At 43.5% G+C, this 72,089-nt stretch overlaps 4 protein-coding genes across 5 annotated transcripts in view; all 4 read left to right on the top strand.

Annotated features, from left to right (window-relative positions):
- tcf3a (transcription factor 3a) overlaps window positions 1-7,951 on the top strand; it is a gene marked incomplete at its 5' end in the record, with an annotated part of 84,571 nt that extends 76,620 nt beyond the window's left edge. The window contains 3 exons of the mRNA XM_080725511.1: window positions 2,793-3,043; window positions 4,018-4,158; window positions 5,293-7,951. Coding sequence (XP_080581637.1) covers window positions 2,793-3,043; window positions 4,018-4,151 — 385 coding nt within the window. The 3' untranslated portion in view covers window positions 4,152-4,158; window positions 5,293-7,951. The remainder of the gene's footprint in view (window positions 1-2,792; window positions 3,044-4,017; window positions 4,159-5,292) is intronic.
- An 11,357-nt stretch (window positions 7,952-19,308) lies between these two features.
- mbd3a (methyl-CpG binding domain protein 3a) lies at window positions 19,309-37,673 on the top strand. 2 transcript variants are annotated; one of them, XM_080726192.1, is made up of 7 exons: window positions 19,309-19,420; window positions 21,660-21,828; window positions 25,717-25,854; window positions 28,906-28,996; window positions 30,430-30,607; window positions 35,677-35,835; window positions 37,007-37,673. In XM_080726192.1, the coding sequence occupies exons 1-6, from the start codon at window positions 19,407-19,409 to the stop codon at window positions 35,828-35,830; spliced, it is 744 nt and encodes a 247-aa protein (XP_080582318.1). In that variant the 5' UTR covers window positions 19,309-19,406; the 3' UTR covers window positions 35,831-35,835; window positions 37,007-37,673. The 2 variants fall into 2 exon arrangements, with proteins under 2 accessions (XP_080582318.1, XP_080582317.1); XM_080726191.1 differs by having other exon boundaries at window positions 28,906-29,002.
- A 7,574-nt stretch (window positions 37,674-45,247) lies between these two features.
- On the top strand, window positions 45,248-63,242 carry LOC308286128 (RNA-binding protein MEX3B). The gene is made up of 7 exons (XM_080727084.1): window positions 45,248-45,360; window positions 46,281-46,596; window positions 46,809-47,223; window positions 52,858-53,135; window positions 58,519-58,734; window positions 60,168-60,469; window positions 61,119-63,242. The coding sequence occupies exons 2-7, from the start codon at window positions 46,396-46,398 to the stop codon at window positions 61,942-61,944; spliced, it is 2,238 nt and encodes a 745-aa protein (XP_080583210.1). The 5' UTR covers window positions 45,248-45,360; window positions 46,281-46,395; the 3' UTR covers window positions 61,945-63,242.
- A 6,207-nt stretch (window positions 63,243-69,449) lies between these two features.
- The window catches only part of LOC308284784 (single-strand DNA endonuclease ASTE1-like), a gene marked incomplete at both ends in the record, with an annotated part of 4,050 nt that continues 1,410 nt past the window's right edge, over window positions 69,450-72,089 (top strand). The window contains 2 exons of the mRNA XM_080725510.1: window positions 69,450-70,685; window positions 71,346-71,546. Coding sequence (XP_080581636.1) covers window positions 69,450-70,685; window positions 71,346-71,546 — 1,437 coding nt within the window. The remainder of the gene's footprint in view (window positions 70,686-71,345; window positions 71,547-72,089) is intronic.

The following is a 72,089-nucleotide window of genomic DNA, read 5'->3' as shown; positions in this document are numbered from 1 at the left end:
ACTTGTATGCATGAAATCAACATCATTAAAAGGGCTAAAACAATAGAAAACAGTACATGAAAACATTTTAACACTCATCTTTTCTCTAATTACAATCTAAAATATGAACTCTTGTTGTAAAAAAGCAAAGTTGTCCTTTAAGCCTGAAGTTGTTGTTATTATTATTTTTAGATACTAATGCAGTATCCTCTAATTTGTTTAAGAGGAGACTGCATTTTAGCCTCTTCATCCCTAGCCCTATTCAAGACCCGCCCACTCAGCTGATTTCTCAGCAACTTCCTGGTACTGACGTCAGTTTAGAAGGGGAAATTAATACAGAAATAGCTGGACTTGCTGGCCAACAAATCATTTTTTCAAACGGTAAAGTAAATTATAATGCTTTTTTGCCTTTTACTGTCTTGTGTTCTTGATCATGCTAGCCGTATTTTATACTTTACTATTCGGAAATTGCATTAAATTTGCGATTTCTGTGTTAACTCCATAGGATTTTAGTAGGGTTTCCCCTTCAAAACGTGACTTCAGCACCAAGGGGATGCTGAGTGGGTGGGCCGTGGATAGGGCTAATTGTCTTCACTTCTGATATGGTACAGCTTAAAGTCTACCTGTCTCTATGTTAAATAAAACATAAAATACACAGGCTGTTTCTGTGGCCACGTTTATCATTAAACCTTCTCCTCATGGCAGTGTCTCTGCTGCATGTCCTCCTGGCCTCTCAGATGTCAACCTTTTTATTATTATCATCATTATTTTAGCTGCCTCTCCTTTTTCTGTACACACTTTCCATCTCTTCGTTGCTCCTCCCTCCATCCCCCCATCTTCCCGGTTTTCCTTTTTTCAGATGGCAGCAGTGACCTGCGTTCTTCCTCCTCACATTATTCAGATAAATACATCCTCCTGTGTGTGTGATGTATTTAACATGACGCCACCTTCCTTCCTTCCTCTCTGGCTTCTTTTCCTTTGTTCTGGTGTGTGTGTTGCTCTGTACCTGGCAGAGGGTGTCTGCTTCCTCTCTCCTCTCTCCTCTCCCTTCTCCACCTCCTCATCCTTCCTCTCTGACAGTCCTCGCACCCCCTCCCCCCGACCTCAACTCCTGGACCTCAATGACCCGAAAAAGTTTAGTTTAGGTCGGCCTCGAGTACATTATTCAAACATCTGATCAGACGTTGTGATTTGAGGAGTCTAAAAATGCAGACCCACTCGTTTGATCATGGTGGGTCTGCCAAACACACACAAAAACCAAGGATGTTACGGAGGTGCTGTGAAAAGCTGACAATGTTCGTTTCGTGTTCAAACGATCCAACCAGTGCAAGAGAAACAACTTCGTGAGTTCCCACCCCAACGCTCTCTCTCTCTCTCCTGCGACGCTGCAACGCCGCACCACGGGAATCCTCCTTCAAGCAAGCAGGAAAGAAAAAATGAACTGTTTCTCATGTTTGGACACATTGTTGGTCAAAGGATTCATCCTCTAAACCCTGACGTCCAAGTTTGGGGTATTCATTCATTATAGGCGGGACATTGTTTTGAAAATAGCCGATCTACAAGCATCAGAATGCGTTGCAAGCTTGTAGCTCGGCTATTTTTTTAAACCGTTTAGTGAGTGTCCAGAACCAGATAGAAGGCTCTGGCTGTAGTGGAAGCAGCTCCAGAGTTCCATATGAGGCAGAGCGGTGTAGAGCTGGGGTCGTGTTAACCATCCTGAACCTTACACTGCAGCTCAGAGCAGAGTGGTGTAGAGCTGGGGTGGTGTTAACCATCCTGAACCTTATACTGCAGCTCAGAGCAGAGCGGTGTAGAGCTGGGGTCGTGTTAACCATCCTGAACCTTATACTGCAGCTCAGAGCAGAGCGGTGTAGAGCTGGGGTCGTGTTAACCATCCTGAACCTTATACTGCAGCTCAGAGCAGAGTGGTGTAGAGCTGGGGTCGTGGTAACCATCCTGAACCTTATACTGCAGCTCAGAGCAGAGCGGTGTAGAGCTGGGGTGGTGTTAACCATCCTGAACCTTATACTGCAGCTCAGAGCAGAGCGGTGTAGAGCTGGGGTCGTGTTAACCATCCTGAACCTTATACTGCAGCTCAGAGCAGAGCGGTGTAGAGCTGGGGTCGTGTTAACCATCCTGAACCTTACACTGCAGCTCAGAGCAGAGCAGTGTAGAGCTGGGGTCGTGTTAACCATCCTGAACCTTATACTGCAGCTCAGAGCAGAGCGGTGTAGAGCTGGGGTTGTGTTGACCATCCTGAACCTTATACTGCAGCTCAGAGCAGAGCGGTGTAGAGCTGGGGTCGTGTTAACCATCCTGAACCTTATACTGCAGCTCAGAGCAGAGCGGTGTAGAGCTGGGGTGGTGTTAACCATCCTGAACCTTATACTGCAGCAGAGCAGAGCGGTGTAGAGCTGGGGTCGTGTTAACCATCCTGAACCTTATACTGCAGCTCAGAGCAGAGCGGTGTAGAGCTGGGGTGGTGTTAACCATCCTGAACCTTATACTGCAGCAGAGCAGAGCGGTGTAGAGCTGGGGTCGTGTTAACCATCCTGAACCTTATACTGCAGCTCAGAGCAGAGCGGTGTAGAGCTGGGGTCGTGTTAACCATCCTGAACCTTATACTGCAGCAGAGCAGAGCGGTGTAGAGCTGGGGTCGTGTTAACCATCCTGAACCTTATACTGCAGCAGAGCAGAGCGGTGTAGAGCTGGGGTCGTGTTAACCATCCTGAACCTTATACTGCAGCAGAGCAGAGCGGTGTAGAGCTGGGGTCGTGTTAACCCCACCTTCCTCCCGACCTCTCACACTGCAGCAGCTGCAGCATGAGCGTGACCTCAGCGGCCGACGAGAACCTGACCGTGGAGGAGAAGGAGGAGCGGGAGCGCGGCCGCCGCCACGCCAACAACACTCGGGAGCGGGTGCGCGTGCGCGACATTAACGAGGCCTTCCGGGAGCTGGGCCGGATGGTCCAGGCCCACATGCAGAGCGACAAGGCCCAGACCAAGCTCATCATCCTGCAGCAGGCCGTGCAGGTCATCCTGGGCCTGGAGCAGCAGGTGCGAGGTAGGTCGGCCCACCGTCCGCCCCGTCCCGCCCCGCGCCCTGATCCATGGAGGAGAAGGGAGGTCCCGTAGCTCCCAGTAGAAACGTTCGATTAAGAGCGATCAACGTCTCGACCTGTTCTTCTCACCTTGCACAAAAGCAGGCGTGTTAAATACAAAAGGCAGGGACGAGTCACAAGGAGAAGAAGGGAAATCCGCACACTGTCCAGTAGCTCCCAGTAGAACATCTTTTATTAAGAGCGATCAACGCTTCGACCCGTTGTGGGTCTTCGTCAGGTCTGATCACAAAGATCAAGAGCAGGCGTGTTAAAAACAAAAAGTCAGGGACGAGTCACAATCAACAACGGCTGATTTGCAAAAGCAGACATTTGACACCACCCCCCACCCTATTTTACAAGGCTCAGGCTGCATTGGCCTGTGTCAAGGCGAGGACTTGTAGATTTGGGGGAAAATTCTTAGCGGCAGTAAAGCCAACTGTCATCAAGAGGAGAACACTGATCCAGAGGCAGCCTGGTCCAGAGAGACCGCAGAGTCCCCGAAAGAAAAGCCACCCACCGCCCGGTCATGTCTGTCATCGCCTCTACTTCCGCTGTAGCCACTTCACAACAGCTAATAGTGAGACAGAGAGAAGGAATGAGGATGAGAGGGAAGGAACGGGGGAGGAAGTATATTCCTGCTTTTCTGCCAAACTTTGTGCAGTTTTTCCATCTTTCTACCCACTTTCCTGTCCTGTTTGTTTTCACCTTCCCGTGTTGTTTTCACTTTCCCGTCTTGTTTTCTCTCCCGTCTGTTTTTCCATTTCCTTTCCTTATTTATTATTTTCTTCCAGAACTGCCACATGTTTATTTTTAATTTAATGTAATTTAATTTCCAAATCACAGAAAGCAGATGAAATTATTATGACGTTTTCTTTTTGATTCTCATTCCCATTATCATCTATTAAACATTATGTCCTGTTTTCCCCTCCTATCAAAGAGCGTAATTTGAACCCCAAGGCTGCCTGTCTAAAGAGACGGGAGGAGGAGAAAGCGTCTGGCGTGGACCCCCAGATGCTGGGAGGGGGTCACCCTGGTCTGGGAGGAGACGGACACAATGTCAGCCATATGTAACACCCAGGTCAGTCAAACACCTACCTGTCACTCACATGTAACTAGGGATGGGACCATATGAAGATTTCATGTCATGATTATTGTGACCAAAAATGATTTACGATATTATCGCGATAATCAAAATATACCCAATTATCCTGGAGCAGAACATTTGCCAAAAAATAGCCGATCTACCAAGTTCACAATGTGTGAGCTTGTAGATCAGATATTTTTTGGCAAAGAGATTTGGTAGAGAGTGAAAAAAAAGACTATCAACTAAGTTATTTCCAGTCTGTTTTGGTACCAGATGTGCAGCTCGACAAATAAAAGGTGAATTGATCCCAGTGCATGACAGAGGACGATATCACGATGAATTTAAATCTCCACGATACGATTATTGGTCCCAATGACCGCACGCTACTGTTATTTAATATACCAGGGGTCTTCAACGTTTTCAGGCCAAGGACCCCTTAGTTGAGAGAGAGATGAAGCAGGGACCCCCACAACCATTTCATAGGTTCCATAATAGTTTCATCGTTTGACAGCACGATCATCAGCGTATTTTGGATTCATCTCAATTTGTGTTTTCAGATATTGAATTAACCGTCAACACTTAATAATCTTGACCTTTCACTCTGTACTTAGTCTGCTCTTTTCCCCCTCTACACAAAACCTCTCTGCCGGAAATAGCCGATCTAGATCGTAGATCGGCTATTTTTGTCTAAAGTTCTCAGAATATGGAACGCTAGGTGGTTAATATAAAAAAGACGAAAAAAAAGTTCCTATCACACAAAGATTTGGAGGACCCCCTGCAATAACTCTGTGAGGACCCCCTAGGGGTCCCGGACCCCCTGTTGAAGACCCCTGTTACTATACTGTAAAAGCGATATCTCGACTTTAATCTGGGAAAAGCACACCACGGCTAGGTTTGAAATCCCGCTTTAGTGGGTAAAAGCACTCAACGTGTTAACTACTACTTTCTTTAGTGGGTAAAAGCACTCAACGTGTTAACTACTACTTTCTTTAGTGGGTAAAAGCACTCAACGTGTTAACTACTACTTTCTTTAGTGGGTAAAAGCAGTCAACGTGTTAACTACTACTTTCTTTGAAGAGGTTCCAATAGACATGTAATGTTTTCTCTCTCTCTCTCTTTCTCTTGCAGTTCCTGTTGATTGTACAGCCCTTAGAAGACGTGGCCTTATTCTCTTATCATGCATCTCAGCGTGTTTGTTCACGCGTGGAAACGCACACGCACGCACGCGCGCGCGCGCGCACACACACACACACACACACACACACACACACACACACCACACACACACACACACACAGCCAATGGCCACATTCCTGACCATGATGAATACAACAGTAAAACACACAACATTGACAACAGATGACAATTGTTTGAGGACCTTTCCCCCCTAGCAACAACTCCTTGGACTCTGTTTTGAGGACCTTTCCCCCCTAGCAACAACTCCTTGGACTCTTGAAGAGACACTGGTTTGGCCAAGTGGGAAAAACTGGAGATTTGACGACTTTTAGTCATGTTTTTGTAAGACGTTTAAAAAGAGAGAGAGAAAAAAAAGTTGCTTTACAATGTTGGGAGCAAAATTTGTTTGGATCAAATAGTATTTTTGGAACAATTGCTCATATGAGCAAAAAAAAAAAAAAAGAATTGCATTGCATTGGTGTCCTTGGATTGTTATTTGGCATTCCCATCTGAAAAAGGAGGTCTTACTTTCATTATAACAAAGAGGACACCAGATTAATCTTATGTTTGAATGATACCTATGTTTGAGTACGTGTCTGATTTATAAGCTTACTGTATAGCACTAAACGCTTGGGTAAGATACAAGTGGCCATGATTTAAATCCATTTTCCTTTCGTGAGGATGATGACTTAAATAAGGAGGTGGGAGACGGGCCAATTCTAGAGCAGCATTAAAAAAAAAAGCACTTGAACCCTTGCAGTGCCCCCTATTCTTGGGGGTGCGTACGTTTGGTGAAGATAGCAGATCTACACGCTTGTAGATCTGCTATCTTCAGTGAGGAAATTTGTAGTAGAGCGAAATACTAGAGGACCTAGTAACAGAGACAGAGGGGACTCAACTAAACTATAATAGGGTTTAAGTTGGCTTAATAGGGTTTAAGTTGGCTAAAGAAACTGGACAGCTTAGAAGATTGATTCCTCTATCTGGAATGCTGTTCATTGTTGGCTTAAACAGATACAAAGGATCATTTATTTAGGTGTGTGGTGGATCAATCTGCTTTGTTGGGCGGTTTTACTTGTTTTAATCTGTGGAGCCCTCGGACATATTTTTCATGTCACTGCCAAGGCTATGGAAAAACGTAAAGACTGCCAGAATGGGATATATATACAGTATATATACATTACACCACCTCTCACACACACACACACACACACACACACACACACACGTGAGTGAGCACAGACAGACGGACTCGTGACCACTGGCAATCCGCCACGACATCGAATCAACACGGTCGATGTCATGGTCATCTCAAGCTTCCTTTTCGGACACCGCTTCGCTTGTTGTTGGACCGGTGCGTAAAAAAAAAAGAAAAAAGGATTTGACTCACTGCCCCGTCGAACCAGTCTTTTGTTTGTTCTTGTTTGTTTGTTCTTTTGAGTCAGATCGCACTCTGCCTCATCTCCCTAAGCCAGGACGTATGGACATGGGCATCGTTTTAACCCCCACACATAAATCAACACAGCCGGCGTCACCGCGCCAGCATGCCACCATTCTGTCCTGTCCCGGCCCGGCCCGGCCCAGCCCAGCCCAGGACATTTTTAACCTTAACAGTGCAGTGACCAGACACATCTCCAGGTCGCACACACTCACAAGGTGGAGACTTATTGAAAGGACAGTCTGGTATGTTCAGTTAAAAACTGCGTTTTAGCTGAAAGCGTGAGGTGAAAATGGTAGTTTGAAAGATTTCAAAGGGATCATCATTCAGCGTTATCGTTGCTACCTTTTGGTGAATTCACCCGATTGCCAATCGAGTGACTTTTGTTTTACGTTTGTCGCTCCGCGTTGGAGAAGCATTTGGTTTGTTTTCCTTTTTGAACAATTTGCAAAAAAACTTTGTTTTGTGTAAGGATCCTTTCTTTTTGTAGAATTGATTCATTTATCATTGTTACTTTTTTATTTTTTATTTTTTACTTTGTGTAAGATAGATGTATGAGTTTTTACTTTTTGGAATGCTTTTTACTTTTCCTTCTTTTGTTTACATTGTTGAAATGTAACACCTGACGTGTACTTGATGTTGCACGCTCTGTCTGGCACACCGAACCGAACGGGGCAGATATTTTGGTTGTGCGACAGCGGCGTATCACCTGGTATAAGTCAGGCTGTAACCCATTAGAACGAGTACACATTATTGTGTGTCATTATTTTATGCTTTAACTATTGAAAAATAGCAGATATACAAACTCACAGCGCGCGCTGCGAGCTTGTAGATCTGCTATTTTTGAAAAAATCGTGAAAATTAGAATTTTGACCCGATTCTATAAGTTTCTTTTGAATCCTTCTAAGGTTTTTTTGAAAGACCCATGTTTCTATGTCAGCAATCTGGCCGGCCATTGTCAAAGAAAAGGTCCTTTTCACTTAACTGGAGCTCAGTTGGTCTGTTCTTGAGAGACTACTATGTCAGTGGTTCTCAAACCTTTTCATGTGAAGGACCCCCAAACTGATATGTATTTGGCGACGGACCCCGATCTCAAAATATCTAGTTCCAGGGACCACCCAGAAGCAAAATTTGAGTTACAAACGTTCGCTTTGAAAATACATATATTCAAAGATGTGCACACATTTTCACGACTTTTTCAAAAAATAGCAGATCTACAAGCTCGCAGCGCGGCACTCGGTGCCGCGCTGTGAGCTTGTATATCTGCTATTTTTCAATAGTTAAAGCATAAAATAATGATACACAATAATGTGTACCCGTTCTAAAGGGGTTAAAACGCTCAGTTAAGATGCCAGGAACAAAGTGAGGTGTGTCTCATGTTGTGCCAGGTGCTCCGATATTATTACAAAATGCCAACATTATCTGGCTGACATCGCACCATTGTTTGTTTATGTATTGGCCATTTTTGAATAACGTGCTTTCACGAAACACAGAAAGAAAGAAAGAGAGAGAGAGAGAAAAAGAAAGAAAAGCGGGCCAAACCACATACAGTACCATCAGAACAATCTGCTCTTTGCAAGACTTAATATCCTGATATGACTTAATATCCCCTCCCACCCCATATCGCAAATGTCTAGTCCCTCAATGAAGTTATTGTGAATACCTTCTGCACAATCTGACAACATTACATTACAACAAAAAAAAGAAGAAATGTTTCATTAGGACAGAAATATGAATCATGAAAAATGACTAAAAAAAAGAAAAAAGGGTGGCCTTAGTCATTTTCCTGACTTTGGGAGTTTTGATAAATGGTTACTCACCAGTGCCTGAATAACCTCTCCTCTGCTACATGGTGGATGTTATGTTACCGCATTTTGAGGAATTTATAAATAGGTTGAACCTTTTTTTTATATATAATAATACAGATGTATAAAAACAAAAGCAAAAAAAAAAAGAGAGAAAAAAATAAGATTTACATGGGAAACGTTTATTTTGACAATGTCTCCTCCGCACGTCTCTGAAACAATTAACACTTCACTGACCAGTTGGATTCGGAAACCTAGCGTCCGTATTCTAGCTGAGGGTGGGGGGTGGGGGGCAGACCCAGTATAGAGACCCCTGGGGGACCCCCCTGGTCAACCTAAGTATACATAGGTTTTTAAGTGGTCAAGACGATCCATTCATAAAGGATCCTGACGCAATGTTTTCGACCATAAATGTGACGCTGAAACTCCACTTAAAAAGCCTCTCCTCTGTCGTGTATACCGGATCTGTTGTTTGGAACATAATTTCATCCTTTTGATTGGCATGTTCATTTATTATACATGTACAGCAGTGTGATATGGCCTCATCAGTATTATTATTATTATTATTCATATTATTATTGTAAGCGGATGCTGATATATAACAGTACATTAGTTTACCAACCATTTTATCAATGTAAACTGAAGCTAATATGTAACAGTATCTGCTTTACCTTCCATTTTGTCCATTCGTGTCAGTTCATGGTCACTAATTTCCCCCGTTCGATTTAAACCCCAAATGTTATTTTCCTCTGGCTGTTTTTGTTTCAATGTTCTTCTCTTCCCCCTGCCTCCCCTCCAGAGATTGTGCTCTTGAAAATGAGACGGTGATCACCAACGCAAAAGAAACATTGTATATCCATTGAATTTATTTGACAAAACTGGCGTTTTATTTTTGCGAAGGGGGTTGTTGACAAAACCTAGCCCTGTTCTTTTCCCCTTGACAACAGATACAGCGTAAAACTCACTGTCTCACACTTATATTTGGGGACAGCATCTACATGTAGGATATTGTCCTCAAAGTGCCTCCAGTTTCCTATTTTTTATATATAAAGTAGATATTGAGAACTGTCGTGTATATAACAGTAATGTAGCAATAAATGTGCCATTTTTAATAACAAAATGTGTCCCTTTCTCCTGTCTTTTTGAAGCTGGCTAACTTGACGGGGAAAGAATGGTGGTAGGATAGAGGAGAGAAGATATGGTAGGATAGATAGGATGGTAGGACTGTACATACATAGCATAAGACATGGGTTCCCCAATAGGCGGCCCACGGGCCATTTGCGGCCCACGGGGGGCTACTGTCTGGCCCCCACCAACCCCAGTAATAATGGTGGTATAAGAGCAGCAACAACAGCAACAACACTAGTATATCGTCGTTTTCGGGTGGAAATCTCGTATCTCCAAATGTGTACGTTCTTTCGCAAATCATACAAGGCCGTCGCACAAAAGTAGTGAAAACAGCAGATCTACAAGCACACAACGCCTCGCACCGTGAGGCGTTGTGTGCTTGTAGATCGGCTGTTTTCACTAGTTTAAATAATGTTTTAAACGAACGGTTTTGGACATACAAGATTTTCACCCGACAACGACGGAAACTGTCGCTGGAGTAGTGGGAACGCCGCCGTCGCCCCCTGCAATGTTGTGGCCCTCGGCTTGGTACCCTAGACATGATTCGGCTCTTGGGGAAAACTAATTGGGGAACCCTGGCATAAGATATGGTAGGATAGATGGGATAAGATATGGTAGTGATACTGTACACAGATAGGATAAGATAGGCTTTATTGTCCTGATGGTAAATATGTCATGGACACATGCGGTAACTGCTGTTAAACATACAAAGACAACATAATGTCTTCACGAGTATCAACAAAATCATATATCAACATAATCAAACTGTTACATAGTTAAAGGTGATCAAAAGAATAGGCTGAAGTGAAAAGCTTAGGCCTATAAGTGCCTGTCCTACTTACAAAACCATAGTTTAAGTTACTAAAAATAGTTAGAATAATCGAGAATTCTGCAGTAACCAAGCCAAAGAAACTGGTTTGTTGGATTAACTCCATACCTGCCCATTTTGCAGGAGAGTCCTCTTATTATTTGACCAGATCTCCTGCACAATTCCTGCGCCTCCATTTATCCTGCGTTGGGGGATATTGTACTTACAGTGAGTGAAAGTATTAATACTGCAACATATCTGTTTAGGCCTACAAGTAAAAGTCTGGTAATCAAAATGTACTTGAGTAAGAGTACACAAATATTGACATCAAAATAAGTAAACTCATTATGCAGAATGTCCTGTTTCACAACGTATTGTCTATACAATGTATTAAAATTGTGAGCTTGTAGTTTGGCTATTTTCAAATTGCCAAAATGTATAAAGGGCTGAAGTGGTTACCATATGTTTTGCAATAATATTCAAAATCTAGTAAGTAAGTAACTATAGGCCTAACTAAAGTTTTCAAATAATTGTAGTTTAAAGTAATTAATTGGAGTAAAGTACAATATTTGTCGCTGATGGGTCGTGGAGTAGAAGTAAACATAGAATATTTAAAAAGGAGAAGAATCCAGTAAGGTAAAAAAGAGAAGATAAAAATACTTGTCAGTGCCAGAAAATTTACTTGGTAGTTACTTTCCACCAATGGTCTTAATTTGTGGTGGGATGTTGTAATTCACATTTATACATGTATTTGCAGTGATGGAGACAAACCATACAGACAACTGCAGCAATCAAGTGAGTGCTGTACTTTAGTAAATCTTTTGAGCATCTGTACTTTACTTGAGTTACATTTTTGTGTGTGGAAATGTATTACTTTCACTCCACTACAAAACAAAGAATATTATTTTGACTTCATTCACTGCAATAACTTGACCACTAATTATTAACTGATTTTCAGGCCTAAATTAATTTTACAAATCTAATTAAATATAGCCTATATATCACCTATGCATCATTTCAATGTGTGGAGTGGAGCTAGTGTGTCTCGGCGGTTGTAATAACTAATTATAATAATTTATAATACTATAATAATAATGTTACCAAATTATAATAATGATTCTTTCTTTCTTTCTTTCTTTCTTTCTTTCTTTCTTCTTTTTTTACCATATTTTAATCTGATATTCAGTTTAAGAGTTTGTCTTTCCAAGGGTGGTAATTATTATTAGTATTGTTATTATCATTATGTTTAATAATAACATTATTCGAAATAAACATGAACCATTAGAGACAGCGCATTCCGGTACGCTAGGGGGCGGTGTTTGAACCCGCCAACAGTCAGCTGGTGTGTTCTCTTCTAAAGGAGTGGGCTAGCAGGTGACATCTGAGAAAGCTCAGAAGATCACATTATTTATCTCAACAAAATGATCGGCAATTTCGGCAAACTGATCGGACAGAAGTATGTGTCCATCGCCAAGTCCTGGTAAGATATGAACATGTTCTCTGTTGCGGGGAGATCAAAGCAGAGTGTTTTTGACTTGTAAACGTTCAGCTAGCTTGCTGGTTAGCTAGCTAGCTGTGTGGAGGTCATACTAGATGTCAACAAATACAACATTAACCTTTACACTGATATACAAGAGGTCTGACAAACATACATTATCTAATATTATTATTCTACAGATGCCAGTTTAATCCAGTCAACAGAATAGCAATGAATATACTGTAAACGAATACTTAACTCCTGTTTACTGTATGGATCAAGACTTTGATAGATCTTATCATTAGCCATAAATTATAACACTTGTAGAGTGCTTTTATTTTTGGGACGTTTCTCTCTAAAGTCCCCCTAAAAAAGCACTCTACAAGAGATATGATTTATGGCTATCTTATCATAACATATATCTATGGTAGTCTTGATCCAAGGCTAGTGTTGTGTGGGTGTGTGTGTGTGTGTGTGTGTGTATGTATATATATATATATATATATATAAATATATATATATATATATATATATATATATATATATATATATACACACACACACATATATATACACACATATATATATATACATACACACACACACACACACACACACACACACACACACACACACACACACAATCACATTAGTTTCAGCACACACACACACACACACACACACACACACACACACACACACACACACACACACACACACACACACAATCACATTAGTTTCAGCAACACCATTAGCCCCAGAATAACTGATGTTCCATACTGTAGTGTACATTGTACTGTATGTATTGTGCAATAGCAGCCATTGTGGGGCTTAGGCCAATGTTTTTGCTGAAACATACATTATATTCAGAACAAGCTATCTGTGTGCAACACTGTACACAATATTTCCAACACAGGCTCACAGTTTGAGGAGGGCTTATAAACAAATGTGAAACACTGAGAACAAAATAAAACTTTTATTTTTATTTTTTAGAATAGACGACTTTCTATTTTTTTTACAGATCATATCCACATCTGTAAATATTGGTAATTATCGCTCATATCAACAACAATAAGTATATCGGATTTCGATATCGGCCATACATTTCTCATCTGAGCATCCCTATTATGATGTCAAACTCGCTAAAGTACAACTATTGATGGTCTGGTCGTTTTGCAGCTTACAGCTGCAATCCAGAACTTTTTTGTGGAACCCGAGATTCTAACCCTCTAGTACAAGACGCTACATTGTTTTACTGCTCATGCAAGAAGAACTCCCGCTTGGCCAAGGGAGATGCGGCCTGTCATACAGAGCCTGCTGTAGTCGGATCCTAGCACCTTAAATCAGTGTTTCTCAACCACTGTGCCTGGGGACCTTTGGTGTGCCCCTGAGAAGGGTCAAGTGTGCCCCTTGAAACTGCCTGAAAGTCAGTATTGTATTTATAATTTAAAAAATGATCTAAACAGCCGATCTACAAGCACACAACGCCTCGCGGTGCGAAGAAACATACACATTTGAAACTTGGAGATACAAGGTTTCTTCCCGACAGTGACGATATTTACGCCACCGTATTATGTTGGTGTGCCCATGGATTCTTGGGACATGAAAAGTGTGCCCATGCAGAAAAAAGGTTGAGAAACACAACACACTTGCATATCTCCTTGTATGGGCCGTTAGTTATCTCCATAGATGGTTCATGGAGATCCGTGCTCATACGAGTTACGGACATGCGGACCTACACACAATTGTCTTGTGGAACTGGGAAGTTGTTAGAAAGAAGAAGAAATGTATGTGGAATTAATGTTTGATGTGTGTCCATTCAGGGTCCCCACCCTGGCAGTGTGGGGGACGGTGGGAGGAGTAGCTCTGGTGCACTTCACAGACTGGAGGCTGTTCCTGGACTACGTGCCCTACATCAGCGGCAAGTTCGAGAGCAGTGATGATGAATAGAGCTCCTTCCATTAATCTGAGGTATGGCTCCTGATATTTACGTGGTGTGTCTTCTGATGCATGCACCCCCCGAGCAACTTCCTCCACCCCCTCAGGGTGTATACCTAGGCGTTCCCAAGCCAGTTTGGAGATATAATCCTTCCATCTGGTCTTTGGTCTGCCACGGGGTCTCCTCCCAGTGGGACTTGCATCGAGGACCTTCCTAGGAAGGCGCTCGGGGGGCATCCATACTAAATGCCCGAACCACCTAAGCTGACTACTTTCCAAGTGTAGGAGCAGCGGTTCTACTCCAAGTCTCTCTCGGGTGACTGAACTTCTCACCCTATCTCTAAGTGAGATACCAGCCACCCGTCTGAGGAAACCCATTTCGGCCGCTTGCACCCGCTGTAGTAGAAATATTTATGGAGTAACAAATGTGTGTATTATACTTGTTTTCCTTCCATTCAATGTCATTGAATGGATGGTCAACCAGCTACAGCTGTCAATCTTAACAGCTGAGTTCTCCCCCACGCTTGCTCTCTCACTCTGTCAGCAAATCTGTATTCCTGTAATAGTTTCTATGTTGCTTTATCTTTAGTACACATCCTTATAAGACCATGTTTAGAATAGCATCTCTGTCAGAATGGACTATAAGAGCTGTATGATAATGATGCAGGGAGGGGTGTGTCCTATAAGAGCTGTATGATAATGATGCAGGGAGGGGTGTGCCCAGAGGGGCTGACAGGACAGGCCAGGAGGCCTGCTCCTCTGATGCTGCGAATGCTGTTACTCTGTTCAACTTTTTGCCTCTTTGAATAAATCTTTGTCAATTCTTCAAATCCTTCATCCTTGTGGAACATTAATATTTTTCTATCATACCGCGACCTTATACTTTCGGTCATGACCCACACTTCATGACCATAGGTGAGAGTAGGAACTGCTCGGTAGACAGAGAGCTTTGCCTTCCGGCTCAGCTCTTTGATGTCTTCACTTATTATTCATTAACCACTTTAGTTTAAACCCCTTTGTACTTCGTGGACTGGGTTCACCCAGTCTGTACTTCTTGCCCCCCCCTTTTCCCCCCCTCTACACCAAATCTCTTTGCAGAAAACAGTTTTTTCAATGTTCAATGTTCTTTTTTAAGTCTAGAGTTGTCAAATATGTCAGTCATTTCTTTGTATATTTAGGTTATGTGTCATATCTGCCATGTGCAACTTCAAAGCCTGAAAGCCAAACAGAAATGTTTGGACAAAAACACAATTGAATCGTTAATCGCAATTATTTTGAGTAATCATCATGTAAAATGTCATGATCGTGACTGCAGCCCTAACCATTGGTGCACATGTCTGCATATTACACACTTATCATTGTGTGTAGTTTTCTTTTTCTGTTCTGTTACTTTGTTTTCATCGTGATACGGATCTCCCCTGGGGAATTGAATTGTGCATTATTTACAAAGGCGACTAAAAGATGTTGTTTTGTGTTCCCGGTGGCAGTGTGGGTTGTTGGTCACGGCGGGGATGAAACGGAGGGAAGGCGATGACCCCGACGCGGCTGCAGACAGAGACATAACACACACCTGGCTAACAGAGGCACACGCCGCATCGTGATGCAGCCTTTGTACAAACAAATCAACATCAAAAGGACCTGACCTCAGCCCCACACGGACCGCAACCCTGAGACGTGTTGTGCTTCCGTCAGTCACAGCATGTAGGATTCTGAAAAACAGATGCATTTCTTGGAAACAGCCGTTTTCGCTCATGCATCATTTATCATTCCTACTCGGTTTAAGAAATGTTTTTATTTCTTCTTCTCGTTTGACCATCCCCATGTCATTATTTAAAAGTCTTTGTTGTACAGAAATGTATTTTACGGTTTTATCAAATCGGGTACTATGGGATAACAGAGAACAAAAGTTTGAAAGGAATTTAGCCCACACTTGGACATAAGCAACTTGGATGCATATAGCATTATCATGTCTAAGTTGCTTGCGGCTGCCCCATACAATGGCTTTGCTTGGTTTGACTGGTCTGTCATAATGGCAGTTTAAGGTGTATTACATTTAAATGATGCTGAAGTGCAAAAACATGGCTCCTTAAACTCCAGTGGCCAAACTTACGTGACTGTGAACGTCATTGTAATAAAAAAGATTACATTCTATAGATGTATCGTTCTGCTGTCCACTTTTTTGTGTGCGATCTGGACAACGGTTCAGATATCGGTTTGCAGCTAAAGGAATAGAATAACGTGTGTATAATAAGGCTGGGCGATATTAGGAAAACCTTCGATATTCGATAACGTTGAATACCTCGTTATTACTCACGATATTAGTAAAGAACTACTGCATTATATTGTTTTTAATGTTTTTCTGCTTTAGGTCTACTGCCTGCCAAACCCAGATAATGAATAGCATATCCATGCATGCACACTGCACAGTACACATAGAAGGGTTAGGTAGGTTTTATTGAAATAACCACACCTGGTTACAGATGGACTGCTTTTTTGCGTGTGCTTTTTTTCAAAAACGGGAAATTCTCGGGTTCCTCGGGCATGGCAGGGCCGTACATCGGGATATTTTCGGGTTCCTCGGCCATAGCAGCAAATGAGTTAATTAATTTGACACATACACCAATACCTCATTTCAAGCCATCTTCGTCGATATGTAAACCTTGCTTGTTGATACCTTGATATCGATACATTTTCGATACATTGCCCAGCCTTAAAAGTCATGCATAAAGTTGATAACCAGCTACAGTGACTGGATGAGAGGTTATTGTAAGTGTGCATACACTATGTGATGTGTTTGTAGATAATTTCCCTTTGGATGCATTAACCTCACTGTTTATAATAGATTATTATGTTTTTAATCTTAAAAATAAGGTTCACCCCCTAAAATTCCTTATTTTCTATCAATTATACCAGTGTTTCTCAACCACTGTGCCTGGGGACCTTTGGTGTGCCCCTGAGAAGGGTCAAGTGTGCCCCTTGAAACCTTTTTGAAAGCCAGTATTGTATTTATCATTTTAAAAATGATTTAAACTAGTGAAAACAGCCGATCTACAAGCACACTGCTTCGCAGTGCGAGGCGTTGTGTGCTTGTAGATCTGCTGTTTTCACTACTGTTGTGGGACAGCCTTGTATGATGAAGCAGGGCTTTACTTTTTGAAGAAACTTACAAATTTGAAACTTGGAGATACGAGGTTTCTTTCCGACAGTGACGATATTTACACCCCCGTATTATGTTGGTGTGTCCATGGATTCTTGGGACATGAAAAGTGTGCCCATGCAGAAAAAAGGTTGAGAAACACTGAATTTAAGGTGCCGGCTACATGAAGCTGGATATTTCTGAATCTAGACATTTTTGGTGCTGTTGGGGCTTGCAGCCACACAAAGCTGGATATTTCGGCCGTGAAACTGGATATTTTTGAATCCGGATAAATAAGTGGAGAGATTGAAAAATATCCAATTCACTGGATCCGTGTAGACAGGGAACCCGGATATCTCTGAAGACTTTACTGTGTGTGTGCTTGTTAGACCTAGATATCTTTGTCGTGTGGACCTAGATATTTTTTCTATGTGGATATCTGAAAAACCGGGATAATATGAAATATCCAGCTCCGAGTCCGTGTAGCTATGGCCTAAGCCTTGAATTCATGGATATGTTTTTGTCGCATTCACGATCCATTCATTTGATGAGGGTCATCGATCAATAAATGATTGGCTCAGGAATATGACAGAAACATCTCCATGGGATGTGTTATTGATAGAAATGGGCTGTGTTTTTGATAGAAAACAAGTCTTTTTATAAGGGAGAACTACTTTTAATTTTGTTCAACTGTATTTATTCTGCAGTATTCATCAGTGATCATCAAGAGGGTGCAGTGATGATGACATTGTACCAGCAGGTGGGGCTATTACTACGGTATATGAAGCAGCCAGGTCTTACTAGGACATTGGTACTCAAAGTGGGGTCCCGGATCTGGGGACCTCCAGGGGTCCTTGAGGGAGTTCCAGGAGGTCCCCCTGTGAAATGATAGATAGTTAGGAACCAAATGGACTCTTGTGGTATGCAACTCAGGGAGTGTAGGCCTAAAAATGGTTCATTTGTACTCTCCGAGTTAAATTAACATTGATGTTACAATAGGCTATACAAATCGGAGCCCCAGAGATAGAAAGGCCATTAAATGGGGGTCCGTAGCCTAATGCATGTCAAACCTTGGGGGTCCTTGAAATTAAAATGGTTGAGAATCACTGCTAGAGCCATAAAAAAAAAAGAATCTTCTCTTGTGGACCTGACGTATATTTTCAAATGGGGGGGGGGGGGGTCCTTGGGCTAATATAGTATCAATTTGGGGGTCCTTGACATGAAAAAGTTTGAGAACCACTGCTCTAGGACAGTGGTTCTCAAAGTGGATTCCAGGGACTGGGTGGGTTCCTTTAGGTGGGTCTAAAAAACTCTATTTGGACCATACAACTCTGACAGTGTACAAATGGAACCAATTTGGTTCCATTTGTACACTGTCAGAGTTAAAGGGAGACCTTGAAATGTGAACGTTTGAGAAACACTTGGTCTTATGTCTAGACTCTAGAGTTAATGTGGAGGAACTAGTTCGTCAGCGTGGCGGATGAACCGAAGGAGCGGCGCTGCGGTTCACTCATTATGCAACCATAAAGAATGCGGGCGGAGGGATCTGATAAAACGTCTAGACGTGAAGAAGAGGAGGCGACCTCTCGTTTGCCAACGGGTCTGAGCTGCGTGTATCTATTCTGCATCTGGCTTGAGGCAACAAGAGACCCACATTCAGAGTGAAAGTGAACGTTTTTAAATCAAATCTTTGCTGTCCTGGGGTCCCACTCCCTGGCCTGGAACATATTTTGAGATGGGGGTCCGCGGACAAATACATATAATTTTGGGGGTTTTCAAAAAAAATAAAAAAAGAAGTTTGCTTTGATTGAAGACTTTATTAGAAGTTTGCATAGGAAAAGGTTCATCATGACGGTACAGTTCACTGGTACAAGGTCAACTAAAAGGAGATCCTAGAAAAGCACTTGGCTTATTTACACAGGAAACCATTGAAGTATCTCATATATCAATGAATGACAGACGGATATAACACAGTACTAGCAGTAGCAGTGGACAGTGCAGTGGTTCTCAACCTTTGTCATGTCATGGACCCCCAACACATGATACGCGGACCCCCATCTCAAAATACTTTTTTTCCAGGGACCCCCAGAACGGCCAGAAATAATTTTCATTCTAAATTCGGGTCTATTCTGCATCTATCTCAAGGCCCCAGACCCGTTGGGAAACGCGCACAGAGCGAGCAGCAGAGCAGCAGCAGCTGATGACGAGCCCATTGTAAACTCACACTCACAACAACAATAACATCCAAGCTAGCAGGGACAGCAGGTGTAAAATTAACTTCCTCCTTTTGTCTCAAACATAAAAACAAAACACGCAAAATTAAAGACGACCCGAGCATGGAGAGGAAGAGGTAAGGTAGCAATGTGTGCGTTGCGTGCGTGAGTGTGTGTACTGTGTATGTGTGTGTGCGTGCGTGCCTGGGCTGCTGGAAGGAGTTGTTGCAAAAAAAAGTTTTCTTTGAGCAGGGAAAGAGAGAGAGAGTCCATGCTGTTTGCAGCTGGCTAAAGTTAATGAGCCTTAGCATTTAGCATTAGCCGCAATGCTAAATGGGAAAATGCCATGATTAACAGTCCAGCTATTTGCACATAACGTCTCTTTAAGGCTACAGAGGTGCAGTTAGGACTCATGCTAGGCTGTGGAAGAATGCCACTGATAATAATGGGCTTGTGTTGGTTTAAAAAGCATGCAGCAGGCTAAAGGTTGCTATGCGGGGGTTCACAAGCTAGCTGATGCTAAAGCAGAAGAAGTCAGTGCATTAAGCTAATGTTAATTAGCTAGCTAACTTTCATTGTTGACTGGATGTGGAATCACGTTGATGTGATTATAGAGACTGTCTCTCTGCTACAAGGCTGGCACTGTGTGTGACTGTGCATGTGATGCACACACATCTGCAACACTGCAAAATACACAACACATTATTATCAGAACGATGTCAAATCTGGGAATACATCCCATAAATGAAAATCTCCACCGTTGTGTTTGTAAAGGTGTCTAGTTGTAACGCATCTCTCACAGACTGAAATTCAATTTCCCTAGAGGAATATTATCTGTGACAGCTGCTAAAAGTCGGGGTACCATTTAACTTGTATTCATTTAACAGGAGAAAAAGAGAAAGATCTGCATTAAGTAGCACGTCGGGTCAAACTAGAGTTTTGTTTTTTTCATGATTCTGAATCCATTGCAAGCATTTGTTATGCACGGGGGAAAAAAAGAAATCCATGTAATCTCAAACCATTTTTTGTGGGGACGTTTTCACCCCAAGGGGTGTTTTTCGTGCAAAACGAATTCTTGCAATGGATTCATAATCATGAAAAAAACCCTAGTTTGACCCCACAAATGCTACTTAAAGCAGATGTTTGTTTTGTATTGTTTTTCCCCTGTATAATAAAGTTAATGGGAGCCCAACTTTCGCAGATTCCCTTGGGAACCTGAATTTCAATCTTTGCAATGCAAGATGTGTTTCTACTTTCCAGACATCTTTACAAACACTTTGGTGAAGACATGCAATTGGTAAGGAATTTATTCTTTTTTTTTAACCATCCCCCGACTAGCAACACAAGTTCATCATGAAGATGATGATTGTTTAAGTCCAAATAGTGAGGTTATTTACATCGTCGTTGTGTATTTGTGCTGTAATGTCCAGACAGGCAGACATGACACCTTGCATATCAGGACTGGTCTGCACACACAAACATTATGCTGCACACTATACATGATGCGGTATATATGTATAGTGTTGCTGTATGTGTCTGTATTTGTACATAAGATATTAATTCATACTGTTATATTACTTAATACTTACACAGACTACTGCAGTCAGTGCACACTTAAATATGGATTTATATTTAATGATGTACAGACCATCGTGCACACAGCATTTTCACAACACCTCAAATTGTGTATTGAGTAATAACACACATACTCTGTTGTTACTATTCTGCATTATTTATTTCTGTTATTGCTTGTACAGTGTTGAGGATGTGCATTTACATTTAAGACTTAACAATAAAACAGTTAATCTTGAAAACTAGTATCCAGTGAGTAACTTAGATAGGCGATTGATTCAGTGATTGCTTTTTTATTAGTCAATAATGTAAACGGCAGGGTTAGGGAACATACTCTTCAGTAAAACAAAAATGATAACACATAATGTATTCATTTCATCAACAGACAGAGCTTACAATATATACTGTATATATTTATGGCAACAGTTGATGTGTTAACACAACTAATAATCAATTGAAACCTGCGTCTAATATCACATCTAATCCGTGGTAACGAATAAGCATGAGCTAGATAAAGTGTCTGTTTCACACATTATGAAATCAAAACCTTCTTTTGATTGCAGCTGCTTTTTGCTGAGTCTTTTGATTTTGCACTGTCATTTTATTATCTTTTTCTGCTTTATTTTAACTTATTTACAAACTAGTTAATTTCTATTCTCAACTCCTTAATAGCTATTATTAACTTTATTCAAATGTCCACTTTTATAATGTCGTAATTCTGCTCACCAACAAAATAACAAATGCATATATTTACAAAGTAATCAATTGATGAGGTGATGATGTAACTGTATTTTATCCCCACAGCCCCCCAACCAAGCGCTTCTTGAGTAAGCCCCAGATAGGCCGTTGCCTGGGCAACGCGGGTGATGTTCACGGCATGGACCCCCGTGCTGGGGGCAGGATGCTGCTGACCAAGGTGCAGCGAAACAGGCACAAACATCGCTATGACAACAACAACCATCATCAGATCAAGGTGAGTCTTGGCCCTGAGTGAGAGCTGGGATTGGATGATGTGTGATATGTTAATTTGAAAGTAGAAATGCGCGCACGACTCCAAGTAGTTTCACAGCACTAGACTTCTTCTTCTTCTGATATGTTAACCCATTTAGAACGGGTACACATTTTGTGTATCATTATTTTATGCTTTAACTATTGAAAAATAGCAGATATACAAGCTCACAGCGCGGCACCGAGTGCCGCGCTGTGAGCTTGTAGATCTGCTATTTTTGAAAAATCGTGAAAATTTGAATTTTGACCTGCTTCTATAAGTGTATTTTGAATCCTAAGATTTTTTGAAAAACCTGTTTCTATGTCAGCAATCTGGCCAGCCATCGTCAAAGAAAAGGTCCTTTTCACTTAACTGGAGCTCAGTTAGTCTGTTCTTGAGAGACTACTATGTCAGTGGTGCTCAAACCTTTTCATGTGAAGGACCCCCAAAATGATATTTATTTGGCCACGGACCCCCATTTCAAAATATCTAGTTCCAGGGACCACCCAGAAGCAAAATTTTAGTTACAAACGTTCACTTTGAAAATACATACATATTTTCACGTCTTTTTCACAAATAGCAGATCTACAAGCTCGCAGCGCGGCACTCGGTGCCGCACTGTGAGCTTGTATATCTGCTATTTTTCACTGGTTAAAGCATTCAATAATTCTAGGCCTAAATGGGTTAATGACGGTCTCCGTACCTGTTCTTATTCATGCTCTACATCAGTGATCCACAAGCTTCTTCATTACAACCTAGTTTCATATGCAATGGGCCATGGAGATTTGTGTTAATGTAACTCTTGAGTGTACAAATGGACGATGGTTCGATTTGTACACTCTTTTATTACTTTAGAACGGTGGTTCCCAAACCTTTTTAGCTCAAGACCCAAAACAGAAATGTAATTTCTCCCCCACTGATCCAAAGCTGTGAAAATCGCAGGTTGGCTATTTTGACCACTTAAAGTAAGTTCTCCTAAGTTATGGACTTTCTCACGATTTTTTTTTCTCCATCTATGCAATTCTTTTTTTTCTTCCTTTTTTTTCAGAATTTGTTATTTATTTCTGGAACATTTTTTATTTTATTTCGGGGAAGTCTTTTGAAAAAAATAATGATAAAAAAAAAAAAAAAAAAAAAAACACATCCACAAGCATTTGTCCATGATCCACAGACGGGTCCCGACCCGCTGTTAGGAAACCACTGCTTTAGAACAAAGTAGCACTCCTGCACATCCAGAAAAGGAGGTGCAGGTCTCAGTGATGTCATTACGTGCGCATCCCGCATCAAAAACTCATTCAAGTCGCCCAGGGACTCATTCATGTCATGGTCCTGGGGTCCCGGGGATGCGCCTCCATTGGAGTCCATTTTAAAATAATTTACCGGGTTGCGGTAAAAGAAAAACATTTTAAAATTCCACAGACACCACCATTGTTCATGGGTGAAAGCATCCTACTTTACCCTACGTTAACACAAATAAAATCCACGTAGAAAGTCTTAAACAGGCGATAGAAACGTCAATGTTTTGATTCCACCGACGTCCGACGACATTTTGCGCGCCCAAATTCATTAGGGGCACATGTTTTAGTAGTTTTAGTAGTTCTAAGTTCAAACATTAGCCAAATTGTAAAATAAATATAAGAAATAGGCAAACATTTTGATAATAGCCGATCTACAAGCTCACAGCGCTCGAAAACATTGTATTGAGGACTAAAACTTTTCTGGGACCCATTTGAATGACCACCTGTGGGTCCCGGGACCCATTACATTGAAAACCTAGTAACATCACTGAAGTCTACGGGTGGACCTTCCATAAGGAAGGGACTGCACACTCCAGAGAACAGAGGTGGACAGCTTACTAGTTACTACCGCATCAAGTGATTTATTAGCATGGCAACGTTTCGCCGTCAGCTTTGTCAGGTGCCACACAAAGGTGTGAGTGATCCTTGCATGGCTCATCCCACAAGACAATTCCATCCTTCCAGATGTGGTAAATCATTCAATTAATTGTACAATACAGGGAAAGGCAGGCATGCATGCTGTATACACAAACACCATGGAACAAACAAACAGATCCAATAAGAGCAAGAACACATTTAGAGAGAGAGAGATAATTATACAGGGAAGGGCAGGCACCTTTCTAGCACCTAGCGAAGCTCACGGCTAATAAATCACTTAATGCAGCAGTAAGTTGTCAGGCTCTGTTCTCTGGAGTGTTGGACCTGCTTTTGCAGTTTATAATACGTAATACTTCTTTGTGGCAATAAGCCAAGTTGTGCCAATGTGGGGTGTATTTAAAATAACAGAATTATGACTTAAAAAGATGACTTGTGTGTGTGGTTGAAATGCCTGATTTTGAATGGAGCCACAGTAGAATCCTAGATGGTACAAGGTACAGGCACCGTGTTACTGTGCTCAATGACATTGCCCACAGCCTCATTTATACTTCTCCGTGAAGACGGCCAGCGGTGTGCTCCAAAAATAGCCGTCCCAGTAGTAGGTCGGCTATTTCCGTCGCACGGCACCATCGTACGATGAAGTATAAATGAGTCTCAACTGTAACCTTGGAGATCCTATCGTATGTTTGAGATGTGATTATGTGATACTATTGTGAGCCTTATTAGAAGAACTTGAAATGATGGTGCTGGAAATAGATATTGACTAAAGAAACAGATCTTTTTAATGTGTTATGCAATATGCAGTCAGAATGCAAGCGGTCCCAGATTAACATTTCTTAAGGAAAAACATTTCTATACAGTAGTATCTCCCAGCAGTAAGTAGTGTGTTATGTCCTTGTCTGTCTTGAACTATTGATACAGTTTGTAGTGTAATTGCAGGGGTTGACATTAAGGTCTCAGAGGCACTTGCCCGTCGGGCAAGTACAGGTCATGTTCTACTTGCCCAAAGGTTATGCCCACTTGTAGGGCTGTCACGATATGACATTTTACATGACGATTAATTGTCACTCAAATAATTGGCAATTAACGAATTGTGTTTTTGTCGTTGACAATTACATTTCTGTTTGGCTTTTAGGCTTTGAAGTTGCACATGGCAGATATGACACCAAACCTAAATACACGAAGAAATTACTGACATATTTGACAACTTACTACTTAAAAAATAATATTGATAGTGGAAATAGCCGATCTACAAGCTCACAACGCGTCGCGATGCGACGTGTTGTGAGCTTGTAGATCTGCTATTTCCACTATTTCTGACATTTTTCAACATTCACGATTATGACAATTATGGCAAAATAATTGCGATAATGTCAAATAATCACGATTAGACGATTATGTGATAATTGTGACAGCCCTACCCACTTGGTATAAAATGATAGGTAAGGTTTTAATTAACGCTCAATTTAACACTTATTTCTTTACTTTCTGGGGCTGTGCGATAAAAACATGTCATACCTAAATACCTCTAAATCCAAATAGACAGTTGCGTCCACCTCTCAAATGAGCACTTGCCAGGTCGGGCAACCTGAAAGCAAACTCCACCTGCCCGAAAGTTTTATTTACCTGCCGGGGGTAGGTGGGCAAGCCTTAGTGTCAATGCCTGTAATTGTATTCTTTGTCCTTGTCTTTCCATTGACACAGTTAGTGTAACTGTATTGTTTATGGAATAGAGATACAGTTTCTATAATTGCATTGTTTATGGACCCTTGATACAGTCAGTGTAACTGTGTTTGTCCTTCTCTTTGAACTATTGACACAGTTAGGACTGTTACTGTTGTTTCTGTCTGTCTTTCTATTGATACAGTTGGTAACATAACTGTTGTTTATGAACTTAAGTGTAACTGTCTTTATGTACTTCTATTGATATAGTAAATAGTGTAACTGTGTTGTGCATGTCCTTGTCTTTCTCTTGAAGGCCAAGCCTGACTTGAACACAACGCTACCGGTTCGACAGACGGCGTCCATCTTTAAACAACCCGTCACCAAGGTAACCAATCACCCCAACAACAAGGTGAAGATAGACCCTCACAAGTCCGTGGACCAGCCCAGACAGGTGAGTCAATGACACTCTTCCACATCTTCACATTTTATTTTAGTTACTTTCAGGATTCCCACGGTCATGAAATTCCTGGAAATATTTTGAAATTAGAATTTTTTTTCCAGTACTGGAAAAGTTTAGGAATTGATCAAGGGTCCTGGAAGGTCCTGGAAAAAATAGCTATGCATTGTCTTTGGTTATTGATTTTGTTAATACCTCTGAAATGACAAATTTAACATTGGTCAAATATTAGAGGCAGAAATTGTGAAAATAGCAGATCTACAAGCTCACAATGCCTCGTTGCGAGGCGTTGTGAGCATGTAGATCGTCTATTTTCACAATAAAACCGTGTTATACAAAATTCCTCAAATCTTAGTGCTCGTCAGGGTGGGGCGTCCCCAGTTAAAATAGGCATAGGAGTAAGCGACCTGTTATTGAGCTGAATTATTGTTATATAGTCCTGGAAATTGGGTTAAATATTCTGGAAAAGTTTTGGAAATGAATTGGTAAAAATGTGTGGGAACCCTGTAGTTACTTTCCTTCCTTCCATATTTGGATAGTACAGTGGAGAGTGACAGGAAACGGGGAGTGACACGCAGAAAAGATGGTTGGGCCGCAGTAGAGCCTATATGTGGTATAACCGCTAGGCCATCCGAGCCTTTCCCATTAGAATGTAACTCAAAACCCTTTAGTGGTTTAAATGACATCATCACAGAGAAGGGATGTAACATTATGAAATGCAACATTTCTACCAAAATAAAATGCCACAGTATACACGGGTATCCTTTCCCCCATTTTAATTAATCATATAATATAAAATAGTTGTATATAGCACTTCTCAAAAGCAAGTTAGCAAAATGCTGCACAGCATAACAAAAAAAGGAGAAAAAAAAGTTTTAAAAACCTCAGTGAGTTTTTAGTTTATCTTCCCAAATGAAGTTTATTTCACAAATGTGGAGCCCGTACAGCAAATGCTCTTTATCTCCTTCTGTTGCCAGCCTTGGCCTGGAAACCGTGAGTAATTTGGCTAATTTAAAACAAAAATAAACTAAAAGCATTTTGCTTTGAAGAAAATAAATATTGCTTTATTGAGCTGTAACGTGTGTTGGACTGGATTTATAATTTCTGTAAATTAAAGCATAATGGGGCGTCCGGTGGCCTACTGGTCAAGGCGCATACCACATAGGCACGGTTGCCGCGGCGTTGCCGGTTCGATTCCCGATCCGGATGACCTTTGCCGCATGTCACTCCCCATCTCTCTCTCTCCCCATTTCCTGTCGGTCTACTCTGCTATCAATAAAAGGCATAAAATCCCCCAAAAATACATTAAAAAAATTAAGAAATAAAGCATAATATGACATAAATCAACATTACTATGGGCGGCAGTGGCTCAGGAGGTAGAGCGGTGGCTTGGGAAACAGGACGCCTCCCCCCCTCTCCCCCCCCCCAGAGTTTGTGTCGGAGTGTCCTTGAGCAAGACACTGAACCCCTTACTGCCTCGCATGGTTTCCTATGCCATGGGCGTATGGATGTATGTGTGTGTGATAGAGGTCTTCACGGGTCCAATTTGAACTACCCGAACCCAAAAGGACCCGGGGGAAACGGACCCGGACCCATATGGCCCCGTCTATCATTTGGAATTTGAGAACCGTTACCCGATCAGCCCCGAGACGTGATGGATCCGATCCGAACGGCCCCGCCTGTTATTAGAAAAATTGGATCCGATACCCGAGCAGAACGAGAGATCCGAGACCCGAACCTGTCGCCCCGAAATGAAAGAATGCCAACGTTATTATATTAAGAGTTGTATCAGACATATTTCTTACCTAACGTCGCCACGGTGCTGCTGTTGCTGTCAGCGGCGCTGTGCCTCTCGCCAAAAGATGATCTTTTCCCAGACCAGTAAGTCAATGCGGACAGTTTGTAAATACAAATAAATCCATGTTTTTATTCCTTCTTATTTGGCTAGCCAATGCTAATGCTATCGTTTTCTGTCGCATGTGTTGTTCATTATATCTTTCTGCTTTGAGTGTCCATTTTGCTCTGCAGAGCATGACAACACGCAATGACAACTCCATTGTAAACCGTTAACCAAAACGTTACGTTAATATCTTTGATAATAATAACAATCCAACTGATACAGTGAGTGTTGTTGTGACTGAGTGAGTTCTACTTCTCAGTTCTCACAACCAATGCAACAGATTACATGCTGCATCTTTAGTGCCATCGTGTGGCGTTATCTATTTGGTGCAGTTGTTGCGTTCACTTTCACTTCAATCTCGGCCTATCTCGGCTCCACTCGGGTAACAGGAGATACCCGGGGAACCGGGGCAGACGGCCCCGGCCCCGGCCCGCCCCGCGGTAAAAGCTAGAAAACGGCCCCGTTACCCGGCTCGGTTCGGTTCGGATCGCGGGTAATTTCGGATCTCGGGCAGGTCCGAAGACCTCTAGTGTGTGAATGGATGAATGTATTGTACAATCATTGTAAAACGCCTTGGATACAGGCGCTGTATAAATGCACCATTTACCATTTACAGGCCAAATCCCAAGACATGCGGAGGGATTTTAATTTTTATTGAATACTTTATCAGTTTTCAACAAGTACATACGAATGGTACACAGATGCTAAAAGGATGACACAAGAAGCTCTGTTGGCTTATTTCCATTGTGGTCTTGTGTATTTAATTCAGTGCTCATTTAGTTTAATTTGATAAGGCATTCCGGCCCCCATGGCTGGCCAACTCGGACAACGAGCGAGGCCCTCGGCTGCTCGGCACGGCACGGGATGGGCACACACACTAACCTGACGGCTCACTCGGGATTTAAAACATTAGCGGGATTTAAACATAAACGAGCGCTACCCCAAAACATTTGGCTAGACCACTGTTGATTTTGTTTACTTTTTTTTTAGACATTTGATAGGGAGTGAAAAAAGGACTTTATCAAGTATGTATATTATAAGTACCTTTTGCCAATTCTAGAGGGTTTACTTTTGTCACAATAATCGTGATGTGAAATGTTCATATCGTCCCATTCTTACATTGATTTGGTCTGCTTTGCTTTCAGCTGTTCTGGGAGAGGAAGCTGAGTGGTCTGAGTGCGTTCGACATTGCAGAGGAGCTGGTCAAGACCATGGAGCTGCCCAAGGGTCTGCAGGGTCAGAGTAAAGCCACGTTTGATCTGTTTTTAACTAACTTTAGAGTAGTCAGAGTAAAGCCACGTTTCATTTGTTTTTAACTAACTTTAGAGTAGTCAGAGTAAAGCCACGTTTGATCTGTTTTTAACTAACTTTAGAGTAGTCAGAGTAAAGCCACGTTTCATTTGTTTTTAACTAACTTTAGAGTAGTCAGAGTAAAGCCACGTTTGATCTGTTTTTAACTAACTTTAGAGTAGTCAGAGTAGATCGTCTATTTTCAGCATGCAATCAAGTGTAAAAATATTTTTCCATTACTGGAAAAGTTTTGGAATTTATCAAGGGTCCTGGAAGGTCCTGGAAAAAATAGCTATGCATTGTCTTTGGTTATTGATTTTGTTAATACCTCTGAAATGATAAATTAAACATTGGCCAAATTGTCAAATATATAGAGGCAGAAATTGTGAAAATAGCCGATCTACATGCTCACAACGCCTCGCAACGCGAGGCGTTGGGAGCATGTAGATCTGCTATTTTCACAATAGAACCGTGTTATACAAAATTCCTCAACTCTTAGTTCTCGTCAGGGTGCCGGGTCCCCAGTTAACTCATTGAATGCCCTTTTCAAGATGGCCGCCAAGTACCAGGATGCCACGTTCTTAAATTTCTAGTGCACGGATCAATTTTTAGTGCACGGATCGTGCACGCCCATGCACCATATATGCACCATATGTGTAGTACTTTTTAACTTTTTAAGCTTTCAAACAAAAAAATCCGCTTGGAAATCCGTTCAGGCATTCATGAGATAGAAGCCTTCAGAGTCAGACAAAACATCACTGCCACCTTCCTAAATTTCTAGTGCACGGATCAATTTTTAGTGCACGGATCGTGCACGCCAATGCCTAGATCATGCACCATATGTGTAGTACTTTTTAACAGCTTTCAAACAAAATCCGTTCAAGCATTCATGAGATACAAGCCTTCAAAGTCAGACAAAACAGCCATTTTTGACATTTTGAAAGATGTGTTTGTTATGGGGCTAAACATGCAATTTCGCAATTGCGATCATGCCTAATACATTTGAGGCATTTTTAGACATTTTTTTATAATTTTTTTTTTCAAAATGGCTTCCAACTCGGGAAACTCGGGCTGTGGCAGCCTGGGACTACTGTAATAACTCGGGGAAACTCGGGCCTTGGCAGTCAATGAGTTAAAACATGATTATTTCGGGGGTCACGGCCTGAAAAGGTTGAGAACCACTGGCACACACTACCTGTCTTTGGGCATTGCGCATAGGGGTAAGCGACCTGTTATTGAGCTGAATTATTGTTATATAGTCCTGGAAATAGGGTTAAATATTCTGGAAACGTTTTGGAAATGAATTGGTAAAAATGTGTGGGAACCCTGAACACAGCCGTGCTAATAATCCCCATCATCCACCCTGTGCTGTGTTGCAGCTGTGGGCCCCGTGTGCACAGACAAGACCTTGCTCTCCGCCATCGCCAGTGCCCTCCACACCAGCCCCACCCCCGTCACGGGTCAGCTGACCGCGGCGGTGGAGAAGAACCCCGGCGTGTGGCTCAACACGGCGCAGCCCCTCTGCAAGGCCTTCATGGTGACCGACGACGACATCAGGTTAGAGAAGCCAACCACACGCCTCTTGTTGTGATGTAGTTCAGGGGTCTTCAACAGGGGTCCTCAGAGTTACTACAGGGGGCTGCCAAGTCTTTGTGTTATCCACAACTTTCCAACATCCCATCGTGCATTGCGCAGAAGTTGTGCGGCAGCTTCCGGCGCCGCGGCCGAGTGTGATCTACAAGCTCACAACGGCTGCATCTGCGACACGACGTGAGCTTGTATGTCTGCTGTTAACCGGAAGTGTCCTACAGATAATGCTACAGTAATTTCTTCCGGAAACAGGTGGATAGGATGTCGGGTTTTTTTCTTTCTTTTTTTTTTTTTACATTAACCACTTCAACCATTGCATCCCTTTTCTGAGGGGAAGGTTTGCTGTGAGGCGTTGTGAGCTTGTAGATCGGCAGTTTTGGTGTAGGGGGGAAAAAGATAACTCACGCCATGGAGACTTGAGTTCAATAATGTATTTTTGTATTTTTCGCATTCCTAAGACAACAATTTGATTATAGTAAATTTACCCCCATTAATTCCGAATGGGACCCAAATGCATTCGGGTCCTGTACCTGAGGTATTGCAATTTCCCAGAATTGCATCTTTCCAGTTAGGGTTGTTAGGGTAACTTAGGGCCCCCCATGCATGACACTAAAGCTGACAGCATACTTCAAAACCAAGTCAAACTGGATCGGCTTGCCGAAAACCAAACAAGTTAAGACGAATTTGTTTTGTATTTGTTGTGACACCACTTTGAGTGTTTTTACGTTACAAGTCCCAGTCCACAATTGACACCGTGCTGGAGCAGTTATTGAATCTCCGCTGGGTGTTTGCCTCCAGGTCACTATGACATCGCTTGTCGCTGAGATTTCACCATTTCTGGCGTAAAACACAGTGTGGACAAAGTGTGTTCTGTTGCTATCACTCTATTAATGAATGGCCATCTGGTGACTTGTGTTTGCAGTCCTTTCAGGGAGGGATTATAGAGACAGATTGCAGAAATAAAACCATATCGATCATCAAATGCCTGGAATTTCTGACCTATAAAACAAAATGTTTGCATCGGTGCAGTGATGATCTGCTAGGTTTAAAATGTCTCGGAGGTGCAAGAACTGGCCAAACACATTTTGGCAAGCAAAATGCAATTACGTAATTTAATTCTTATGACGACATCGCTTAACTTACCGGTAGTTTCAGTAAGAAATTTGCTGCAACGTTAAGGGGTGTGATGCTCATTACCTCATAATATTGTAAGGAGCTGTGAATTTAAGAATCCATTGAATTGATTGATTGAATACTTATTAACAGTTTGCCCCAAAACAGCAGAGTAAGTAAGCCTATCTCCTGTGTCTGTAGCGTGAGGCAGCTTGATGTACCAGTACACCCCCTGGACATGACACTAGTACTGTATGTCACAGGGACTTGCCCCCAATCCAACCCTTGGTGCTGAGTGGCACTGGGTCCCATTTCTCATAGTCGTTGGTATGACCCGGCCCAGGATCGAACCTCGACCTCCCAGTCTCAGGGCGGACACTCTAACCACAAGGCCACTGAGCTGCTATTCCATACAAACGGATAAACCCAATAATGCACTATGAGTTGTTACCAATAGGGTCCTGTGTATTCAATTAATCAAAAAATCAAACCTCGGTTCGAAGTGGAGCGGTGAATCTGAGCAGCTATACCCTGTGTGTGTTGCTAAATGCCTAAACTGTAAACTGTAAACTGTGCCTGTGAGTGAGTGGTGAGTGTGCCTGGCCTGCACAAAACAGCACCCCTCCTTTAACTAGTGTGTTGTGTGTGGCCACTCAAGGTATTGCCAGGCTACGGACACGGCCAGCCAGCCACCCAGCCACCCAGCCACCCACCCACCCACGGACATACCCACGGACATACCTGTCTATTGGGAGCGCTTTCACCGCTCCAAAAATAGCATGTGATGATATACTACAGTGAAATAATAATATTAATAAGATAATGTACAGTGATAGACAATTGCTTTCAATTTAGCAGGCTTAAGATTCTGATCAACCACTGTCTTTAAAAGTGGTGTAAGTGAGGTTTTGTTCAAATGAGTGTTAAATAGCTCTATATTGTGATAGTACTCATTGCTGTAGAGTGTTTGTTCTGTAACAGGGTCTCCCTGTCTCTCCGGCTCTTAACTCATCTAGTGCCATTCGCGAGATATCTCGCGAAATGTACTCGAGTATCTGTAGTGCCATTCACGGGATATCTCGGGAAAAGTAATATATTACTGTAACGGCGAGTACATTACCGAGAAGAATGGCCGGCGGTCCGGAGACGAAATCCGTCGCTGATTTCGCATCATCACGGCTCCACAAGCACAAAATAGTCCCATCCATAACATTGAGGTGGACGGGGGATCTCATCTTTAATGTCCATTATCTCAAAACTACACTTTAGAAGCTAGGATGGAGGCAGATGCTCGCTTATGTTACACAGTTATAAAAGCTCCCGGTCGGCCATTACACAACTCCACGTGGACACGGATCGGTTCCGGCGCACGATCCGATGACGTCAGACCGGAAGTGATTGCGCGGTGGACTTCTGGCCTTCAAAATAAGACAACGCAAGTGAATGGGACCTGAAGGAGGCACTTTGGACATTATAATCCGTTAATGTCTGGGGCTCAGAATGAGTTAAGCACACAGAAAATACATTTTCAGGGCGGGATACTAATTTAATCCAATCAGGACAGAGAAGTCATACAGGATAGGCAAGTGGAATTGTAAGTGATGACAAACACAATTGGAACTGGAACGCTATAACGTTTAATCCGATAAATTATCTTTGTTAACTCTCCTTATTGGAATTAATTAACTAAACCTGAAAATGTACGGTATTTTATGTTGACCCCTGTTCTTGAGCAGACACTCTTATTAGCAATGATTTCTAGCTTTTAACCTTTTCAACAAAGACATTTTGCTTTGCAAAAAATATCACTTCACACCACATTTAAGAATGTTGTATTCAACCAGTTCTTGAAAAGTTGATAATTGTGTGGAATCCCTCGGATCTTGTGCCAAGTGTTGAAGGCCTCCTACGGCCGTGGTTCTCAAAGTGGGGTCCTTGAGGGGCTTCCAGGGGGTCCCCAATAGGCACTAAATGGTCCTGTGTGTGTGTGTGTGTGTAGGCCTGTCACAATTATTATATAATCGTCTAATCGCAATTATTTGACATAATTGCAATTCATTTCTCATAATCGTCAATATTTCCCACGTTGAAAAATGTTCATATATTTTCACAAATTGTGGAAACTAGCTCTTACCCGTTCAAAGATATGAGCTCCAAAATGATGTGCAGTGTGTGGGTTATGGGATGTGCACTGTGCACACAGTATATGAGGGATGGAAAGTAACTTTAACTGGTGCTTGCATGATGTAGGAGCATCAATGTAAGAAACCCGTTTCGTTTAATGGCTACAGAGATACTGTCCCCCCCCCCCCCCCCCCCCCCCCCCCCCCCCAGCCCGCCCGCCTGCACACACACACACACACACAGAGCTGGTTAAACATTTTGCCTCAAGCTAGATGCAGAATAGATGTGCCTCATGCTAGATGCAGAATAGATAGTAGATACACCATAAAAATGCTAATATACAGCATACGATTTGTGAAAGTGACAAACGGGCTTCACAGTTATGTCAGGTGTGTTCATATGCTTATGGTGATGCGATTTCAGATCAATTGCTCCAGCCACTGAGGAGAAACGCTGTGACAGACAGACACTCACTCACTCACTCACTCACTCAGACATTCGCAAAATTATAGTATAGATTGTGTAGATCGGCTATTTCCACTATCAATGTTCTTTTTAAAGGAAAACCGCGTATCGGGTCGAGGCCAGGCACTGCACTCCGCGCTGCATCGGGGAACGCGCGTGCCGAATTTGAAGCCGGTGGGACGAACGGTTCTCGAGATACGCTGCGCTTATACTCACTTACTCGCAGAGATTTCTCGCATTTATTGTAAGATGTTGTCAAATATGTCAGTCATTTCTTTGTATATTAGGTTGTGTCATACTATCTGCGATGTGCAACTTCAAAGACTAAAAGCCAAACAGAAATGTAATTGTCAACGACAAAAACACAATTAACTCATTGATTGCCATTTTCAAAATGGCCGCCAAGTTCCTCACTGCCACGTTCCTAAATATCTAGTGCACAGATCAATTTTTAGTGCACGGATCGTGCACGCCCATGCCTAGATGCACCATATTTGTAGTACTTTTTAACAGCTTTCAACAAAAAATCTGCTTGGAAATCTGTTCAGGCATTCATGAGATAGAAGCCTTCAAAGTCAGACAAAACAAACATTTTGCCATTTTGAAAGACTAGCCCTTACCCGTTCAAAGATATGAGCTCCAAAATGATGTGCAGTGTGTGGGTTATGGGATGTGCACTGTGCATACAATATATGAGGGATGGAAAGTAACTTTAACTGGTGCTTGTGCCCGTTTCGTTTAATGCCCGCCTGCACACACACACACACTCCCCCCCCCCCGTGTGTGTGTGTGGGTTTGTGTGTGATTGTGCATGGCCTGAACAACAGCGCCCCTCCCTTAACATGTGTGGTCACAAAAGGTACTGTAGGCTAAATAGATATAGATACACCATAAAAATGCTATTATACAGCATACGATTTGTGAAAGTGACAAACGGGCTTCACAGTTATGTCAGGTGTGTTCATATGCTGATGGTGATGCGATTTCAGATCAATTGCTCCAGCCACCGAGGAGAAACGCTGTTTCATACAGACAGACACTCACTCAGACAGACATTCGCAAAATTATAGTATAGATGTGTTTGTTATGGGGCTAAACATGCAATTTTTTTGATTTTTTTATTCTTCAAAATGGCTGCCAACTCGGGAAACTCGGGCTGTGGCAGCCTGGGACTACTGTAATAACTCGGGAAACTCGGGCCTTGGCAATCAATGAGTTAAATCGTTAACCACAATTATTTGAGTGACACTAAATTGTCATGTAAACTGCCATAATGGTGACAGCCCTGTGCGTGTGTGTGTGTGTGTGTGTGTGTGTGTGTGTGTGATCTCCAGGAAGCAGGAGGACCTGGTCCATAACGTCAGGAGGAGGTTGGAGGAGGCTCTCATGGCAGACATGTTGGCCCACATGGAGGACGGCACCACAGCAGACACAGAGGACCGCGACACGCCAGAGAGCAAGGCGGAGCAGAGTGACGGGGACTTATAGCCAAAGTAAATGACACAAAGCACATCTGACCTCAACACAATCCGTGCCAGCTATTTTGAATTAATCCAACGGTTTACTGCCAGGGTTTTTAGTGTTTTTACTGCCAGGGTTCCCACGGTCATGACATTTCTGGAAATATTTTGAAATTAGAAAAATATATTTCCAGTACTGGAAAAGTTTTGGAATTGATCAAGGGTCCTGGAAGGTCCTGGAAGAAATAGCTATGCATTGTCTTTGGTTATTGATTTTGTTAATACCTCTGAAATGACAAATTAAACATTGGCCAAATTGTCAAATATTAGAGGCAGAAGTTGTGAAAATAGCCGATCTACATGCTCACAACGCCTCGCAACGCGAGGCGTTGTGAGCATGTAGACCGGCTATTTTCACAATGAAATTCTTAGTGCTCGTCAGGGTGGGTGGGTCCCCAGTTCAAATATGATTATTTCGGGGGTCACAGCCTGAAAAGGTTGAGAACCACTGGCATACACTACCTGTCTTTGGGCATTGCGCATAGGAGCAAGCGACTGAATTTACTGAATTTCCCCCTTGGGATAATAAAGGTATCTATCTATCTGACTCGTTATTGAGCTGAATTATTGTTATATAGTCCTAGAAATCGGTTTAAATATTCTGGGAAAGTTTTGGAAATTAATTGTTTATGTTTATGTTTATGTTTATGTTTAGTTTAGTTTATTTGATCACTCACATTTTTACAAGTCATACATCCACTTAGTCATTGTTACATTGGTAAAGATGTGTGGGAACCCTGTACTGTGTCTTCCGACGGCGATGGCGCGTGTGCTCCCTGCTCCGTTGCCAAGCGCACCGTGGCTGTGCTCTGTGTGAGAGAATCGATTTCTTGTTCCTGTTGTTGTTCCGCCAAGGCACCACTACAGTGTGTGGATGGGAGCACATGGCGCTGTGGAGAGTTAGAACAATTCCATTTCCGGGTTATCCTGGCATGCCTTCGTCTCATAGCAACCGAGGATCGGCGATATTAATCAGATTAGTTAATAAAGACCAATAGACGGAGATCTCTGTCTATGGCACAAAAGTGACACTCTGTGCTGCGCTGTGAGCTTGTATATCTGCTATTTTTCAACAGCTAAAGTATGAAATGATTCCAGGTCTCAATGTCTTACTGCCTTTTGTTTTCTAATGCTCTCCCAACAGGCTTACCGGGTGGCATGGAGCTGGCTGCAAAACACTGTTCTCCTGTCCTGCCATGCAAAGGACTTGAACGATGGATCATCTACCACCAACGGATCATCCCAGAGAAGAACCTGCATACTGTCAACTGTAGGTTGTTCCACAACCAAGAACAAAGCGGAGGCTCTAACTTCTCCTGACCCATTTGAGTTGGAGATATTTGACACTTTGACACATGACCTTTTGGCCTCTAGGTTGAGGGTGGTAAAGCTTGGAGCACCGGGCCGTGTTGTCTATCTGACCTCCGACCTCCGTGCCAGGTGCTGCCCACACACGGATCTCCCACCAGAGCACATGCAGATTCCCAAGTATTGTGAGCCTAAAACCGCCGCCATGGATGTGGCCAGCCTGATGCGCGGGCATGTCAGCAGTATTGCTGACAAAGTGCAACTTTGACCAATGTAGATACTCCACAAAAACCAAGTGGAAGATAGTTCCCTAAACAGACAAAAGTTAAAACATGGAAAAAGCAATGCCTGAGAAAAAGGCTGTTCATACCAAGCACTATAACTGTTTGAAAATAATAATTCTAACTCCAGTGGAAGGCAGAGTGACCTGCTGTGTCCTGCCTCCCTCCCACCAGCACCAGGCTGTTCTCCTGTAGGGTGCGTCCCTCCCCAGGAACGAGGACCACTGCTTTCCTCCCGTTTAGACAGAAGAACACGGGCACATTTACAATTTGCAGAGTTTGGTTTTCCAGATCCAGATCTTCAGGACCACTGCCATCAGTGGAGTACAACTGAATGTATATCCATCACGTTTAGGGTTTTGGGACACATAGAAAAGCTACATCAACATCGTTCTAAAACAGTGGTTCTCAAACTTTGACATTTGAAGGTCTCCCCCTAACTTTCGGGTCCATTTGGTTCCATTTGTACACTGTCAAAGTTACAGACCTGTAAGGGTAAATTTAGACCCCATAAAGGAACCTAGAGAGTCCCTTAAATCCACTTTGAGAACCACTGATCTAAAACTCCACAACAACATGGTCACTGCTTTTATAATCTTGGACCTACGTCAAGCTGCTGCTTACCCTGCAGGCTGTACACTGCTTATGCTATGGGTCCGGGACGCCTAGGGGGTCCCCAGAGTTACTACAGGGGGTCCGCCAAATCTTTGTGATAGGATAATTATTTTAAATGAACAACTTTAACCCTCACATCCCTTTAGCCAAAAATAGCAGATCTACAAGCTCTCAACGCCTCGCGCTGCGAGGCGTTGAGAGCTTGTAGATCTGCTCTTTTTGGCAAATGGGTTTGGTGTAGACTCTAGAGGTTATAAAACGATTTTAAGTGGTAAAATGTCTGAAAAGAACACATTAACATAAATCCAATATAGACTGATGTCACTGCTGTCAAACAAGGCTATGAATCTATCTATGAAAATCTGCAACACAATTTTATACAATGTGTAGTGGGGGTCCCTGCTTCATCTCTCTCTCAACTAAGTAAAGGGGTCCTTGGCCTGAAAACGTTGAAGACCCCTGGCTCATGCTATGTGGCTTGAAAATAATGACATAAGTCTTCTACACCCGCCATGCTAGACGGCCATGGCTGCGTGGTTGGGGAACCCACCAGAGGCCCTGGTTGTCCCAGGTTCGATTCCAAGCCAGGGCAGCAATGTGTCGATTTGTGTCCCTCAGCAAGACAGTTGACCCCTAACTGCTGCCCAGGGCGCTGGCGCTGCCCCTGTAGTGCCCACTGCTCCTGTTACTTTAGAACGGTTTATACCTCATCTCACTGTGTATGCTAATATTCTGTGACGAATACCACAAAGGAGGAGGAGTGTTGTGACGGTTGCAGTTCTCGTTGCAGTTATAGTGCTTGGCGCGAACGACCCTGAAGAGTTGACACTCAAAACGCGTCGCTAAGTGCTCTGTAATTTAATGTAGGTATTGTAGCCATTCTTATTGTCTGGAAGCCAGAAATCTTTAAAGGGCATACAAGGCTTTTTAATAATTGTTTTTACCACCATTCTCTCTTTTTCTCCCTTTTGTGTGTTTGACTAATGACAGCCAAGATGACTAACTGGCAGAGACATATTAGGTCTCTCTTCACTTGTATTTGTAGAAGCACCCAGACGGGACAGGTTCACAGAACACAGAGCCACCATGAAAGCGCTGAAAGAAACAAACGATTGTCAGTGTTTTTTTGTTTTTTTCCTGTGGTGAGTCGTCCCGTTTCATTAGGCCCACCCTCTTTTTGTCCTTTAGCGCCAGCTGTACCCATGCCACCGCTGGCCATATAAACATTAACCTTTACCGCCCTCAAACTAGACGCCTGTGGAGTGGGAATGGAGGTTTTTGAAGTTGTGTTTGTCCCTTTATTTCTGTCTCCTCTTAACTCATTGGTTGTTTACAGCCGAGGAAACCGAAGATTTTTCTATGTCTTTCACTGCTGGCTTCTCCTACCTGTTAAACGCGGGCGCTAATCCAGTTCCCATCGTGCGCGATCGGACGGACACTGCTATGCATCGTGTGTTCGCCTATTCCATCAGCTTCTCAAATCCTTTTAAATTTAGAAAATTGATCAATCCGTTCTCCATCTGTAAGCCGTGGTGTTTACACAGAAAGCTAACGGGCCGGAATAGAGGACGGACCATCCGCTTCCGGTTTGCGGTCTCCATGTTAATCGGTCCGCTCCATAATGTGTCCGTGTAGAAACCGATCCCGGAGCATTAGTTCCGGCCTATTTTAGGTCGGCTTCGATAAAATCAGCCTTTTAAATTAAAGCTTATTAAATCTTCGGGTTCCTCGGGCATGGCGGAGAAGCCCTACAAAGGGGTATTTCTTTGGCAGCAGTTGTGTTAATGACCTGTGAGCAGATTTGACTGACTGGTGCTTTTTTTTTTTACAACACCGTCTTCTTGATAAGGTTTTGATTAGCCACTTAAACCCTATACGATGCTGAGCTGACGGGGTCCCCCTGGGCACCATACTAGGTCAGCTAGTATTTCCCTCTACCAAGTCTCTCTTTGTCCCAAAATAGCCTATCTATCTACATGGTTGTAATCTCTGGTTCATTCAGAGCTCCGCAGCTGAATCTGTTGGCAACTGGCATTACATTGTGTAGAGTTGTCCTTTTTATTAGGAATGAAAACAAAGGAGCACCAGCGGAAGAGGTGGCCGACAGCCAGTCTCTACAAGGCAATGGGAGATGGGTTCCCAGGTTGACACGCTTGTAGATAGGCTATTTTAGCCTCAGGATAGGGACCCATTCAGAACGGGTACACATTATTGTGTATCATTATTTTATGCTTTAACTATTGAAAAATAGCGGATATATACAAGCTCACAGCGCGGCACCGAGTGCCGCGCTGCGAGCTTGTAGATCTGCTATTTTCGAAAAATCGTGAAAATTAGAATTTTGACCCGATTCTATAAGTGTCTTTTGAATCCTTCTAAGATTTTTTTAAAAACCTATTTTTCTACGTCAGCAATCTGGCCGGCCATCGTCAAAGAAAAGGTCCTTTTCACTTAACTGGAGCTCAATTAGTCTGTTCTTGAGAGACTACTATGTCAGTGGTTCTCAAACTTTTTCACGTGAAGGACCCCCAAAATTATATGTATTTGGCCACGGACGCCCATCTCAAAATATTTAGTTCCAGGGACCACCCAGAAGCAAAATCAAAGTTACAAACGTTCGCTTTGAAAATACATATATTCAAAGATTTGCACACATTTTCACGACTTTTTCAAAAATAGCAGATCTACAAGCTCGCTGAGCTTGTATATCTGCTATTTTTCACTGGTTAAAGCATTCAATAATTCTAGGCCTACAGTAAATGGGTTAAAGTGTGTGTTTTGTGTTTGAGAGAGAGAGAGAGAAGGAAGAGAGGTTGCGGGAGAAGAGTGCCTTAGCGCTATACTACGTGTGTTGGTTGAAAAGGTCTTGTTCCTTTAGTTGTACGGTTCCAGCAGGGCATCATCTTGCTGTATCATATTCCACTCCTCCTCTGTGGGGAAGGATGGAAGAATATAGTAAGACATGTTGAAGAATGTTAGAATGTCAAATACTGGGGGGGGGGGGGGGGGGGGGGCAGAGGATAAACCTTCATTTAATCTCCGGAGCGCCCCTTAAAGGTTATGCTGATGCTTCAACACCCATAGCACAAATAGACGACAAGTTGTTTAGTGCGTTGCAAAAACTGAACATATGGAATTTTATGTTTCGCTTCGGGGTGTGAGCTCCATCTAAGTGGCGTGCTTTTAAAACGGGCATTTCTAAATGCTCAACTGTGTCCTGGTGTCAAACTTGACTGCATAAAATCAGAAGAACACAAGTGTAACTCCATTTTATTTTATTTTTATGAGCGACTCTCTCCTCTCTCCGGGCCGCCACGCATGAATGCTAGGCTCTCCGGGCCGAGGAGTACTGTAGGTGCAGCCAGAGAATGTTTACAGCGGTAGTAAATGGTGCTAAAGCCAACTGATGAAACTAACCGACTACGTTTGTTGTTACTCCACGGGGTTCCACCGAGCCTCCAGCCAAGTTCAGGCTGGTCCGTCCGGTGCTCTCCTCCCTCATAATAATTACATGCATCTTATTTTGCTCTTTTATATGTTGTGCTCTGGTCAAGTAGACCCAGGTTATTATTTCTGTCTTTAACCACTTGAGCCCTATACATTGTACATCGTTGTACGACGGAACAGCGGAAATGCCCCATCTGCAGAAGCTCACAGCGTGTTGCAGTCTGCTGCTGTGACTGAGTGACCATTTTCACAATTTTAGAAAATCTAGAAGATTTTAAGATTTTCATCTAGAATGACATGCCCAAAATGATGAGACGGCCAGGTTTGAGTGCAACATATTGCACTCGCATCAAATATTTTTGTCCCACGCTGATTCACTCAAAGCAGTGTCTGGGTGCGTTTTGAGAATGTAAAATTACATTTACCCATTACTGTATATCCCATACCCTTTCTGATGAAGTTCTGGATACTTTTTTTTTTCTTTTTTTCTTGTGAAACCTTCTCTCATGTCAGCATACCTCTTTAACCACTTAAACCCCAGCAAACCTATTGTGGGGGAAGCTTTCACCGAACATGGCTAAATCGACAACGCGAGTTGCGTGAGCTCGTCGATTTTGCCACTTTCAGCTGAAGCCCTGCCCCACAATAACCGAAGAAAACAGAACGTACACTAACTAGCATAGAGCCCTGAGGGACTCTGCTCATCCGTATAGGGTTTTGAAGTGGTTAAGATAATGATGGCCTAACATCGTTTCCCCCTCTTCTTTCCCCCCCAAATGCGTCTCTGGTGCTTCTCCAGCCCTCTTTCATGTGGTGGTGTGTGACAGTTAGTTTACAGCTGTGTGTGTTGCGTTTCTCATTCCCTGCAGGTAGGGGATTTATTTCATACAGAGTGCCAGCCAGCCGGCCTTCTTTTCTTCTCAACATTGTGATTTTTCTTTTTAATGTGGCGCTCCTCCTCATGTCGTCGCTGTCGCGGGAGAAACCTCGTATCTCCATTTTCTAACTTTTTGTGCCCCTACCAGGGATGGGACGATAATCGTTATCGTGATTAAAAAAAACACAATAATCGTATTGTGGAGATTTACATTTATCGTGAAATTGTCCTCCGTCGTGCACTGGGATCAATTCACCTTTTATTTCTATAACTGGTAAAATGGACCTGGAAATAATGTACTTGATCATTTTCTTTTTCTTCACTTTGCCAGAAAATAGCCGATCTACAAGCTCACAACGTGTCGCGAGCTTGTAGATTGGCAATTTTTTTGGCAAATGTTCCACCCCATGATAATGGATGTTGGATATTTTGATTGTTGCGATAATATCGTAAATTGCAATTTTGTCACAATAATGGTGACGTGAAATGTTCATATCGTCCAATCCCTAGCCCCTACTTGATCATAACTACAGTGTCACGCACAAAAGTAGCAGATCCGCAAGCTCGAAACATCTGCTATTTTTGCTGTTTTTAAATTTGGATTGTGAAAAGTAACATCTTTTGGGACATGCGAGGTTTCCACCTGACAGACGATCTGAACGTTAACGTTCCCTTTTCTCTCTCGTCATCAGGGGCGTCACAAAGGGGAGGAAAGTGGGACTGAGTTACTAGGGCCCAAGGTGGAGGGGCCCTAGCAACTATTGAAAAATAGCAGATATACAAGCTCACAGCGCGGCGCTGCGAGCTTGTAGATCTGCTATTTTTGAAAAGTCGTAAAAATGTGTGCAAATCTTTGAATATATGTATTTTTTTAAGCGGACATTTATAACTCAAATTTTGCTCTTGGGGGGTCCCTCCCTGGAACTAAATATTTTGAGATGGGGGGGTCCGTGGCCAAATACATATCATCTTAGGGGTCCTTAACATGAAAACGTTTGAGCACCACTGACAAGGAAACATAGGTTTCTTCTTGCGCACATTTTCACAATTTTTCTTTTCAAAAAATTTTAAATACAAGCTCACAGCCGCGCTGTGAGCTTGTATATCTGCTATTTTTCAATAGTTAACATTCATGGGGGGCCCGCAGTGAATCCTTGTACCCAGGGCCCAGAATTTGGTGTGACGCCCCTGCTCGTCATATCATGACGATGAACTCACCTCACCCACGGTGAGGTGATATATATTATGATGAACTCACCTCACCCACGGTGCTCCAGGGTTGTGTTGTCTGTTCTGTAACTGACTGTTTCTGTTTCTGGTCCTTTTCTCTCTCTTTCTTTCATGTTTGATGTTAAATGTGTGAACTGTTGAAATGTGATGGCTGTCACACCGACGACAGGCCACTCTGAAATGAGTCGCCTGTTAAAGGATTTTTATTTTACGTGTTTTTGTTTGTTTGAATAACGGTTGTTGTAATCTCCATTATCTGTCTGGAAAAAGAAAATAACTGTAAAATGATTCAGAGGTTGTTAAGCTACAACTGTTTTTTTTTGTACTACATTAACCCGGATGGAAGAAGTATGTACCATGACTGAGAAAGAAAAAAAGATATACTCATAAGATGCTGGTGTGCACTTGATTGTACCTCAATGCCAAGTTTGTTTGGTCCATGTTATTTTTCACTAGTAAATAAATGTAACTCTTTTGTAAAAACTGGTGTGTAAGTTATTATCTGGGAGGGTGGGTTGTTATTGTTAGAAAAATGTATTTACATTTTTGTACAGGTCATTATGGCTTGAGCTGGAGTCCCTCTGCATGCTATCATGAGAAGTGGATAACCTTGCCTTTTAAAAAAAACACAACAGAACCCACATGTTAGACTGAGACTGCAAATGTACATTATGTTCAGTCAGAGGCTGAGTTGGACCACCCAAAAAAAAGAAAAAAAAAAAGCCAAGGTAGCCATGCTGATGTACACACCCAATTATTGAAAAAAGAAGAAAAAAATGTTATGTTATGCAACTATTTATTGGTATCCCCATGTCTGTTGTTGGTGAATTAAATCATCTCTCCAGACACAATGGCAGTGCAGCCTGCAGCAGCGGTGTGTGCATGCAGCGTGCATTGCAGTGCTGCCGCCGTGGGTTGCATGCTGCATGCATGTGGCCTTTGAACCCATTGTTGTGTCGCGGGTGACGTCAGCGTCGTCGAAGGGAGGGAGGGAGGGAGACAGGCGGAGTGGCGTGTGCGTGTGTGTGTGTGTGTGGAGTGCGTGCGTGTGTCCCAGTGTGTGCGCGCCTGGCTCTAGAGCAGACAAAGGCGGCGGCGGCGGAGAGGAGAGGATAGGAGAGGACAGGGTCAGGGAACAAGAAAGGAGAAACAGGGACAGGGAGGCTGATCAGCTTGTTTTTATATCCACATCATAGATCTCCATTTAACACAGAGAGCAGCTTCTTCTCAGTGCATGGAGGACATGTGGTGGTCATCATCATAGATCGGTCAAGAAGAAGGGATCGGGACCAGCCAGGGTGGATCGTGGAAGGAAAGAAAGAAATAAAGCCAAGGGACTTCTCTGCTCCACTCTCTCATCAGCAGGAGGAGGGGATCCGGGGTGCTAGGAAGGATTTAGCACCCATAGCAGCAGCAGCACCCACACCACACTGACTGTCCTGAAAGCCTTTTCTCTCCACCCAACGCCCCCCCACCACCACCACCACCACCACCACCACCACCACCCCAGCCAGCCAGCCAGCAGACACAGTGTTAGCTCCAGTACAGCTACCAGTAGCTAGTGTACTGTCTACTAGCCTCCTCAAGGCTCCTGGATGGGGACATCTCTCATCTGAAAGGCAGAGAACATCCACAAAGAAGAAGCTCTGAACCACCGGGCAGACTCTACTGTCTGTCTGACTGTCTGGAGGAGACCCTCTTCTCTGAGGGAGGGGGGGACACACATAACAGATCCGAGGGGTAAGTTGTAGTTCTACTGGGTGGGGGGGGGGGGGCACAGGGCTGGTTATTGGGGGTGGTTTGGGGTTCTTTTTGGTTGGGTTTATTGTGATCAGCAGGGGTGTGTGTGTGTGTGTGTGTGTGTGTGTGTGTGTGGGGAGAAAGTGTGTGTTTTTGCGGCTGCTAGCCCAGCTAGCATCCATCGCTACTTCCAAACAAAGGAGGTCGGCAACGTGACTGAGTGAGGAGCTGCTAGCCTGCTGCTGTTAGCTCTGCTCTGCTGTGGGGAGAACATGACAACAATGCCTGCTTATTGGAAAGTAGAGTAAAAAAAAACTACAATAAAAAAACACACAACGGTTAAACGACCACGAGTCGCAGGGTCGCTGCTTTCCGTTTTACAACACATGATACGCCTTTGTTTTATTTTATTTTATTTTGAAGTGGACTTTTATTTTTGAGGGATACAGAAGAACAACAGACTAGAGCAGCAGACAAGAGAGGACAAAAGCTTGGGCGCCTAAAAGCCAACCTACAGTATTAATTTATTCTGTTTTTAGATGATGAGGAAACATGGCACACCTTGATGTTATTTCACTCTGAGATGGCAACCAATGGAACCAAATGGACCCCACATTTTTTGGTTCCATTCGTGGCCATCCCTCCTCCCAGTCACAAAAGGATAAACAAAACAGGATTTTTTTTTATATATTTTTTTTTGGGGGGGGTCACTGTATTAACTACAGTTTAGCCATTTAACAGACGCTTTTAATACAAAGCGATTTACAATAAGCAGGTAATAATCATTATAACTGAAGAAAGACAATATGTCAGTACTGTCAACAACAATACAACAAATGCATAGGAACATCAATCTAGACAAAACAACAATAACATTATAGCTAGACCACTACAACTACTCTTTGTGTTGTGTTTTCCAGAGGCTGTGTGTGTGAGAGAGGACTTCTTCCAGGGGAACCACGTTGTCTCTCAGCTCCACACATAGATGTGAGTCCACGGGTGCTGTGTGTGTGTGTATCCATTCTTTTTGCTACGATGCCTAGCCCGCTGTTCCACCCGGACATCATGGACCACGACATGGTGGTCAGCAGCAGCCAGCACAACGGGGTGGGCCTGCCCCGAGGCGGTGGGGGGGGAGGAGGAGACTCGGACCCGGAGTCGTCCCGCGACGACGACCTCCACGGCCATCACCACCACCACCACCATCACAACCACCACAGCCATCATCACCACCAGGTTAGTGTTGTTGGGATTTCACTTTGTTTGGGATGCGCTCTGAAAATAGCCGATCTACAAGCTCACAACTGCGCCGCGTTGTGAGCTTGTAGATCGGCTATTTTCAGAGCGCAGCCCATGTGTGAAATCTGCCGTTACGGCGCGATATTATTCAAAAGACAAACCCAAAACGAAATAAAAATAAAAACCGTCCCCTCCTGCCACCATCCTAGGACGCGCTGCGCTTCGCCCTGGACCAGCTGTCCCTCATGGCCCTGGACAAGGCGGACGTCGGGGACCCCCTGGACGCCCCCCAGAACTCGGAGAACGGTGGCGGCGGCTACGCGGACCTCCAGATGCTGGAGCAGCAGCATCACCACCATCACCACCACGCGGGCGGCGGCGGGTCCAGGGACTCTCCGTCCTCCTGCTCCCCGTCACCCGAGTACTACGGCTCGGGTTCCGGCTCGGGGTACCACCACCACCCCATGCTCCACGGGGGAGGAGGAGGAGGGGGGCCCGGAACCGGAGGGGAGCAGGGCTCGGCGGGCGGGTCGGCGCTGTGCAGCCGGAAGAGGAGCGTCAACATGACGGAGTGCGTGCCGGTGCCCAGCTCGGAGCATGTGGCCGAGATCGTCGGCCGACAAGGTAAGAGAGAAGGAGGAGGAGGAGGAGATTAGGGATGGGACGATGATCGTTATCGTTTATCGCGATTAAAATTAACACTCGCGATAATCGTATCGTGGAGTTTACGATTTATCGTGAAGTTGTCCTCACGTCATGCACTGGGGATTAATTCATCTTTTATTTGCCCAGCGAGCTGCATATCTGGTACCTACTACCGTTTGGTAAAACGGACCTGGAAATGACATACTTTTTTCACTCTCTACCAAATCGCTTTACTCAAAATGTTCCGCCCCAAGACAAAGGATGTTGGGGATATTTTGATTATCACGATAATATCGTAAATCGCAATTTCTTTGCTCACAATAATGGTGACATGAAATGTTTGTATCGTCCCATCCCTGGAGGAGATCATGTTGTTTGTTTGCTTTGCTGAGAAAACATGCTTTTGTTTTGTGTTACGACTCGCCGTCTGTCAACGTCTGGTCCAAACAGGGTCTGTAATTCTGGGAGTTTAGGCTCTCAGACTTATTGATTTATTGATTGATTTAATGTTTTTATTGACCAATTGTTGTACAAAGGGTTGAGAGGAAAAAAAGAAGACATCAAATGGATGCTATACAACAAAAACAAGGCCAGAGGCTTGTTTCCTCTGTCGCCCATTAAACATGCAGCACTCAAAAACAGCTGGAGTAAAACAACAACATTGCAGCAACAGACAAAAAAAAAGAAAAGAAAAAAAAAATACAAATCAAATTACAGTGTAATAGAGGGTGGGGGTCCTTTGAAACGTTACCAAAAAAAAGGGAAGGTTGAAAATCACAGGCTTCAGCTGAATGGGGATGTGATGGAAGCGGTGTGCTTCTTTGTTTGGGTTGGTGGGCTGGCTGAGGAGAGGAGAGATGAAGGGGGGCTCCGGGTTGGAGTGGGCGTGCATGTGTGTGTGTGGGTGTGTGTGTGTGTGTGTTTGTATGTTTAGGTGTGTGTTTGTGTGTGTGTGTGTGTGTGTGTGTGTGTGGGGGGGGGGGGGGATTGTACAGCATTGGCCAGGTGGTGGGGTTGTTGTTGTTGGTGGAGGTCTCTGGACCTCGGGTACTGTGGTGGGCACAAGTGGGGGTCTTGCATAATGTGGTGGGTCGTAGTCCCTAAAAATAAATAAAAATAAAGCCATGCCTCTTCTATCGTGTTGTTTACGCTAGCGCGTGTCTTGTCTATAAGGTCCCCCAAAAGAAAACGGCAGCAGTCTATATTGTGCAGACAATGGTGTGTGGATGTGTAGTTCATATGAGTGGAGAGGAGAGGGGGAGGGTCGGAGACAGACAGACAAAGCACTGGATTCATGTCGGGGGAGTCTGGACATGTCTAGCGGAGAGCAGCACGCACACACACACACACACACACACACACACACACACACACACACACACACACACACACACACACACACACACACACACACACACACACACACACACACACACACACACACACACACACACACACACACACACACACACACACACACACACACACACACACACAGGCTGCCTGCTTGCTCTGCAGCCAAACAAAAGAAACACAACCAAACCATGATAGTGTTTTGAAAACAGGACCTTTTCAAAAAAAAAAATATATATGTATATACTGTATATCCGTCTCCATCCAACTGCACAGAGCCTGGTTGGTTGGTTGTGTCCCCTTCAGGGAAGCACTTACAAAGTGACACTTTTTAGCAGTGACACCACCCAGACCAGACCAATCAGGGGTCAGTCCCCCCCCAAAAAAATAAAATAAAAAATGTGACGTCTTCTTAGCCTTTATTATGGGGAGGGGAGGAACTCAAGAGAATGTTCAAATGGACCAGAACGGGACCCAAATTGGTGGTCACAGCCAGGTCCATTCGGTTCCATTTAATTTGTACATTCTCTTGAGTTAGGTAAGAGGTTGAGGATTATATATATATATGTATTTTTTTGCTGTGTAAGATTGGGTGGACACTGTAAAAAAAAAAAAATGGTATCGAATAGACATTTGTTGTTTGTGGTGTGGTGTAGGGTGGGAAGGGGAGGGGGTTGTTGTTGCGCCGATGGATCGAAGGCAGACGGCTCGGAGCAGACACACACACACACACACACACACACACACACACACACACACACACACACACACACACACACGGTCGTACCGTCAGGGCGGTGTTAACACGCCCTGCACCCACAGCCTCGGTGTGTGTGTGTGTGTGCAGGGCTGTCTGCTCCACTCCTCCTCGGCATATAGCGTGTAGAAGAAGCATGTTTTTCCTAACCCGGCTAAAAGGTATGGTTACGGTGGTCAGAGCGTGGTCATGCTAGTGTTACGGTGGTCAGAGCGTGGTCATGCTAGTGTTTATTAGCGGGCCAGCAGCAGCTTTCATTGTTCTCTTTGTTTAAAAAGCCATGCTGCCCGAGCAGCTTCCCACCATGACATCACCACCCTGCCTCCCATTGGCTGCCGTGCCGCACTGGCCCGGCCTTAAAGGCACAGCCGCCTCATCTGTGGACTGGAGATGATGTTTTAACTGGTGTATCCGTTTAACAGTGTCACATGATAATACAGTAATAATATTCTACTTAACGAGATAATACAAATATACAGGGTATTGTGATAAAATGTACAGTATAGTGTAATACTATATTATGTAATGTTTTATTAATCAATGTTTTAATTGATGATTGTCTCACACATAATTGTGATTTAACAATAACATTTTTACGTTTGTTTTTTTTTTGCATTGAAGACTGGAACATACAAACTTAATTTCTGTTAGCCATTTAGGCTTCATAATCAAAAACTGTCACTTCGTGACACGTTGTACGCTTGTAGATCAGCTATTTCTGCAATTTTTCCACATTTTTCAACTTGGAAACGATTATGTGATTATGCAAAATAATTGCGATTATCTCAAATAATTACGATTAGACGATTATGTAATAATTGTGACAGGCCTACATATATATTAAATCATTAATATTTTAATTATCATAATTTGAATATTATTAGACTAAATATAATGTACTTTGATTTACAGATAGATTTGATATGGCATAATAGAACAGAAGCAAGCTAACAAACGTGTCCCAATGCAACGCGTTGTTAGCTTGTAGATCTGCTGTTCTTGGAATAGATCTTCAGGTTGTGTTGGCATTATGACAGCAGAGCAACACGTTCATGTAGATTTGACAGATCACTGGTTCCCAAACAATGGGTCGGGACCTGTTTGTGGGTCACAGGTATATATTTTTAAAAATGTTAATGTTTTAATTCTTAAATAATGTTATACATTCTAAAACAAACAAACAAATGAATGTGAATGAATTAAGAAGTAGTGAAAATAGCCGATCTCAAGCTCGCGGTGCGAAGCAATGTGTTGTGCGCTTGTAGATCTGCTATTTTCACTAGTTTGGGTCCCAGGCAAAGCTCTAATCTCTCTTTTGGGTCTCTACCTGATACATTTGGGAACCCCTGTCCACTGTGTTTATGCAAGTAGACAACTAAAATGTCACACCAGTCTTGCGTCACAGTAAATAATTACAGGTATGCATCTATTAAAGGAGTAGTTCACCCCAAAATGACTTTTTTTCTATCGATTACTCAAGCCATGGAGACTTGATTTCAATAACATTTTTGGGTGTTTGTCGCATTCCTAAAAATGTTACTAATGTAAATCTTCTCCCATTGATTCCGGATGGATGGGATCAATGGGGTGGCACGGATGGTACCCCCATCCGGAATCAATGGGGGTACATTTATTGTAACCTAATAATTATTGCCTTAGGAATGCGACAAATACAAAAAAATATTATTGAACAGAAGTCTCCATGGCTTGAGTAATCAATAGGAAAAAAGTGATTTTGGGGGTGAACTACTCCTTTAAGTCCCAAAGTAATCTTATACATCAGGGGTTCTCAAACTTTTTTTAGGCCGTGACCCCCAAAATAAACGTATATGAACTTGGGACCCCCACCCTTACAAGCACTTGGAATTGGGGACCCCAAGTTTGAGAACCACTGCTATACATGAAAGTAACGCCCTGGGATTCGAACCCGAATCTCTGGCATTGAAAGACCCGTGGAAAGCCCCCCTCCTGAATGAAGGGAATTGGTGATTGTAGCAGTCAGGATAATAATGGTAATGGACACTGGCCAGTTACATTGTCTCTTCTATCTCTGGCAGGTAAACAACTTCCTCGGCTCTCTATTTGCTATATATATATTTTTTTCATTCAAACCTTTATTTATTCTCGAAAAATATTGAGGTTGCCTTCATTTGCAGTGTTATCGAGATACATCAATATTCACAAAAAAACAGTATGTACACAATCAAAATTCACAAAACAAGTTTAGAAACAGTTGCAGACACTTGTGGGTAGATCTACTATCAAAGATATAAAATGACCGTAAGTTATGGGAGAACATATCTTGAAATTATTTTGCAACTCATTCCAAGTGGTTGGAGCATTAAAGCAAAAGGCTGTTCTCCCTAATTCAGTGTTTGTTTTGCTTTTTTATAAGCTGACCCAGATTTTTCACACTTGGTCCCATTTTGAATCCATCAGCTCCCACGGGACAAAATAGGTGTTTTTCCTGCTTTTATTCATGTGGTGTTATTATAAAACCAACATTTTAAGGTGATATAGTGACACCTGCACACAGGCCCCCTTGCCCCCCTCCCCTCCATAGTATGGGCAGTCCATAGTCTGCATACAACACAAGCAGATATGAGCTGCCTGCTCATCTGTACATTTCTAAACCAAATTACATCAATAACTTGACTAATTTCCTATTATGCTGTTTTATTTTGAACGTATTTGCATTGGAACTGGACTTTTGATGTACATTTTGCTGTAGTGAGGGGAAGGGTTCAGGAATCAGTATAAGGGGGTACTCCAGACAAAAAAGATTGAGAACCACTGCTCTAGCGTAATCTCTGAAAACCCTGAAATGACGCATATAGACGTCAACTGTAGACCAGAGTTTGAATCTCAGGTGTTACACCTGTATATCGTCGTTGTAGGAGGGAAACCTTGTAAGTCCAAAACCGTTTGTTTTGTATTTATCATTTTAAAAATGATTTAAACTAGTGAAAACAGCCGATCTACAAGCACACAACTCCTCGCACCGCGAGGCGTTGTGTGCTTGTAGATCAGCTATTTTCACTAGTCTTGTGCAACAGTCTTGTATGGTGAAGCGGGGCTTTACTTTACGAAGAAACGTATACATTTGAAACTTGGAGATACGAGGTTTCTGCCCGACAGTGACGATAAGTTGGTATCAAATAAACGCCTTGAGTCTTGTGATGTAATGAAACACGGTTATTTATTGTTGTTATTTTTGGAGCGGTGAAAGCGCTCCCAATGAACAGGTATATCCGTGGGTATGTGGCTGGCTGGCTGGCTGGGTGGCTGGCTGGCCCTGTCCGTAGCCTGGGCAATACCTTGAGTGGCCACACACAACACACTAGTTAAAGGAGGGGCGCTGTTTTGTGCAGGCCAGGCACACTCACCACTCACTCACAGGCACAGTTTACACTCACTCACTCACTCACATAGGGTACAGCTGCTCAAATTCACCGCTCCACTTCGAACCGAGGTTTGATTTTTTAATCTGGTTCAACCTCTAGGTTGTAAGATCAAGGCCCTGCGTGCCAAGACCAACACCTACATCAAGACCCCGGTGCGCGGCGAGGACCCCGTGTTCATCGTGACGGGCCGCAGGGAGGACGTGGAGATGGCCAAGAGGGAGATCGTGTCCGCCGCCGAGCACTTCTCCATGATCCGCGCCTCGCGCTGCAAGGCCGGCGCCGCCGGCGCGGGGGGGCCCGGGACCGGAGCCGGCGGAGGAGGAGGAGGGGGGTCTCTACCGGGACCCCCACACCTCCCTGGACAGACCACCATACAGGTAGGAGGACCCCGTGAACATACAGCCATCCAAATAGCCGATCTACAAGCTCACAGATGCCTTGCAGCACGAAGCGTTGTGAGCTTGTAGATCGGTTTAAACAACACTTACGAAACAAGACCAAATAAGCAACTACACATTTAATTATATACTCACGTTAACTTTATGAACTTGAATACAAATACATTGAACATAAAAAAATAAATTTTAATACTACTATACTAGTCATTAAGCTACTATAGACTGAAGGAATTAAAGCCGGTCATGTTTGGAATTGTAACAGCTGAAATCAATAATATATCAGTATTCCGGTATCAACCTGCGGGCCGCGTTAAGTGAAGGTGGGGGCCGCCAGTTGCCCATGTATGATATAATGTATGGGCATGAAGAGACACAGACAGACTGATACAACAGTGACTAATCTGCACAAACGGGCACTGGTCTCTTCAACATTACTTCTGAGACTCCTCAGGGACATTTAGTCCCTCCTATGCTGTGCACTCATATACTCTGCACACATATACTGTGCACACCCCCGGGCACATGACTAGTATTTTATACTAGTCTCTTACTCTTTAACCACTTAAAAGCCCAAATTTATACTTTGTGGCATGCAGAAATGGCCAATCTACAAGCTCACAACAATGCCTCGTCGTGAGCTAGCTTGTAGATCTGCTATACACTTATTGTGTTTTATTTATATAATCAGTTAAAAATGATTAGTTCAGTATTAAATGTTGTGCTCCTTTCCATGGCATCCTCCTCAACCTAAACCCTGTTATGAAGAAATGTCTTTCAACTAATTAACGCCATAATTGGCCTGAACAACACAGAGACACATTGTTGTGTGGATGAAGAAGGCTCATTCAGTGATATAAATATCAACTTATGAACAGAATAAGCTTCACCACCAAAAGTACAGAAATAGCAGAGGCAGGAGAAACGGGTTTATTCTCTGGCTCACCGTCTCTTAAATGGGGATATGTGTACCCCCTAGCGGTGTTCAGAGGTACTACAGGTGTATGTGAGAAATAGTGGAAGATTTTCATGTTTAATAACTTTTAAATGATAAAACATTGATTAAATGATGTGGACTTGTGGAGGTGAAAATGAAATTTACTGAAACATTTGCGCAAGAAGCCAAAAAGTCTTGACTCAGTTCTTTGATAGAAGGGCAACACATACTTGTAAAACAGATCTATTTGTACTTAACGATGGGCAGAGAAAGTTCCAAAACTCAAATCAAACTCAATCAAATCAATCCCCAGGTTGGGCCCTTAATTGAATCAGTCAGCTACTCTATAATATATACTGGAGTCCCCCAAGGCTCAGTACTTGGTCCTCTCCCTTATTCCCACTACATCAAATCTTTGCCAAAAAATAGCTGATCTACAAGCTCACAACGTAATACGTTTTGATCTATTTTGACCAATATTGGTCCCAGACAGGGCTCATGCTTACAGACAAATGTGTCCGTGGTGAGAATGTCAGTCTCCAGGTTTTCTTCAGGATATGTGTGACACTGATTTATGTATGAGACTATTGCACATTAGGAGTCCACTAGGACAGTGGTTCTCAATCTTCACATAACTCTGAGAGGCCCCTTTTCTATCAAAATAACTTCCGTTCGAGATTCATGGAACCTTGGTGCTTTCACAGAACCGGCAGCCATTTTTTGGTTCCATTTCCGAACCAACTTTCAGGGTTCTGAACCAATTCACCGTTTGTCAGCCTTCTGATTGGTCCCTGAGACTCCCTGACTGGCCAACCAGAAAAATACATTCACTTTTTGCAAGCGGGGGTGGAGTTCTGCAGTCGGAGAAAGTGGCAGCCGTCTTTCACCGGCTGTCCGCACTGCGGAGCACGGCCAGGCCGCTCGCGACCATAGCGTTTGCGATCATTGTAATGAATAAGCTTCAACAAACTAGTTCACATGGACCTTATCAATGGTCTAAGAGTCACGATTGGGTACATATCTATCTATAAATGCGACAAATCTCTGTCTGTCTGTCTGTTTGTTTGTTTGTAATCCGCGTATCTCGAGAACCGTTCGTCCCACCGGCTTCAGATTCGGCACGCGCGTTCCCCGCCGCCGCGCGGAGTGCAGTGCCGGGCCTCGACCCGACCCGACTCGCGGTTATCCGAAACCGGCGAAACGTTCAGAATCTCCTTATGCGGAGCTGATTGTTGACATCAGGCTGTTCCGGAGGAAGCGCTGACTCATTGTGACATCACTTCATAAAAGGCTCTGACATCACGTACGCCACATGAGTCAACAAAAAATCTCTGTGAATGTGTATGTATGTATGTAATCCGAGTATCTCTAAACCATTCTTCCCACGTTCTCCATATATGGGCATAAAATGAATGCCCGTATGCGGAACTGATGTCTGACATCAGAGTTTTCCACAACCAGTACTGTGTGTGCAGAGATCTCCATATATGGGCATAAGGGGTATGGGCATAAAATGAATCCCCGAATGCGGAGCTGATGTCTGACATCAGAGTTTTCCGCAAACGGTACTGTGTGTGCAGAGATCTCCATATATGGGCATAAGGGGACAATGGCAAACAGATGGTCAAAACGGGTCCTATGACAACAGGTATATTGGGGTTTGCATTAAAGGGTGGGGACAAAGGCTAACAGAAGGCAAACAGATGGTCCAAACGGGTCCTATGACAACAGGTATATTGGGGTTTGCATTAAAGGGTGGGGACAAAGGCTAACCGAAGGCAAACAGATGGTCCAAACGGGTCCTATGACAACAGGTATATTGGGGTTTGCATTAAAGGGTGGGGACAAAGGCTAACAGATGGTCAAAACGGGTCCTATGACAACAGGTATATTGGGGTTTGCATTAAAGGGTGGGGCAGGCATAAAATGGACGCAAATAGACAGATATCTCCATATATGGGCATATGGGCATAAAATGGACCCAGAACTATATCTGCAGTGATCTCCATATATGGACATAAAATGGATGGCGACAGACAGACAGATACAGATATCTCCATATATGGGGAACTGATGTCTGACATCAGAGTTTTCCGCAACCAGTACTGTGTGTGCAGAGATCTCCATATATGGGCATAAGGGGTATGGGCATAAAATGAATCCCCGAATGCGGAGCTGATGTCTGACATCAGAGTTTTCCGCAACCGGTACTGTGTGTGCAGAGATCTCCATATATGGGCATAAGGGGACAATGGCAAACAGATGGTCAAAACGGGTCCTATGACAACAGGTATATTGGGGTTTGCATTAAAGGGTGGGGACAAAGGCTAACAGAAGGCAAACAGATGGTCCAAACGGGTCCTATGACAACAGGTATATTGGGGTTTGCATTAAAGGGTGGGGACAAAGGCTAACAGATGGTCAAAACGGGTCCTATGACAACAGGTATATTGGGGTTTGCATTAAAGGGTGGGGCAGGCATAAAATGGACGCAAATAGACAGATATCTCCATATATGGGCATATGGGCATAAAATGGACCCAGAACTATATCTGCAGTGATCTCCATATATGGACATAAAATGGACGCCGACAGACAGACAGATACAGATATCTCCATATATGGGCATAAATGGACACAGGCAAACAGATGGTCAAAACGGGTCCTATGACAACAGGTATAATGGGGTTTGCATTAAAGGGCGGGGCATTCATTCTCTATTTACATCGTTCCCGAGTTGGCCAGGTCGCCGACTAGACGCTGGGCCGCCCGAAGCTTCTAGTATTTTAAATGGGCAGAATTACGAAAAGCCAGCCTATTATGTGAGGAGAAACATTATAGTTCTGTCCTCTTCCTACCCAAGATGCAATGCGCTTCTCTTTCTATTTCTATTCTATCTCTGATCCAGAGGATTAAACTAATTAAAACATTTATTTTCGGGGGAAAACTACTGTTTTGCTATGTAATTACTGTACCTTTTTCTTCCCTTTTTATTAATATCACGTAGATGTGTTTTTTTTGGTACTTTATATAGCTGTAATGAGGCTATAAAAAAATAAAAAAAATCCCATTCACTGCCACTATAAAAACAATCTGCCCAGGGTCAAATGTCCCATCATAGTAACAGGGCAGAATGGGGCGGGATTTGCAAAAGGGAGAATTAGCTTTCAGTGGAAACACTTTGAACTGGTTCAATATTCGCCCTGCTGGAAAAGGGTGTACTAATGGAACCAATTTTGCTTCACTCTTACAGACCTGTAATGGAACAGACATTTTGGGCAAGCTCTTATTGTTTCTGTTAATATTATTGTCTGCCCTTTTATTGTCTGCTCATGTGCGTGTCCATATGACCCCTTGTCCCAGAATAAAGATGCTAGGTTTTAACTCATTGAGTGCCAATCCCGAACTAGTTCGGCTTTATTATCGCATCCCACAGTGCCGATCCCGAACTAGTTCGGCTTTTTAATAAAAAAATAAAAAAAATTCAAAACATTTTTTTTTTGTCCTCTGCTTACAGAGGACGATATTTGCAGATATTTGCTGATATTTACCATCCACTCCAATGCAATCCAGGATCTTTAGAGCTCATTTTCTCTGTTTCTTCTCCCATGCATTAGGTGTGCAAGGTTTAATCATGGCTAAGTTGACGAAAATCTAAATCTAAAATGCTTGGTAGCCAATAGCTAACTTCAAGCTAACTTCATCCTCTTCCTGTACATGCTCAAAGGAAAGTGTTCTGGCAAGTCATGGCTCCAGGGCTTGGGCATGCATTACCAGCATATCTCCATTATTCTCTGGTCACTGGGCGCCCTCTAGTGGTGATAGGCTGGCATTAAATGAGTTAAGGTTACATGGCATTTGTCAAATCTGATTTAAATCTAGCATTTGGTTTTAACCATTTAGACCTGGAAAGCATCGCTGTCACTTAGATTTTAACCACTTTAACCATTATTTTATACATACTGTATATACAAGCTCATAGCATGGCACAGAGTGCCACGCTATGAGCTTGTAGATCTGCTATTTTTGAAAAGCATTAAAATGTGTGCAAATCTTTGAATATACTGTATATTTTTCTAAAGCGAACATTTGTAACTCAAATCTTTGCTTCTGGGGATCCATGGAACTAAATATTTGACATGGGGGAGTTCGCAGACGAATACATAAAATTGTGTGGATGAAAAAGAACCACTGATATTAGGACAACATGTGTGTTTAAAAAAAAAGTAGGATTTTGAAGACATTTGTAGAATCTGCCTCTGGTCTTATTAGTGGTCCAGATGATGATGTGTGTGTGTGTGTGTGTGTGTGTGTGTGTGTGTGTGTGTGTGTGTGTGTGTGTGTGTGTGTGTGTGTGTGTGTGTGTGTGTGTGTGTGTGTGTGTGTGTGTGTGTGTGTGTGTGTGTGTGTGTGTGTGTGTGTGTCCAGGTGCGCGTGCCCTACAGGGTGGTCGGCCTGGTCGTGGGACCAAAGGGCGCCACCATCAAGCGCATCCAGCAGCAGACCCACACCTACATCGTGACGCCCAGCCGCGAGAAGGACCCTGTGTTCGAGGTGACCGGCATGCCCGAGAACGTGGACCGCGCCCGCGAGGAGATCGAGACGCACATCACGCTGCGGACGGGCGCCTTCGTGGACCTCCAGGTAGGGATGGTGGGCGAAAAAAATACATTATTACAATATTTGTCCAAGCGTTTTCACGATACACGATCTCATCACGATTCTTTTTCATGTTGGTTTTATGGTTATTTTTCAAGCTACTTTACAGTACAACCACCTACAAGGTAACAACCACTACAAGAAATGGGAGTAACAGACCATTTAGACCAGTGGTCCTCAATGTGGGGTCCAGGGACTCTCTGGGTTCCTTTTGGGAGGTCTAAATTGACCCTTACAAGTACCGTATTTTCCGGACTATAAGGCGCACTTAAAAGCCTTTAATTTTCTCAAAAAACGACAGTGCGCCTTATAGTCCAGTGCGCCTTATATATGGATCATTCATTGACATTGACATTCCCTTTAGCACAGCTCCATCTGTTGGATGCATAACGCAATGGTAGCGTCTATTATGTGCGCCTTATAGTCCGGTGCGCCTTATATATGAAAACAGTTCGAAAATAGACCATTCATTGACAGTGCGCCTTATAGTCCGGTGCGCCTTATAGTCATTGTATTATGTAACTCTGACAGCATACAATTGAAACCAAATGGTCCATTTGTTACTGTCAGATTGAAGCGGAGACCTTGACATTTTAAAGTTTAAGAACTACTGATTTAGACCAAAATGCAGGTTTAAATGAATTCTGCAATGAATCTCTGTATTAACGATTAAACAGGATTTTTTTTATAAGGCTCCCTCATTGTATCACGATACATAGGATACCTCTGAAAAGGAATATCATGGAGACATTGTATCGTCTCAGCGATATTTATCACCCTATCGCCCACCCCTACCTCCAGGTTGGTATGGGACCATAAGCGATATTATCGTTTATCGTGACAAGAAACACTCACGATAATCGTATCGTGGAGATTTAATTTATCGTGAAATCGTCCTCCGTCATGCACTGGGATCAATTCACCTTTTATTTGCTGAGTTGCCTATCCAGTACCATTTAACCCATTTAGACCTGCTGCTACCTATACGTTGTATTACCCTTAAGGCCGGCTGCTACGTCTGTGTCACATCAGCATTTGCTATACATATAGCAACATAATTTATTTTACATTTTTGGAATAAGAAATTGAAGGTTTTCAGAAACCTTAGGTTAGGTTTTAGAAGGCGTTTTCAGAATCGGCCTCAGGTCTAAATGGGTTAAACCCTATTTTGGTAAATCGTACTTTCAATATACGTACTTGATAGTCTTTTTCTTTTTCTTTTTTTCACTTTCTACCAAATCTCTTTGCCAAAAAATTGCTGATCTACAAGCTCACAACACGTCCCGTTAGATCAGCAAATTGTCCGACCCAGGATAATGGACGTTGGCGGATATTTTCATTATCGCGATAACATCGTAAATCGCGATGTCTTTGGTCATAATATTCGTGACATGACATCTTCCACCCCTTACCTCCAGGGCGGCGACAACGACTTCCACAGCAACGGCACCGACGTCAGCCTGGAGGGCCTGGGGGCGGCGCTGAGCGCGGGGGGCCTGGGGGCCGCGCTGTGGTCCCGCGCCACCACCAACCACCACAACCACCACAACCACACCCACCACGGCCCCCACCCTGCCCCGCCCCCTCCCCCCCCTCCTCCTCCTCCTCCCATGATGCACCACTCCTCCTCGTCCTCCTCTGCCGGCCGCAAGCCCTCGGCCTCGTCCTACCACAACGGAGCTCCTCTGAGCTCGGACGGCTACAGCAGCGCCTCCCGCAGGTATGGAGGGCCCACCGTCGCCATTTGTGACTCGGTTGTCTTAACCCATTTAGGCCTAGGATTATTGACTGCTTTAACCGTTGAAAAATAGCAGATATACAAGCTCACAGCGCGGCACCGAGTGCCGCGCTGCGAGCTTGTAGATCTGCTATAGTTTTCAAACATCTTTTAAATTGTTGATCACAGTAGTTTGTGACATTTAATCGTCAAGTTAAAAATGTAAGGGTTTACTGTATATATTTCTGTAAGATACGCTATGATATCTGCATACATTGCCAGTTTATGTTCTTCCTTCTAAAGGAGTAGTTCACTCCCAAAATGACTTGTTTTTTTCTGTTGATTACTCATGCCATGGAGACCTGAGTTCAATAATATAATAATAATAATGTATTGTTCGCATTCCTAAGACAACATTTAGATTTGAGTGAATTTACCCCCATTGATTCCATTTGGGTCCCAAATGGGTACATTTATTATGATGAAATTATTGTCTTAGGAATGCGACTAAAACAAAAACATATTATTGAACTCTCCATGGCATGAGTAATCAATAGCCCATTTTTTTTATTATTTTGGGGTGAACTACTACTTTAATAGAACTCCCTTTATCTGATCAAACGTGTAACCATGCCCGCCCTGTGCCCCGCAGGGCGACGGAGGGTGGCAGCCCCACCAGCCCCTTCAGCACGGGCTCCAGCAGCGCGGGCGGAGGAGGAGGAGGCTTCACCTTCGGGGGAGGAGGAGGAGACTCCACCCCGGGCCTGCCCTCCTCCGAGGAGCTGGCCTTCGAGTTCAGCGCCTCCAACATCTGGGCGCCGTTCGTCAACGGCGGCGGCAAGGTGGCCAACGCTTCCTCCTCCTCGTCCCAGCAGCAGCAGCCGCCGCTCCGCCGCAACAGCAGCGGGCTCAGCGGCGGCGCCGTCACCCCGCGCCTCTCCCCCACGCTGCCCGGCCAGGACTCGGTGGGCCCCATCATCACGGATCACCCGCTGGCCCGCCGCGCCCAGAGCGACCCCCTCAGCGCCCTCTCCTGGCTGCAGTCGGGTGGCGGCGGGGTGGGAGGCGGCGGCGCGTCGGGAGGCTCCTTCTCGGGGGCGTCCAGCTCCAGCTCGGCGGGCTCGTCCACGGGCTACTCGTCGTGCTCGGCCTCCTCACTGCCCGGGGGCTCGCCCACCGACTCGGAGGGCATCCCGCTGAGCGCCGGCATGCTGGGCCGGCTGAAGGGCCCGGGGGTGGGCGTGGTGGGGGCGGGTGGCGTCGCGGGGGGGCTGGTGGGCATCGGCCCGGCGGCGGCGGCCGCCATGGTCAACAGGGACTGCTTCGTGTGCTTCGAGAGCGAGGTGACGGCGGCCCTGGTGCCCTGCGGCCACAACCTCTTCTGCATGGAGTGCGCCGGGCAGATCTGCCAGTCGGCGGACGCCGAGTGCCCCGTGTGCCACACGCCCACCACACAGTGCATCCGCATCTTCTCCTAATGCGTGGCGGTTGTGGGGGGGAACAAACCGCCGTTACCGTCAGAGACATGTTTTTGGGGGCTCGTCCGCGGTCCTGTGGAGGAGCAGGCGGAAGGACTGACCTCCGTAAAGACGGAGCGTAATAAATGCATTAATAACAGATGATGATGATGACACTATATGGATGTTTGATTTATTGCTAATAACTATGTCGAGATTAATAATAATAATAATTTACAATAATAATAATGACTTATTTTCTGAGTGAAGACCATTGAAACTGGACTGCCGATGCAGAAGCCGTGTGGGGCTTTAACAGATGGTCTCACGATATTGACATCGCGGGATTGGAAACCAGTGTCTTATCTTTATTCAGGCCTTCGAGTTTTTTGGACCCGGTTCCGGGTCTGCTCAGCTCCACATAGTCCAGTCTGCTGACCTGGCCGGTCTCTCTCTCTCTCTCTCTCTTTCTGTCTCTCTCTGTCTCTCTCTCTCTGCCCGTTCTGTTCATTCTGGCTTCTTCAAGACTTCGTATCTGCCTGCTTTCACTCACAAAGCCTTGTTTTCCTTTGGACTCTTTTTGTACTTAGCAGATATTTTTCGATGAAGCCGCACTAGGCCTGTGCACTTTTCTACTCCATTTTTTATTTGTTCTTTCTTCTCGTGCTCTCGGGTGGCGGGACCGGTCGCCAGGCGTCGTCGAAGCGCCGCTCTGGCGCGGGTCGGTTGCGCGCTCTCCCGCTCATACTGTTGTGATGTGTGTGTGTGTGTGAAACATTACGCTGTTGTTCCGTCATCTTAGGGACGTGTTTAGCCACTTAAAGCCGCGTGTACACTTTGACGTACGGCGACTATAGCGGAAATAGACGATCTGCAAGCTCTACATGTGTTTCGAGCTCACAAATCGGCTAGGTTTTTTGCTATTTATTGAAACTGTTGGCCTGTAAAAGACGAGCCCTAAATAGGTGGTAACTAAGTGGTTAAAACCTTAGGTCAGGAGCCTGTCAGACCAATACACCCCAGGAACTCTCTAAAGGAATTATCGCTGTTCTTATTTTTATTTTTTTATCGCCACAAAGAAATATTGACACATTTTAGTCACCACGAATTCTAAATGAATGGGGAGCAATAGGAGGGGAAAAAAAGCGGAATGTAATTCGTACGTTAACTAAAATCACCTTACAAAAAATAAAAAACTTTTTTTGTACACTAAACATTGGCTCCCCCTCCCCCCCTCAAGCAACGCTGTGAAAACCCTGTGGCTCTTCGTTAATTATCATGTTAAAGACTGGGAAAAACTTGATTTAATAATGTTTTGAAGGAATGTGTATGAGGTCAGTTTTCTCTTAATTCCTTTGGTCTGCCTGACAATCTATCTGCATCTCTCTTCTTGGAGCCCAGTATTGCGCTCACGTATGTATGTGTGTGTGTGTGTGTGTGTGCGTGTGAGAGAGAGAGAGAGAGAGTCGAGGTAGATTTCAATGCACAGACACGTGTTAAATAATAGTGAGTTATATTATTCCTTAACGTGATGAGACGTTGGTTCGTCTAGAGATGCACCAAGGTCATTGAGGTCCGGGGGTTCGAATCCCACCCCAAACGAAGGGACGCAATGAATCCGCCTATCCATCCATCCATCCATCCATCTTCTCCCCTCTCTGTCCTCCTCTGGACCCCCTTCTCTGTCTCTGTCTGTTACACTTAGATAGGTTTATCCAGTGTTTTTAAAAAAATAGTTTTTTTGTACTCTTTAAAACTGACTTTGTCAAAGAACGTGTGTGGCTTTATGGTATGTTTGTTTTTTGAAGTGTGGGCTAAAAAAAGAAAAGAAAAGGGGGCGATGGGGGGGGTTTCTTCTTCTTGGTCTCGCGGCGTCTCCCACACGTTGAATGTCTCGTCCAGGTGGAGGGGGGTCTTAGTTAGTTAGTATTCGACGGGAGATGGCAGAGTCCCGCCCTCCCCCTCCCCTCCCCTTCTTGAAACGGTGGTCAGACGACGCAGGGCTGGAGTTTAGCGAGCCGTCTTTTTCATGCACTGCAAACCCCCCCACCCCCCTCCCTCTCCACCCTCTCTAAATGAAAAGAAAAAGGAAAAAGAAAGAAAAAAAGGACATCCCTGTTCTTGTTTTTAGTTTCTTTAGTATGTTTTTTCTTTTTTGTCTTCCACCCAGGGATGGGACGATATGAAGATGTCATGTCACGATTTTTGTGACAAAAGAAATCGCGATTTACGATATTATCGCGATAATCAAAATCCATTATCCTGAGGTGGAACACGTGCCAAAAATAGCCGATCTACAAGCTCACAACCGTGAGCTTGTAGACAAAGGCATTTGATAGTGAAAAAAAGACTATATCAAGTACGTATATTATAAGTACCTTTTACCAATTATAGAGGGTTTAAGTGGTTAAGCTCGGCATATAAAAGGTGAATTGGTCGCAGTGCATGACGGAGAATGATATCAAGATAAATGAAATCTCCGCGATACGATAAATGAAATCTCCGCGATACGATTATCGTGAGTGTTTTTTTTTATCACGATAAACGATAATATCGCGTATCGTCCCATCCCTATACTTCCACCCCCAACTTAACACAGCCAAGCTGTATGGCACTCTCTCTCTCAGATGAGCCCCCGTGTCTGCCCCATAGAGCTGTACTCTTTGGCCCCCGAATCAAGTGCACTATATGGAGGAGAAGTCATTCTGAGAACTCGTCCTGTGTTGTTTTAGTTTTTTTTTTAATAATAAGCGCAAAACGGGAGCGACTCATGAGCCTGTGTTGGCGCGACAACCCGTCGGATTTAGTATTTTCCGTGTATTCGTGTATTAGCGTGAGTTGGTTTGCATTACCTGCCTGCTTTTTTTTTTTTTTTTTTTTTTTTTTGTATGGCTTGGACATGTCTGTGCGAGGATGGTTTAAATGGTCGTGCGTCGTCAGTATGTAGACCTTTCTTTTTTGAACGTTTGAAAAAAAAAAACAACAGGAATAATCTCATCGAATCGAGAGACAAAGCCATGACGACGGAATCGAATCAAGAAGAAGGAAAACGCAAGACGACTTTGACGCTTAAGGGCTTCCTATGACTGCACAGACATTGCATTTTCTCGAGCTTCTCATCGTTGAGTGACACGATAGCCAGAATAATCAAATCTAATCCTTTTTATGGCAGCTAGTAGCTACAGGTCATCCAGGGCTTCCAGACACACAACACGTCGTGTTCCAAACCCCAACAGCTGCAGAATGTGTTGCTTCTTATTTATTTGTCCGTTTCACTGACTGGTCAACGGGCACCTGGTCAACACCTGCACACAGGTGTTCAACCGTGTCCTCTATAGGTCAATACAGGTCCTGTGAATGAAGTTCAGGCAGCCAAAATGCCTCATTTAATTCTCCGCCGTGAAGCGAAGATGGCAAACCTACATCTTTGGAGCTCGTAGATCGGGCCTATTTGTGGCAAGAGCACCGAGAGGAGGCATTCAATGAGGTTCAAAATGCATTTAGTTTCCCTCCCTTGATGTAATCGGAAAGGGATCATTTATTTTATTTTATTATTATTTTCTTTTCCCAACGTTAAGGGAAGGAAGGAGGATGCGTCTGACTTGAGTAGACGATTGAGTGTCTCGGGGCTGCGGAGTTGAAACGTAAAACAACAAAGAAACTCACTGGGAAGATGATGCTGCTGCTGTTTAATGGTGCTACACCCCCAGCCTAAACGGTTAGATCTGTTGGCTGGTGTTGGCTTCTCTTCCCCTTTCCAGATGCCATGACTGTGGAGTTCTGCTATACTTTGGTGCGTGGGGGCTGCTGCCAGCCCCTTCCAACACACAGCTAATCTAATAACTGGCTGTCCTGGTTTAACACTGCAGTAGTGTGTGTTTTTTCCTTTTTTTCCTTTCCTCTTCCGACTTGAACGCCCCTGGTCCCACAAGGCAGCCAGCGCAGAGGGAAACATCCCTGGGAGCTGTAATTAGTGGTCTTTTTTTCTTTTCTTTTCTCTCTCACAGAGACTAGCCTATGGTGCTTTTTTTGGTGCAACTCCCTACTGAGACACACTGAAGAACAAACGGTATATCTGCTAGTTGTTGTATGCTAGCTTGTGCAGCAGTGCCCAGAATGCTCCTCCCAGCCGGGCTGACGACGCTAGTCCTTCCAGTGCACTGTGTTAGAACTGGTAACCCTCTTCCTCTCGCTCCCCTGGTGCCCTCGTGTGGGGGGACTGTTGGTGCACATAGTAGGGCTGGGCCATAAGACTTCCAATTGACATCGCCGTTATTTCAAACGTTTTGCCTCGATTAGGATTGCGTCGTTGTCGGGTGAAAACCTTGTATGTCCAAAACCGTTCGTTTTGCATTTATCATTTTAGAAATGATTTAAACTAGTGAAAACAGCCGATCTACAAGCACACAACGCCTCGCACCGCGAGGCGTTGTGTGCTTGTAGATCTGCTGTTTTCACTACTTTTGTGCGACGGCCTTGTATGATGAAGCGAAAGAACATACAAATTTTAAACTTGGAAATACAAGGTTTCCACCCGACAACGACGATTAACAACTTAAAACGCTCTGGTCTTAAGCGAAACGGAATTGAGTGATTTTACAATTTTGTTGCACACCACTATTGTACAACAAAGTATAATACAATGATCAGTGGTTAATGAGATTTGCTCAATTATGAAAAGAGACGTTTCTTTTTCATGTCAATTCGTTGATGCATTAGGAAGAAAAAAAAACGTTCTCGATTAGTCTATTAACCTACATGAGCCAGATTAAGTCGGTTATTGGTTCTAAATATCAGGTTTCTTGATATATCTTTCGATTAATTGCCCAGCCCTGATGTCACGTTGAATATTGGCAATCCACCCTGGCTGTTGCCGTGGGGGGTCTGATGTCAAATGTCCAGGTGTGTGTGTGATGTGTGTGTGTGTGTGAGAGAGGTTTCTAATGACTGTCGCTCAAAGTCTGCATCGAGGAGGTCGATTCTTCTAAAGCCCTTCTAACCAACTGTCCCAAGTCTCCTTGGTTTTAAAAAGTTTTTAATTTTATTCAAGAAACGGAAGGTGTCGGAACACGCCTGGTTGAATCTAAAATAGATTCTTGGTGTTGCACCACGACGATACCGACGAACACTCTGGCCAAAACCAGACTGTTTTAGGGTAATGTACAGTAGCTTAATTGTTAAAAAAAAAAAATCATACAAAAACAAAAAAAAACAAAAGGTACAAATATTCTCATACTGACTGCTGATTTATTTTTCTTTAGTTATTTTTTAAGCTGAACTTCTTTCTCCCCCCTCCCCCGATCCGATCCCTCCTTAAAGGTTTGAAAACAGGGTTCCTTGAGGCATGCTAGTCAGTGACCTCTGACTCTTTTTGTTTTTATGACAAAGCGTAAAGGTGGGGGGGAGGGGGATCGACCCCCTCCCCTCCTCAAGCCGCCCGCTTGTGTTTTTTTTTTTTTTTTTTTTTTTGCTTTAATTCTTTTTGTATGCAGAACCAAAATGGAAAAACGTCAGCAAACTTTTAAAGGTTTTCGGGCCTTGACCTGTAGTGTGCGTGCGTGCGTGTGTGCGTGTGTGTGCGCGTGTGTAAATACCCTGAATACAATCATTTGGGATGATTTTTTTTTCAAAAAAAGTTTAAAAATGACTTAATTGAAGATAAGTGTAGTTTTTAAAGAAACATTGTATCATTATTTGTAAGTTAACCATCTGCATGTCTTCGAGCCACCAGGCGTTAGCTAATAATTTTTAAGAGGAAAGAAGGAAAGAAAAAGAGAAAAGAAAAAAAAAAAACTTTTTACACATTTTATTTTTACAATTTTATTTGCGTACCTAAATATCCCAGACAATAATGTGACCCTTTTTTTATTACTTCAAATTAATTTTATTTTCCCTTTTGTTTTTCTTTTTTAATTTTCTTTATTTCCTGTGTACAACATATAAGCAATTTATAACAAAATGAGAAAAAACTTATTGAAGAAATTTTAAAATTGAAATATATTTTATTTGAAAGTTTATGGACCTTTTAACCGTGAGCCGGAAAAAAATTGTATAATGGTATAATTTCAGCTGACTTGACGGTTATGAGATATGTATCAAGAGTTTTATTTTTTATGCTTCTTTAATAAAATCTTTTTGTTTTTGTTCTTTTGTTTCATTTTTTTACTGTAAAACAATAACCCACTTGTCTGTCTTTCTTTCTGGCCAGTTTGGAAGATGCCTTTTTTACAAATCGACCACATGGTGGCAGTATAGGCCTGTTCTAAGAAGAGCCAGAGTCATCATAGGTTAAACTTTAACCTATGATCATAGGTTAAACTTTAACCTATGATTTAACCGTTAAAGCACTGTATAGAAAGGGGCCCGTCAGCTCCTATTGAATATGATATTTAGCAAGAATTAAGAGAAGGTTGTACATTTTGTCTATATTTATTTCATCATTTGAAAAACCAAATAATATTTGTTGAATATTTAATCCTAGAGAGGAGTCAATTTTGGAATGTATAAAATGATTGAGATCAATCCAAAAGACATGAGTAAGTGCAGTCCCAAAAAAGGTGAGATAAAGTTTCATCAGCATTTCCACAAAAAGCGCAGAGTATGTCTATGTCATAGCTATTTGACATATTGGCCTTGACAGGATAACATCTATGCATTACTTTAAAAGTAACCTCTTGTAGCTTGTTTGTAACAGGAGGGACATTTTCTTGTTAAGTCCCTCTTCTCATCTATGTCATTATTCCAATAACTGCTTTGGGTTTAGAAACTATCTCTTTGAATAATACTCCTAACACATTGATTAGTGGATTTATCACTCATGGACATATTGCCGATATATAAATCATGAGGACTTAAACTAAGAATAGCCTACAGTTTCTACCTGTAGGAGCAGATAAATAACCTCCTAGGTCTAGGTATATGGTAGGATATAATCTGATTTTCAGTAGGAATTAAAAAAAAACCGACTTTCTTCAATTTCCTGATTTTCTTAAAGACTTGTTTTTAAAATCTAATATCTTGATTGTTCCAAATAAAATATGGTTAGAGTGTGAGTAGCCTACAACATCCTCCACCAGGACAATAAAAGTTGACTGAAAATTTAGATAGTTTAACCGGTAGCTTAGCAATATTGTAATTACATAACCAACGGAGATGAAGCGACTGCGGTGACTCGCCAATAGAGGGCTCTGGGGAAAAACAGGAACAGGAGAACGATCGGATAAAAAGGCTTTTTATCAAACAATATGCGAGCGGCATGTAATTCTGGTTGAGAGGCATGTATCCTGACACAAATTTGTCTTGGTTAAGCACTTTACATTTTTTGAAATTTGAACGTTTGTTTACTTTGTCTACGTCGCTAGAAGCAAGGTTTGAGGTGGACGGTCATGTCATATGGCCGTAATTGTATTGGTTGGTTGGTCGTTGGTGACGTGACTGACGTCAGTATGGAAAATGAAACTTAAGGAGAAGAAAACTGTGTGACTCTTGTTCCCCAGTATCACAAAGCCACAGAAGCAGAACTCACGATGGGGGTGAAGGGCTTGTTTACCTTTATCAAGAACAACAGTCAGATTTTAAGAGATAGAGAATTCAGAAACGCTAAGCTTGTTATTGATGGCTGTAACTTGTATAATTTGCTCTATTTAGGCTTGGAACAGAACCACGGTGGAGAGTATGATGCCTTTGAGGACCTTATTATAAAATTTGTCAAGGCTCTGAGAGGCTGTGGGATTGAACCTTATGTAGTTCTGGATGGGTCAGACTGCTCCGAGAAAAGATATGACACCCTGATGAAACGAGCTGAAGACAGGATCAGGAGGGCCCAGAGTGCCGCTATGGGTGGTGAGGCTGAAGTCCTGCCAACCCTGGTTGAGTTGGTGCTCAAACAGACACTGACCAACCTGAAGGTGCCGTTCGCACAGTGCTATGGAGAGGCTGACAGCCAAATCGCCTCCTTGGCTAGAGAGTGGCGGTGCCCGGTATTGAGCAACGACAGTGACTTCTATGTCTTTGACCTTCCCGGGGGTTTCCTGCCCATCTCGCACTTCAAGTGGGACGCAGTGTCACAGCGCGGGAGACAGAGCTACATTCCCTGCAAACACTACGCCACATCCAGCTTCTGCGTCTATTTCAATATTAAACTCCAACTCCTGCCTCTCATGGCTGCGCTGGCCGGCAACGACTGTGTCAAGCTGCATGAAATGGGCCTGTCATTACGCTGGTCTGAATACAGCAGAGAGGGGAGCCGATTTGACGGGATAGTGCGATGGCTGAAGGACTTTCAGAGTCCAGAGGATGCTATGAAGGCGGTGCTGGGGCTAATGGGTGGCTCGAGCAGACAAAGACAGGCTGAGGTCCTGCAGGCCTTGACTCTGGGAATGAAGGAGTACCAGTTCCCTCCAACCGGCCTTCCCCGGTTCTTCAAGGACGGCTCAGCGCCGGATCTCGAACCAGCGGATGTGGGCACAGTCCCCGACTGGGCTCGCCTTCCTTTGACCCAGGGTCGGTTGACCTCCGACTTTCGGAAAGTGTTGCTGGTCAGACGACGGGTCCAGCCTTGCCAGGTGGACCTCGCCCACCTGCCCAGCGCCAACATCACTTCTCGGCCCATCCGAGAGGTCACGTACGGGCTGCTGTTAGGCAGTGGGACAGGAACCAGAGTGGAGGAGTGGGACAGAGAGGGAACACAGCTGGCCAGGGTCATGGTCCAACCAATCGTCCATGGAGTTGGGAAACACATGAAAATAGACTTGCTGCGTCAGGTAAGATGTCCATTTTAACAGCAGAGTGCAGTAACTACGTTTTCGGACACACCGACTTATTTGTGTCACCCAAATGTCAAATTTTCTTCATGATATTGGGGGATGAACATTTACCTCAAGAACAGATATACAATCAGTTTAATATCACTTATATGCCTATATCTCATTTGGCTGATCAGCTGTAACACTTTTAAACCAATTTTTTTGTGAAATTCGTGTACGTAGTTACTGCACTCTGCCTTATACATGCCTTAGGTATTTCAACAATTTTTGTTTCAAATGCACATATTATGTGCACATGCAACAAATTGTGCGTTTAACTGTTTACCAGTGTTATTATTCAGTAGGCCTAGTTAGCCAAACTCAAACTAACAAAAATAATTAAGACTGCTCTACTCTATTTATTGATAATGATTTATTGTTATTTATTCATTGTTTTACCACCGAGCTAATCGAGCCTATACAGCTGCCTGGTTGCTCAGGTGAGAAATGTAAAACAGGCCTATATTCTGGGTGCATGCATGCAAATCTAAATCGTTAAAATCACTAAAACAATAGAAAGAAGTAAATGAAAACATTTTAACACTCATCTTTTCTTTTCTCTAATGACAATCTAAAATATGAACCCTTGTTGTAAAAAAACAACGTTGTCCTCAACAGGCTGAGCGTTCCGTTGGTGAGCGGGTATTTTTGGAGACTCTTGGGGTGAGCCACCACACTTTGAAGGGAGTGCCAGCCAACCTGCGCCTTCCAGTGGCTGTCACCTGCTACTGGTTGCAGCACAGCAGTCCTCGCCCCGATGAGAAGGTCCTTCAGGCTCTGCTGCTTGGGATGGTGGCTGGAGAAATCAAAGACAACCAGGTAGGACTGCTCAGGACAACAAGAGAACTACATGCATAAATACAAAAACATGCAAAACTGCTTACATTTCTGTTAATCACTTTAATACAATAACTATTCCATGATATGATATAGGCCTACCTGTAGCACAATTTCCATGACACAATTTATGTTAATAATGATGACATTAAAGGGGAAGACCACCCATTTTCAATATTGAACTATGTCATTAATATAACTTAGAGGAGTGTGTGTGTGTGTGTGTGTGTGTGTGTGTGTGTGTGTGTGTGTGTGTGTGTGTGTGTGTGTGTGTGTGTGTGTGTGTGTGTGTGTGTGTGTGTGTGTGTGTGTGGACCTGTGTGTGTGGACCTGTGTGTGTGTGTGTGTGTGTGTGTGTGTGTGTGTGTGTGTGTGTGTGTGTGTGTGTGTGTGTGTGTGTGTGTGTGTGTGTGTGTGTGTGTGTGGACCCGTGTGTGGACCTGTGTGTGTGTGTGTGTGTGTGTGTGTGTGTGTGTGTGTGTGTGTGTGTGTGTGTGCGTGTGGACCTGTGTGTGTGTGTGTGTG

The sequence above is a fragment of the Nannobrachium achirus genome (genome assembly GCF_963921795.1).
Source record: "Nannobrachium achirus genome assembly, chromosome: 5".
NCBI lineage: Eukaryota > Metazoa > Chordata > Actinopteri > Myctophiformes > Myctophidae > Nannobrachium > Nannobrachium achirus.
This window is presented reverse-complemented; position numbering and strand designations above follow the sequence as displayed.

Excerpts from the sequence above, each read along its gene's own strand:
- mbd3a (XM_080726191.1), top strand. Across the intron at positions 25,855-28,905 it reads CCGTGGACCAGCCCAGACAG|CTGTTCTGGGAGAGGAAGCT; the intron begins GTGAGTCAATGA and ends CTTTGCTTTCAG. Across the intron at positions 30,608-35,676 it reads GTGACCGACGACGACATCAG|GAAGCAGGAGGACCTGGTCC; the intron begins GTTAGAGAAGCC and ends TGTGATCTCCAG.
- LOC308286128 (XM_080727084.1), top strand. The coding sequence starts at position 46,396 with ATGCCTAGCCCGCTGTTCCACCCGGACATCATGGACCACGACATGGTG. Across the intron at positions 53,136-58,518 it reads CTGGACAGACCACCATACAG|GTGCGCGTGCCCTACAGGGT; the intron begins GTAGGAGGACCC and ends GTGTGTGTCCAG. Across the intron at positions 58,735-60,167 it reads GCGCCTTCGTGGACCTCCAG|GGCGGCGACAACGACTTCCA; the intron begins GTAGGGATGGTG and ends CCTTACCTCCAG.